At 34.8% G+C, this 72089-nt stretch overlaps 3 protein-coding genes and 3 long non-coding RNA genes across 7 annotated transcripts; 2 read left to right on the top strand and 4 right to left on the bottom strand.

Moving 5' to 3' along the window:
- The first annotated feature begins 18589 nt into the window (after nucleotides 1-18589).
- On the top strand, nucleotides 18590-19363 carry LOC120173522. Its single transcript, XR_005521070.1, has 2 exons — nucleotides 18590-18908; nucleotides 19152-19363. It is a non-coding gene; the product is annotated as an uncharacterized LOC120173522 (long non-coding RNA).
- A 1927-nt stretch (nucleotides 19364-21290) lies between these two features.
- On the bottom strand, nucleotides 21291-27452 carry LOC120173532 (protein tesmin/TSO1-like CXC 5). Its single transcript, XM_039180667.1, has 8 exons — nucleotides 26785-27452; nucleotides 25074-25178; nucleotides 24495-24672; nucleotides 23498-23854; nucleotides 23193-23293; nucleotides 23022-23116; nucleotides 22133-22552; nucleotides 21291-21892 (listed from the first exon to the last, which is right to left on the bottom strand). The coding sequence occupies exons 1-8, from the start codon at nucleotides 27072-27074 to the stop codon at nucleotides 21594-21596; spliced, it is 1845 nt and encodes a 614-aa protein (XP_039036598.1). The 5' UTR covers nucleotides 27075-27452; the 3' UTR covers nucleotides 21291-21593.
- A 1006-nt stretch (nucleotides 27453-28458) lies between these two features.
- LOC120173492 (cyclin-dependent kinase F-1-like) lies at nucleotides 28459-29351 on the bottom strand. The gene is made up of 2 exons (XM_039180645.1): nucleotides 29174-29351; nucleotides 28459-29081 (listed from the first exon to the last, which is right to left on the bottom strand). The coding sequence occupies exons 1-2, from the start codon at nucleotides 29349-29351 to the stop codon at nucleotides 28459-28461; spliced, it is 801 nt and encodes a 266-aa protein (XP_039036576.1).
- A 10086-nt stretch (nucleotides 29352-39437) lies between these two features.
- LOC120173535 lies at nucleotides 39438-55462 on the top strand. The gene is made up of 3 exons (XR_005521074.1): nucleotides 39438-39808; nucleotides 48509-48515; nucleotides 55452-55462. It is a non-coding gene; the product is annotated as an uncharacterized LOC120173535 (long non-coding RNA).
- LOC120173534 lies at nucleotides 44433-44968 on the bottom strand. Its single transcript, XR_005521073.1, has 2 exons — nucleotides 44901-44968; nucleotides 44433-44802 (listed from the first exon to the last, which is right to left on the bottom strand). It is a non-coding gene; the product is annotated as an uncharacterized LOC120173534 (long non-coding RNA).
- LOC120173533 (transcription factor bHLH68-like) lies at nucleotides 45669-47453 on the bottom strand. Of its 2 annotated transcripts, XM_039180669.1 has the most exons (7): nucleotides 47397-47453; nucleotides 47054-47332; nucleotides 46715-46944; nucleotides 46538-46609; nucleotides 46271-46336; nucleotides 46089-46154; nucleotides 45669-45978 (listed from the first exon to the last, which is right to left on the bottom strand). In XM_039180669.1, the coding sequence occupies exons 2-7, from the start codon at nucleotides 47310-47312 to the stop codon at nucleotides 45790-45792; spliced, it is 882 nt and encodes a 293-aa protein (XP_039036600.1). In that variant the 5' UTR covers nucleotides 47313-47332; nucleotides 47397-47453; the 3' UTR covers nucleotides 45669-45789. The 2 variants fall into 2 exon arrangements, with proteins under 2 accessions (XP_039036600.1, XP_039036599.1); XM_039180668.1 differs by lacking the exon at nucleotides 47397-47453 and having other exon boundaries at nucleotides 45670-45978; nucleotides 47054-47374.
- Nucleotides 55463-72089: the final 16627 nt, after the last annotated feature.

Below are 72089 nucleotides of genomic sequence, written 5' to 3'. Positions count from 1 at the left end.
CAATCTCCTTACTCCCTAAACTCAAAAACCGTTCTCGACACATTAAGAAGGTTTAACCACCTTGAGATGATCCTCGAAGAAGCTCTACCAATTCCCGACACAACCGAGAAGATGGCTTCCACCTCCGACTCGTTCCACATGGAAGACTCCCTACCAAACGACAAGCCTCCATACTTCAATGGAGCCAACTATCATCATTGGAAGAAATTAATGAAGGTATTCATCCAATCCAATGATCTTGATGCATGGGAGATAATCGATAACGGCTACTCTTCTCCAAAGAAGAATGAGAAGTGGAGTGACAAAGAACGAAAGAAAGCTCAACTTAATGCCAAGGCAATGCACATGATATTGTGTGCATTTGGTCCTGAAATCTATGAAGGAGTTTCTTCATGTTCAAGTGCTAAAAAGCTTTGGAATAAGCTTAAGGAAATCCATGGAAACAAGAAAGAAGAACCAACAAAGGTGGTGTCTCTAATGGCTCGTGAAGAGCCCGAGGTATCTTCTAACTCAAATGAATTTAATTCATATACGTTTGATGAGTTACAAGATGCTTTTAATAGGTTATATTCAGAGTTTGAGACCATGAACTCCAAATATAAGAAAATGATTTCAAAATTTAAAATCGAAAAAGATTTTCTTTTTAAAACAAAATTAGATTTTGAAAGCCAAAATGAAATTTTGAAAAGGATTTAGAGCTTTCAAAAATAAAAATTGAAAGTTTTGAAAAAGAAAATTTTGATTTAAAAGTTAAGCTTAAATGCTTAACAAAAGAAAAAGAAATCATTTTAAATAATTCATTTAGTTCAATAATGACAATATGCTCACATTTCATTATCATGGTCATAAGGAACATACTTGTCCTCTAAAGAAAGGAAAACATTTTAAAATTAGACAAGTATGGGTTCCTAAAAGAACAAGGGCCATTGAAACTAATGTTCAAGGATCCAAAGCAATTTGGATACCAAAAGCTACTTAAATGTCTCTTGTAGGTGTGTGGGAGCAATGGTGATAAAAGTGATGATATTCAAGATGCTCTATCCACACATGAAAAAGGAATGGGTAACCTCTAAACTTAATGCTTTTGATTTTGGTTATTTGGTTGCTCATTTGGATTTATGCATGCATGAGTTTTGATTTTGAATGATTATGCATTGTTTTAATCTCATGTATGTTGAAAAGATGTTTTATGATGAACATTTTAACGTTTTAAATGATTTTTCAGAATTTTTAGTTCATGATAATAAAATTTGGTCAAAATTTGTTTTAAATGCAAACGATATCTCTCTAACAATTGTTATCAACTTTCCAAATACTTTGATTTTATAAATTTTAAATTTTGACCTAATTTTAAATGTTTATGCTTGTGATTTAAAATGTAAAAGATATCTCTCTAACAATTGATATCAAAATTTTCAAATGCATAACATTTTTGGAAAACTTTATGCATATGAACTTAATTTCAATAATTGATATTGCATAAAATATTTTAGACTTAGATGTATTGAATTTCATATGCTACTAACATGTTTATTATTCTTTGTTGAAATTCAATTTTGTTTAAGTGTCATGATCTTAAAAGCTAAATTTTGTTTGGAATTCTATTATTCAGGGGGAGCTTTGATTTTTCAAATGATTTTTAAATGTCAAATTTACCACTTACTCTCCAAAGTTATTTTGAACTTCAAAGATTGAATTATTTTTGATATAACAAAAAGGGGGAGAAGTTTGGTTTGAAAAATTCAATTTCTTAATGAAAAAGGGGGAGCTTAACATTTTCATATATTTTCCAACAATTTTAACAATTGATATCTTTTTCATTAAACAATTTATTAAGGGGGAGTTTTGCCAAAAACTATTTTTCAAATGTTTTGTTATATCAAAAAGGGAGAGATTGTTGAATTATATTTTGATATAACAAATTTAAGGCAAAATGTTTTTGGAGTTGAATTGAATTTATTCAAAGTTTTAAAAAGGTTTAAAAAATAATTCAAAGTCTATTAAATTCGGATTTGAGCCAAAATGCTAAAGGGTGTCAAAGTGCATCCATGCACCCCTGCAGTGCATCCATGCACCTGCACTAGTGCATCCATGCACTCAAACACCGAATGCAATTAGTGCATCGATGCATCCTTCTGTGCATCGATGCATAAGAATGTGCATCGATGCATCCTGTTGTGCATCCATGCACGAAGGCTGCAACGGCTAGTAACAACTAGTTTATTTGAATTTAATGAAGGGGTATCGATGCACCATGTTATGGGCAAACTTTTTGAGTAGAAAAATCATCCCCAAATGGCTCCAAAACATCCCCAACGGCTATATACAACATCAAACACATTCCAAGCTATAAATACAAGCTAAGGACACTTGAAGAAAAAAGAGAACAACTATCCAAGCAATCAAACACAAGAGAAGAGTTTTCAATCTTATTTCATCTTTTTCTTGTAAATATTTTGTTCTTGTGAGCTCAATCTTGTAAACACCTACCTTAGAGAGGTTTTCTTGTTTACTTATTTTATCCTTTTGTAAAGGGTAAAGGTTCTAGCTTATCCCGTGTAAAAGCTAGGGAAAGGTTCTAGTTTAGCCCGGAAAAACTAGGAAGTTGTAAGGTTATCTCTTTGTCCTCAAAAGAAAGAACAAATTAGTGAATTTGTTGGAAAATCCTTGGTGAGGAGCCAAGGTAGTGGACGTAGACTTTTGTTTAGAAAGTCGAACCACTCTAAATCGTTGTGTAATTTTCTATCTTTTAATCTCCTTACTCCCTAAACTCAAAAACTGTTCCGACCCTCTTTGCAAACCGTTCCGGTTGTCGAATCGAGCTTCCAAAAATCCCAACAATAAGAATAAGATATAAGCAATGTGACAATAAATGTGAAATGACATGAAAAGTTGATATAAGTTATGCGAAAGTGATCTACATGACTATATGTGTATGACATACAAGTTATGTGACAAGTATAAATGATAATGCCCATGTTATGTGATATGAGAGTTAGGGGTATAATTGGCATGCTAAGAGTTGAGGGTTATATGTGGTACTTTGGGATATATATGTTATATGTGGTCCTTCGGGACATTTACGAGGTCATTCGGGACAATTTTATATGCCCCTAGTGGGACCTTATACGAGTTGTGATGACAACATATGTGCACAACCTCTATGTACTCACATATCTTTAGTTCTCAGAAGTATACATGGGCTAATAAAGAGATAACAACAAATACACTATATGTGATGTATATGCTTTGGGATATGAAATATATTACGTGAATTATATGATGTTGTGTGTATTGTTTGGTTAAATGAGTCATATGATAGTTAAGAATTTTAAGTACAAGAATATATGACTAAAAGATATGAATAAATATAATATTGATAAGAAAAATGAGGTTAATGATGATAATGACAAGTATGTAGATGTATACAATTGACTATATGAAATGTTATATTGTTTTGTGTGATATCATTGTATGAAATTTTCATGCATTGTTAAGTAGTTAGAGTTTCATTATATGTTTTATTATGCCTCACTAAGTTAATGACTTAGCGTGTGAGTGTTTCACACGTAGGTTCCGAGAAGATGAAAAGGGATTGCAGACAGGCAAGACAGGTCAGCTTCTCATTTCCAAGAATCAGATTAGAAAAGAATTGAATCATATGTATTTTATAATATTGATTTTGGTTGGCATGTAAATCAAGATTTAGTAGAATACGCTCTGATCAGTTTTGTAAAACTATATGATTGTATTCAATAAAAGGTATTCAGTTTTCAATGTAAACTTGAATTGTCAACTATTTTGTAAAAGAAAACGGTTTGAAAATTCAATGTGACACTTCGGACTCGTATACGGGTCGGGTACGAGTTGGGAGTGTTACAAATAAAACTTCCCATTCTTTCCATTTCGTTCTTTGATCGAGTCTAGAACTTTCTAAGTTTGATTCTTCAACGAAGAGCAATGTTCATCATCCGCTGCTGCATCTCTATCACTTTGGGTTTAGAGTTTAATTTGGATAGGAAAATAATGTTAATATTTTAATATTTAATAATTAATATATATAGTTTGAAATAAAAAAATAAAAAAATGAATGATTAAAATCCGGACGAAAACAAGTGTCTACAGTTGCCCCTCTTTGTCCATTCTTTTGTTAACAAGAATAGGGTAAAGATAAAAATACGACAAATTTTCATTCGTTTTATTTTCCATTTTGAAATTTGATGCTGCCTCATAGGAGACTAAAAACTCCTTATCTTGAGGGACACGAAACTTGCATTTCAAGGGAAATATTTTTCAAAATTATGTTTCTATAAAAACATTCTCAAAAGAGTTGAATTTTATTCTTTTAAAGAGAATAAAGGCAGAAGTTGCACTTTCAAGAGAAATAAATTTTAAGTCAGATAAAATTTGTTTCAAGAGAAACGATGTTGATGATTTGGGTTCCAAAGGAAACTGTCACTAACAAGACAAAACTAGTTTCAAAAGAAAAATATCTCATGTGAGATAAAATGTTTACTTTTGAGAAAAAATTATCTTGAGGGAGTCAAAATTTCACTTGAGTTTGAGTATGTGTTGAGCAAGATGAAATTTTGTTTCAATAGAAACAATTTCAATGGAGATAAAAACAATATGTTCCTTCGCGTTGAGGAAGTCTAATAATTTTTTATGATTCGACCCTTCGTTTGAAGATGTTGGGTTTGTTGATGATGTTATTATTTCATTTTCAGGATGACTAGTCGTATTTGGGAGACTACATCTGATGTCACATTATTCCTTCACATTGAGGAAGTCTGATTGCTTGGAGATAATTTGATTTTGGAAATGACGATGCTCATTCTTGATAAGAGATCTAGTCGATTTGGGTGATTTACTCGATGTCAAACCTGATGATGACATTAATCCTTCACGTTGAGGAAGTCTAGTGAGTGGACGATATTGTTCCTACATGATGATGACGTCTAGTCGTATTTGGGTAGATAAATTTCTTGTTGAAGACGACATTGCTCTTTCAAGTTAAGGAGCTCTAGTTGTCGCAAATCCTTTCTTTCCTGAACGTTTTGTAAAAAATATGCATGATGAATGCAACTATCTTTAATGTTTTCATGAATATCGAGATGAAATTCATTTTTTAGGAAATTACAAGCTTTTCCTCATGAGAGGAGAAAATTGGCGTACATAAGACAAAATTTCAAGAGAAATTTTAAAGGCATTCTCGTAAGAGGGAAGTCAAAGTTTCTTCTATTGCATGTGATGATGAATATTTGATGCAAAGATGCCAATTCATGTAACATGTATGCCAATGTTTACTTATGTTTTCTCGATTCAATGGCTAGGAATGGTTGCACAAGTTGTCTTCATTCTCTTCTTGATTTTTTTGTCTTCGTTCTTTTGCACACCAGAGCATACCCTTGCGATTTTTTACTTATGTCAACTTGTTCTTTTTGCCCCAACCAATTTTGCCCCAAAATTGTCATTTTTTCTTGCTCCAGTTTTGATTACTACGTTTATATTTCAAAGACATTTTTCAAATTCCAAGATCTATCCCTTAGAGTGATTGTCTTGTTTGAAAATATTTTTCTTCCTCTTTCTATTTTGAAAAAGTTGATGGAAAAGTTTTGAAAAATGATGTCATTTAATTTGGGTTCACAATTGAAACAAATTATAAAACATGAGTTCCTTGAATATCAAAAGAATCAACTACTATTTTAATCCTTAAAAATTATAGCCTTTTGACAAGTGTCGAAGTTAATGCTAACTTTGAGTTTTAGATTGATTTGGGAAGGTAATGATATTTGAGGTTGGCATTTTTTAATCAAGATTTAGCAATTTCGATTCTTTGGTGTTTATTGATTTGATGAAGTACTCAGTACATCCTTCATTTGGAAATGTTCTTTGGTTCTCAACTCTCATGAGCGCTTTCATGCTGTGCGGTGCCTTATCAAGAGATTTATACGATTGCCTATTATGCAACAGTTGTACAATTTGTATATTCAAGCCACCTTTTTAGGTTTTCAACTTGAATCCTCATTTGGTTTCAAGACATCATTTGAAGTGTTAGGTCATGAACCCCTTTTGTTATTTTTGTATCATGCATTAAAGATTTTAGAAAACTTTTTTGCAAATAAAAGATTAATCTTGAGAGGTGGAATAAAATCTAGTGATAGTCTATTCCGTTTAGAAACTCATGTACGAATAGAAGTACTTTTTAGGCACGTAATATAGGCCACGATTCACGAATTATGAAAGAAAGAGATAAATAGACCCGAATAAGTGTTTAAGGGTGATTGAACCAAAAATTAATTCGTTCTGATATCTTCATTCTCACTTTGTTTAATTTGAATATACTTTCGCATGTCTTTCATTTTTTTTCTCTTTTCTAGACCCCTCTAGACTGCCCATTTATGAGTTTTCACCAATGAGTTCATTTCCTTTTCTTCTACACCTTTAATGTTTCATGATCTTTTTATGAATTTGGATATTTAAAACATATGTACTTGATCAACCTTGTGGTTGAGTCATAATAAGTCATTTTATTTTGAGATACTCTTTTTGTGTGTTTCTTGTCCTCTATGTTTTGATGAGTTTAAGAATTCAATTTCTTTAAGCACATTCTTGTCATGTTTATTTCTTGAATTTCGCGCTTCTATTTGAGTACAAATTATTTATTGTATTTAGAACTTCTTTTGTTGGTCTCGACTATATTTGATCTTTGAACATTTTGTGTTTGGTACACCTTGTGATATCTTATTGTTTCTCACTTTATTTCACAAGGACTTGTCCGTACAATAAAATCTGGATTGATGGTCTTCACTCGTGCCAGTAGATTTCCTTCACCTTGTCCCCTAGTGTAGAGGGTGATCTTTGGTTAGGGTTGAATCCAAAGAAAAATAAATTAGGCCAAATAGGATTAACAATGGATATATATTTTCTTCTTTTGTGAAGGGATAGTGAAAGAATGTCATTCATGATTTCATACACGAAAATCCTTGCAAAAGAGGTATCCTCGGGGGATATATTTTTAGGATTAACTTTTATTCACATGAAAATAATGTAATTAATGCATGATAGAATTATTTCAAACATTTTTTTTTCTTCTTACTTCTAGCATGCCCAATTTATTATGGTTTATTTTCAAAAACTTGATTTGAGATGCCCATCTCATTTTCTTGTAGGAAGGTTCATGTACAAATAGATATCTTGTATCCAATACCTTTAGGTTTTATTGTGGTAAAAAATGTTGGTTTTGTGTCTGAGAAGACAAGGGTGTGACTTTATTGTCTCAAAGAAAGGTAAATGTATGACTTTGGGTATCACAAAAATGATAAAATGTAGTATTCTTTGAAGTCTCAAAGAGAGGTAATGTTAAAATTTGACCCTTTGGTAGAGACCATTAATTATCTTAGGTAAAGAATCGAGTGATCATATTTTTTTACTTTAGACGGGATAAGAAAAGTCTAATCTTACACATGTCAAAAATCTAAAATTCTTAAAGAATTAAAAGAATTTGTAATTCTTAAAGAATTAAAAGAATTTGTAATTCATTCGATAATTAAAGAACAACAAAATTAAAACTTGTTCTGTTGTTGATAACCTTAGAAGGTGGCATAAGTTTAATCATTAAACGACTTACAAAATATTTAAGAAAATAATAAAGACGGAACAAAAACAAGTTCAATCAAGATGTAATGTTTTTCATGCAAGAGCAACAAAGCTTCATGGTAGACACAATGACTCCTTCTTGATTTGCATCAGAACACCCCATTATTCATCAAATGTCCATTCCCCATAATCAATAAAATTCTGGACCTTACACTTTAAAGCCCCACAGTTTTCAATGGTGTGCCCCGAGCTTCTTATGCGGTAGTTATAATAATATTGACATTATAACCTTCAGGATATTATGACTCTTTTGGCTTAGACTAGACTTGAGTCACAAGGTTATTCTCAACAAGTGTCGGAAGTAATTCCTCATAGGTCATTTGAATTGAATCAATGGTAGTATTTTTCGGATCACCTTATGGAGCCTGGTTCGATGACTAGCTGATTATGATCTCACCATTTTGATTTCATCTTCATTCTCAGTATCAATACCGCTTGTGTTCTTTAGGTTTCCGTTCTTGATATCTCTTTTAATCATCTCTCCACACATGACGATGTTGGAGAACTTCTTTGTGGCAACCCCTAAGATGTGGTTAATATAGGGAGACTTTAGTTTTTTGAACATGGTGATTAACTCCCTTCCAGTAATTGGTGGATGCACTTGGATTACGTCCCTCCATCATTGGACATACTATCAAAAACTCTCGTTTTACTTCATCTACATGTTTGCCAACATTGTTCGATCAGGGGCCATATCTATTATATGCTTGTATTGACCTAAAAAAGCATGAGCTAAATCCTTCAAATAAACATCGTAAAATGGGCAGAACAACAACTGGTTCTATTGTATTTTTCAAAATCGGTCATTTTGAATTTGGTGGAAGCACTAGGTTAGGAATTAAGGCTAACTTACTTGCATCCATTTCATCTTGGGAGTTATCTGTTCATTACTTTGAAGCAGTCTTTGCACCAATATTTTAAGTTCTTGAGGATCTCATTCTCACTCTTCTGATAGCTGGGAAGCTTCTCAGGTGGAATAATTAGTTGTGGGGTATCTTTTGCCATCACATGCTCGAGGGTCTTCATAGATGAGGAAACATGCTCTTTACCTTTTGCCTGATTGAGCCCAACCAACTTTGCTATAATCTGGTTAACCATGTTATTATGGTTTTGTAAGATGTAATCCATAGTGTTATTTTGTGATTGCTCTGGCTTCCCAGTCTATTTGTACTTTTTGCAAATTTTCTTATAGTTCTCTCTTCAGTTGCTCAAATCACGCTTCCATTTTTAATGTTGTCTCACTTGGTTATGACCACTACCTGAAATCTTCCATGAATTAATACCATGTCTTCATGATTAATGCATGCAAAAGATACATAAATAAATGTAATGTAAAATACAAAGATGAAAATGCAAATGAAAAAGATATTAATCCCAATGATGAACATTATAGAATAATTTTCATCAAAGACAAAAATCTTCACAACTACAAGATAATCCATTTTACAGACATGGTTTTTCTTGGATATTGGGTCTAAAGTGGTTTTATACTTTGTCTCAAAGCTTCATCCTCGAAAACTATGCCCCTCAAATGCTCTATGACCTATCTCAGTTGATGCCCCTGCAGTGCTGGAGGCGTGCATTATTCTTTTATGATTAAAGGTGGAACGGTTGTAGGTAAGATTCTACCACTACATCACTTCTCAGATCAAGAGATCACCTTTCAAGTATTCGATGTCGTTTTCTCAGTATATTTTGGTGTTTTATCTTCAAGCGAGCTTCATCCTCGTTCTCTAAGCTTTCATTAGCCATCAACTTATGTATGTGTATGTGTCTACTTGATTGAAAATTTTTCCCCCTTATGAAAATTTTCACTTAATAGTTAATTGTGGATCAACATATTTGTATTATGTCATGATAATGCAATGCAAAAAGATAAAAAGTAACACAAAAAATAAGAAGAAATGAGTTAGTACTAGTGAGATAACCAATGAAGATAAAAGTGTTATGTAAAAATAAATATAACACCTACCTAACATGGTATCAAAATGCTTAAATAGCAACCTTACTCGGACATGCTTTCTATTCGACATGCTTTATTTCGAGAAGTAAGTGCCTCATGATATCTAATTCACATACTTCTATTAGAAAAAATGAATTTATTTTAAACTAAGGTAAAACTAGACTACATGCTATGAAATGCAATGCAATGCAAGGTACCTTGGCTTTACGCTTGTGGTGGTGCGACACTCGTGCGACGTGTGCGCTTTCGCAGTTGTGTGGGGTTGGAATGTTCAGAATCTGATGATAGTACGGTTGAAGGTTGGATGGATTCAAACCTTGCAAAGAAAAACAGAATAACTAATTAAAAGGAAATTGAATAAAAATAGTAACAAAATAAATATTTATTTATGCACAAGAGTAAATCCAAAATGCAACGGTATCCTTAAAATGCTTAGCTGATTTCGACATCGTGCAAGAAGAATGCAGATTTGTCACGCATGGGTGGAGCTCCTTGGTAAACCTTCAGGCATTGGCCATTAACTTTAAAGATGGACCAATCGTCCATGTTCTTGATATCAACAACACCATAAGGGTAAACATGGTGGACTTCGAATGGTCCCGACCATCGTGACTTTAATTTTCCAGGGAAGAGTTTGAGCCTAGAGTTAAACAACAACAATTTCTGGCCCACATGAAAATGCCGTGGCAAAAGCATTTTGTCATGCCACTTCTTGGTTTTTTTGTAGAGCTTGGCATTTTCATATGCTTGCACTCAAAATTCTTCCATTTCGTTCAGATCGATCAATCGTTTCTCCCAAGCGAGTTGCACGTCAAAGTTAAACTTCTTGATTGCCCAGTATGCCTTATATTCTAGCTCAACTGGTAGGTGGCATGCTTTTCCATATACCATCTTGAAGGGCGACATTCCCAGAGGTGTTTTGAATGTCGTTTGATAAGCCCAGAGTGCTTTATCCAGTTTTGGGGACCAGTCTTTCCTTCGAGGGTCACCACCTTCTTGAGGATTTGCTTGATTTCTCGGTTGGACACTTTAGCTTGCCCATTTGTTTATGGGTGATATGTCGTGGCAATTTTATGTCGCACTCCATACTTTTGTAATGCTTTGGTAATTAGCTTGTTATCAAAATGGGTGCCTTCATCATTGATAATAGCCCTTGGTACTCCAAATCGAGAAAAGATATTTTTGTGAAGAAACTTGAGCACCGTCTTCGAGTCATTCCTCGGTGTGGCAATCGCTTCAACCCACTTAGATTCATAGTCCACCGCAAGCAAGATGTATAAATCTCCAAAAGAAGATGGGAATGGTCCCATGAAATCAATGCCCCAAACATCAAAGAGCTCTATCTCCAAAATATTTTACAGCGGCATTTTGTGTCGTCTGGAAATATTCCCAGTGCGCTGGCATCTGTCGCATGCTTTGCAAAACTCGTGGGCATCCTTAAACTATGATGGACAATAGAAACCTGATTGAAGGACCTTTGCAGTAGTCCTCACACCTCCAAAATGCCCTCCATAGGGTGTTGTGTGGCAATGGTGTAAGATATCTCGTTGCTCCTCTTCGGGGACACACTGTCGAATCATTTGATCGACACATCCCAAAAATAGAACTTGGCATTATGCATAAACTTCTTTTTTCCCTGGCTATTTAATTCATAAGGAAAAACACCACTAACAAGAAAATTAACAAGGTTAGCGTACCATAGAATTGTCGTGGCATATAAAATTTTCTCGTCAGGGGATTCTTCTTTAATATAAAAAATGTCATGACATTCTAAAATGTTTTCTAGCCTAGATAAATGATCTGCAACCTGATTCTCAGTACATTTCCTATCGATTACCTCTCTGCCAAATTCCTGCAGTAGTAATATCCACCTAATAAGTCCAGGCTTGGCATCTTTCTTGTTCACTAAGTATTTTATAGCTGAGTGATCGGTGTGAACTATGACTTTGGTGCCTATCAAGTATGGCCTAAACTTGTCAAATGCAAATACCACGACAAGTAATTCTTTCTTAGTGGTAGTATAATGCAATTGTGTCTCGTTCAAGGTACGACTATCATAATATATAACATGAAAATTTACCTCTACGTTACCCAAACACAGCCCCCATGGCAAAATCACTTGCATCACACATTAACTCGAACGGTGACGTCCAATCTGGGGGAACCACGATCGGTACAGAGATAAGTCTTTGCTTCAGCTATTTGAATACGCCATGGAATTTTTAATCGAACACGAATGATGGTTATGTTGAAGTAGGGTACACAAGGGCTTGGATATCGTGGAGAAGTCCTTGATGAATCGTCTATAAAACCCAGCATGTCCAAGGAAACTCCGAATGCCCTTGACAGAAGTTGGCGGGGGTAGCTTCTCGATCACCTCGATCTTGGCTTTGTACCTCAATGCCCTTTGCAGTAATTTTATGGCCTAGAACAATGCCTTCAGTTACCATGAAATGACATTTTTCCCAGTTCAGCACGAGATCTGCCTTCTCGCATCGCTTCAGTACCTTTGCCAAATTATCGAGGTATTTTTTAAACTCATCTCCAGACACATAAAAATCATCCATGAAAATTTCCAGAAAATCCTCAACCATGTCTGAAAATATGGCTTGCATGCAGTGTTGAAAAGTTGTCGAGACATTATAGAGTCCAAAAGGCATTCTTCGAAAAGCATAAGTGCCATAGGGGCACGTGAATGTTGTCTTCTCTTGGTCATCCGATGCGATGGAAATTTGATTATACATTGAGTATCTGACCAAGAAACAATAAAATGCCTTGCCAACAAGTCGATCCAACATCTGATCGATGAACAGAAAAGGGAAATGATCATTCGTGGTGGCATTGTTGAGCTTGCGGTAGTCCATGCAGATTCGCCACACGATACCAGTGTGTGTAGGTAGTAACTCGTTGTCTTCACTTGTCACTACAGTCGTGCCTCTCTTCTTTGGCACACATTAGACGAGACTTACCTAAGTACTATCCGAAATGGGGTAAATTACTCCAGCGTCAAGCCATTTAAGAATCTCTTTCATCACAACTTACTTCATGATTGGGTTCAATCTTCCCTATGGCTTTATGGATTTTCCATGACATTCTTCCATAAGGATTTTGTGCATGCAGATACTTGGACTTATTCCCTTCAGATCTGCCATCGTCCATCCTAACGCTCTCTTATGCTGTGACAAAACACTTAACAAACTAGATTCTTGGTTAGGAGTAAGAGCAGAGGAAATAATCACAGGCAAAGTTTCATTATTGCCCATATAAGCATATTTAAGATGTTGTGGTGAATTCTTAAGTTCTAGGGTAGGAGCATTCTTTAATGAAGGCTTAGGAGGAACAAATTCTTCAAAATTCAAAGGTTCAAAATGCGTACCTGGGCTAGCTTTGAGGAAGATAGCCTGTTGTTCTCGATAGAAAAATTATTAGGCTCTCCAGCCTTTAAGTCTTCGAATAACCCCTCATAAGGTCCCAGCTGAATGAAATTGTCTGGAAAAATTGATATGCTTCTTTCGTGATTACCGTATCCACTTCTAAAATACTTTGGCATTCTTCAAAATCATCCATGTACTTAAGAAATCGGAAGACATTCACAGTGACATGTTGATCGGCCACTCTCATGGTCAGCTCGCCCCTCTCGCAGTCGATGAGAATACGACCGATAGCTAAGAAGGGTCTCCCCAAGATGATGGGTGCTGTGGTATTGACCTCACAGTCTAGAATCAGAAAATCAACAGAAAAATGAACTTGTCAACCCGTATGATGACATCTTCAATTCGCCCTTCAGGATGCACATGTGAACGATCAGCTAATTGCAAGATGACAGAAGTGGGTCTCGCATTTCTATCCCAAGCTTCACGAAAATTGACTTAGACATCAAGTTCACACTTGAGCCGAGGTAACATAGTGCCTTCCCAACAAATTTGTCTCCTATCAAACATGGGATGATAAAACTGCATGGATTATGTCTCTTCGGTGACAACTTCACTAGTAGAAAAAAACCCCTTTAATGGCGCGCATTGCGCGTCATCTATGGGTGCGGATGACACACATTTGCCTGTCGTTGATGCCACCGACATGAATTTCAGATGACACGCAACTGTGTGTCATAAATCTATGACGCGCATTTATGACACACATTTATGACGCTCATTTATGACGTTCATTGAGCGTCATTGAAGCCCCCGTCATAAATTAAGATGACAGACATTTGTGTGTCATATATATATGACACGAATGTATGACTTACATTGCGTGTCATTGAAGCACATTTCAGCCGTGATTGTATTTCGTAAATTATATATATATATATATATATTGTAGATTGACAAATAATCAAACTAAATCACATTTAATGCCTCATAATACTAAATATATATATCATATTATATATAAGCAATCCATTTGCATACAATATATTCACATTAAGTTATCAAAAATATTGTAATCATATGTCGATACAAAATATCACGGCATAATAAAGTTATACTAATATACCCTCGCCATCCGGGCATGTACACAAAAAATAATTGAAAATAATTGTAACAGTTAAAACTAGTTGCAATATATAGAACAAACACATTCCTAATATGCATATTAAACTTATGAAAACACCTTCCTTGGTCCAGTCATGTTTCAACAAACCAAGTGACAGCTTACTTTTTGAAACTTTATCAAATTTTTCATCAACTTTGTATTCTCAATTCCAATGGAGTTAAGGCTTCCTGATTCTAGTTATGTTTCATCAACCATCAAGTTTGAGTTCGCAGGTAGCTGAATAACTCCAGGAATCAATCAGTACTAATGTGGTTTTACAAATAAATCCAAATAAACTGTTCATTTGGAAATCCTTCACAAAAGTTCAACAATATAGAATCTAACATCATTTAGCTAAGGGCCCAAAATGTAATAAACTGTTCTAAACGTAACTAAAAATTGAGCTTATAAAATTTTAATTCAATCAATGTAACATATTTAGCTTTAAACTAAGCAAGTCCATTCAAGTATTCATGTAAATAAAAATAGTTGCATAAATTACCTATGTCTGAGGAGAAAAAGCATAGGTGATTGCTCATAAGCTCCATATTTCATCTTTGAGTTCCTGAGACTTAAGTGAAAAAGGTTATCAAGCTTGATCCCTTGGAAATTGTCAAATAGAAGCTTAAACAAAGCATAAGTGATTGCTCATAGCTGCCTGTTCTAGTTTCAAAAACAGTGTCAGTCTATAAGATGCGACAATGTGTTTTTGGATTAAATAATAATTGCCTTGTTAACAGGACTGATCTTCCGTGATAAGCTCGAGTTTCACTCATTCATGGATCCAATAATGACCCTTTGATAAATGCTGGAACACGATGTTAGACAACATGGATCCAATAAATCTGTTATTTGCTCATTGTATATCTGTAAAAGAAAATTGAAAATGAAGTGATAAGGAACAAGAATAGTATTGATACTTGAGATGTTTATCAGCATGCTTAATTCACAACTTTTAAATGGGAAATATAGTACAACTCAAATATTGACCTTGGCACATAGAACTCCAATTACAATCCCTCTAAGGTGGGAAAGACGATAATAATGCATAAAGTATGGAAACAGGAATTACTCAATCGCACTGATTTAGCAAATTAGATTACTACATTACATACCGATTAGCTGGTAACCACAGAAGTCATATATAAGTTAAATATCCTCGGGAATAGACCATTAATAGTAATTTAACTTTGAAAAAGGCTTGCGATGCTATATGCATGAAAAATAGAATACACAAAGGATATCATAAAGGTAAAAACAAGAAATTCATAGATCAGTTAAAAGCATAGTAGCAGAGCCCCAAACAAAGAGAACCAATTAACAACACAAAAAATATTAGGAACAAAAGGCATATTGACAGTGGAACTTACATTTCCATATCCTTAACACAAGTATATCCTTTTAAAACATATACTGGCTTTGTTTCCCCTATAAATATCTACCCAATTCACATTTCTGAATATATGCACATTAGGATATTCACAGCTTCAGATCCAAAACATATTACAACCTTAGCCATATTAACTTGGATACTGACCATTCATGCCTCTTAAAGAGAATATTTATTAATTCAATATTGACATGTTATAATACCATGTCTTCATGATTAATGCATGCAAAATATACATAAATAAATGTAATGTAAAATACAAAGATGAAAATGCAAATAAAAAATATGTTAATCCCAACGATGAATATTATAGAATAATTTTCATCAAAGATAAAAATCTTCATAACTACAAGATAATCCATTTTACAGACATGGTTTTGCTTGGATGTTGGGTCTAAAGTGGTTATATACTTTGTCTCAAAGTTTCATCCTCGAAAACTATACCCCTCAAATGCTCTATGACCTATCTCAGTTGATGCCCCTGCAGTGCTGGAGGCATGCATTAATCTTTTATGATTAAAGGTGGAACGGTCGCAGGTAAGATTCTACCACTACATCAATTCTCAGATCAAGGGATCACCTTTCAAGTATTTGATGTCGTTATCTCAGACAATTTTGATGTTTTATCTTCAAGTGAGCTTCATCCTCGTTCTCTAAGCTTTCATTATCCATCAACGTATGTATGTGTCTACTTGGTTGAAAACTTTTTCCCCTTATGAAAATTTTCACTTAGGTAGTTAATTGTTGATCAACATATTTGTATTATGTCATGATAATGCAATGCAAAAAGATCAAAAGTAACACATAAAATAAAAAGAAAAGAATTAGTACTAGTGAGATAACCAATGAAGATAAAAGTCTTATTTAAAAATAAATATAACACCTACCTAACATGGTATCAAACATGCTCTTACTAAATAACAACCTACTCGGACATGCTTTATTTCGAGAAGTGTCGCATAATATCTAATTCACATACTTCTATTAGAAAAAAAGAATTTATTCTACAACTTTAAAGTAAAGATATTCTCCTCCTTTGTGTATGCTTATTTCAGTACCTGCTGACAGACAAAGGTTTGACATGGCTCTGGCTTGGGTTACCATTTTATGGTCTACTACATTCATGGTTTCAGCTCTAAGGGAAAGGGTACTCGAATTGTCCTTGATGTTGGTGTCCCATTGGGATACCAAACCCTTAATCCTTAACTATTACAAGCTCAAACGAAATGAGTTCAATTTAAGGGACCCATTTCCCTATATCATACGAGGAATAAATTCACACGAAGGCATAAGACGTGTATCGCAGAGGTTAATAGCTAAAATATATACGGGAATAAATTCACCATGAAAGCAAATCGTTCACCCCTACTTACTTGGGATGGAGCTTAGGTATAGAGCTTATGTCATGTAATGTGCGTGGTGTATGAGCATAAGCATACAAACCTTTGACCTAACAAAACGATAAACACATAAGCATTTTTGAACAATATTTGATGAAACTGAAAACAAAGAAATAAAATATTAGTGCAATTATTGATAAATAATCCAAAATAAATTAATCAAATATTGAATAAAAGTATCAAAAGCTAATTAAGGAATCGAACTTATAATTTCCACTACCACAACAACTTATAAGAGATTAACGACCTGACTCTTTAATCAGTCCCCAACCGAGTCGCCAAGCTATCATAACCATTATTTTAATTTTAAAAGATTAATTTTAAAATAATTATGATTTTATTTTAGAAAATTGAGATTTTTTATGAAATTTAATTTAGAGTCGACATCAACTTTTGGGTTAAATATGTTGAATACCTAAAACTTCTTTTAAACAATTTTTAGAAAAATCATTTTAAAGAAAAAAGTTAGTCTGCATTTGCCAAAGATTCAATTTGAAGGGTTCGAGAGTCAATTACGCATGAGGAAGGGTAAACAAGCCCACAACGCCCAAAATTAATACCTAATCGCTTATACGTTATTGTGACAGTGGAAATTATAGATTCAAATAAAAATTAAAATACAATCCTTTTCATTGAATAATTTATTAATTTTTCGAATAAAAAATAACACAAAAATAAACCTGATTTATTTCAAGTTCGCTTTTCATTCTAATATCATCGAATTACACTACTTCTATAAAGTAATAATTTTCACACCCATTCTATAGCGAATGTTCTTGAAAATGCTCGTGCAAGAGACATGAAAGTTTTTTTGCTCTTTTACAGTTTGTTCTGTTGTTAGTATTAGCTTTTGGATCTGCTCATCCAGATCTTCACAAATTTCCTAGTTCCGTCTCCAATTGATTCTCTCGCATAACAAAGCGCGATCACTTTTATTCTTCATTCTTTGTTTTTCTCTTATATATTTTTGGGAGATCTTAAGCTTTGGTCAAAGTGGATCTCAGATCTGGGTTCTTTCTTGGATGCCCCCGTTTTTCCCCTTTCATGCACCGCCGAAGAAAGAGATTTTTTTTCCGCAAGGATTGCTTTTTATTTCAGACACGTATATGAAGATTGCATAAGAAAACTGTTCAACCATGTATTTATTTATTTATACATGCATTGTATTTTATCTTTATTTTTAATTTTTCTTACTATCGGAGGTCTTTCACGGAAGCTGCTCTCAACCTGGCGATGGGGGTAGCCTACTACCCTACCTCGCTCTTACCCATCACATATGAGAATAGGGTTTTATTGTTGTTGTTGTATATGTAAGGAGACGCAACATAATACATGTATACATTAATATACGCCTTATATATAAATGAGAGGTTAAAATACAAGTTATAGTGAAGAATAAGGATTAAAGTGTAAAAACATAAAATGACTAAATAAACCCCAAATATTACGTAGGACTATAATAAAAAATATCAAAACAAAATGCAAGATAAACAATAACCAATAAGTAAAATGGACTGAAACAAAATGTGTGAAAAATAAACGGCTCAAACTAAAAAGAAATAGACTTCATTACATGATCAAAAAGGAAGATCTATAAGTTACAAAAGATCCAAGGTATGAATAACCCATAATGAGTAATACTTTTAGTTTAGAAACCCTAGTTGCTTATTTCTTTCTCCCCAACCGTCTCCCTCAAAACACTCTCCTCTCTTTTCTTTTTCTTTGGAAAGACGGCCGAAAAAAGGGCCATGGTTGTCGGATCAACGCCAGTTAAGGGTTACACGACCCCTAAACAGCCCTCTTTCGAATCATAAAACTCCAAATCAATCCCTCCAACTCCGAAAACCCCACAAATACTGATCTTATGTTTAGATTTAAAAGAAAATGTGTACCTTTGGTTAATGAAGAGGTGCTCTTCGTTCCGATGAAGAAACGACGGGTCCTTCACCTGAAAGATAAGGTTTTTCGTATGTTTTCTTCTCTCGTTTTTTTAACTCGGATTTCTAGTCATTTAAGTCTCTTTCCAACGCTCCTATTTCTTTTCAAAAACCCTCCCCACTTTTTATCAATGGTGATCTCTCCTTATCCTCAGATTTGGTGGTGTGTTTAATTAGAGTTGGTGGAAGAAATGAAAGCCACCACTAAAAGCCCGGATTTTCTGGGGTTTAAATATTTTTTTTAGATTTGATTTGATTTTGGTTAGGTAAACTATAGCTGAACAGTGGTGGCTCGATGACCTGAGCTGACGGTGACGACTCTTCTCCTCCTTGACGGCGGCAATAGTAGTGAGATTAGGGTTAGGGTAGATTTGGTTTTTGTTAGATTTAGGTTGATTGAGTTTAGAGTTTAATTTTGGCGATTTAATGTAATTGGGCTTGAAAAAAATATATGGAAAATAATTTTAATATTTTAATATTTAATAATTAATATATATAGTTTAAAATAAAAAAATGAATGTTTAAAACTCCGACGAAAACGGATGTGTACAACTATTATTATGTGCATAATAAAAAATAAATATTATAATTAATTAAGTTATTTAACTTAATTAATAGTTTTAAGATATATGCATAATATGATTGACGTATAATTATATTATACATAATATATACAATAAACCTGAAACAATATACGGGAAAACATATGAAAATATAATCATTGAATCTAAAATGGATAGCTGATATTAAAATTTTGTGCATTAATATTATCTTTGTTCGTTTTTAGTTTCCACGGAAAATGGAATAATAAAATTTGAGGTATTTTACGTGACCATAAAGGGGAATGTTTCATCCGGTTCTCAAAGTCATAGGCTGGGTTGAATCCTTAAGAGCAGAGTTTGCAGCAGTCTTAGAGGCTTGCACTGTTTTCTATTCATCCAGGTGGTTATCTTCTTATAAATTGATAATTGAATCCGATTGCTCACCGTCAGCTGGATCTACAACCCCAGATCTTCCCCTTTGCTACTTCGTGAGGAAGCTGGTAATTGTAAAGACTTTTGTCAGAGTGCGGATTGGAAGGTATGCTTCAACCACAGAGAAAGCAACACTGAGACACTTTTTAACACAAGAAGGTATCTCTTGATCTTCACCTATGTACTGGGAAAAGGTAAACGCATAACGCAGTGCCTAAGATTTTTGTTTCGGTGAGCTTGGGTATATGTGTCGGAGCTGTGTTTTGATGTGGTGGTGGTTCTTATTTGCTTTGTTTTGATTGCCTTGCTGATTTTTTTATGTTTCTTGTGGATTTGAGTAGAATTGTTATTGGTGTTGTGATGTTGTTGGTTCTTTTGTTTGATTTGGTGGTAATGCTGGGGTTGTTAATGAAGACGCAAGATTTTTGGCGGTTACAAACTTTTGTGCTGAGATATAGTTGAGGCAAGATTGAAGATTGACAAGATCACTTGTGGTCTTCAGGTTTTATTTTTCGTTTTGTGTGATGAGTTGGACTGCTTGTTTCGTTCTTTGTTGCTTTGTAGTTTAGTTGGTTTGTGTTGTGTTGTTGGATGGTAGCAATCGGGGATTAGCTTGCTCACCTCTAATCTGTTTAATTTGTTGTTTGTTGTTGGTACGTATATATGGCTCAGTAAGGTAAGGCTTTTAGAGGCGAGATTTGTGTGATGTGTTAGAAGTTTTGGTGTGTGAGTTTAGTTTTGGTGCTTTTGGTTTGTGGTGTCTGTTTGGCAAAGCGGAAGCGTGGATTACGCAGAATTGAAGCAATTTGCTGCTTGATCTTTTGGATGGCATGGTTGGTTCATTTGAACTAGTTTGAATGGGTATTGATATTTTGTGGGGCTGATTATGCTCAGTTGTGTTTATGTATTTGATGTCTCGTTCAAATATAGTTAGAACCTTTTTGTCGACACTAACTTGAATACTCTTTTTGCTCTTTTTAGGTGTAAGGAGGTTTTTTAATGAGATTGAGGTGAATGTGTCATCTCGTTGTATGATTGCAGCTATTTAATCATACTTCTACCGTTCAAAAAAAATTTGAACTTCATCTATCCATTTAGATTCATTCAACCAATGACTATATTTTCATATAAAACTAATGAGTTTTGCTGTGTAAATGGACCTTACCCTTTATATATATATCAAATAGTCTCAAAATGTATTAAATGATGGTAGAAGAAGAATTCTAATGAACAAAATAGACATACAAAACAGACTCGATGCTTTGGAAGAATAAAGTATATACATCAATAAGGGGACCATGCACATGCAAATATGCATGCAGCCAATAGTATTATAAGAAAGAACTTGAAAAATATTTAATTTCAATGAAGAAATAATATACATATAAACATTAAGAACATCAATGGTTAAGGCGAATGGCATGAATACGACAAGACCGTGACTTCCCAATTAAAGCACCAATCAGCTTTTCTGTTGGATACAAGTCTAAGCTACCTACTCCATCAAGAGTTATAAAATTCCTCTATGTTTTTGCTAAAAAAAAGAATGGATTAATGAGAGGGCATGGCCATTGAGGCAAAAAACCCGATAAATAATTAAAACATGGGAGAGATTAATTCAATCACTGGTCAGTGTCAAAAATGATGTCCACAATCACTTTGATATTGCATCAAAGAGTAAGGTGGAGTGAATGGTGGGTCGCAAACTCGCAATAGTGCAGAGAAACTGCAATATCATACCTTGGACTGATTGTCAGCATTTAGGATCTTTACATCTGTTTTTTCGGTTTTTGATTCAGCATCCCCATTTTCAGGATGGGATGGACCTCTAGGCAGATCATTATTGCCGGCGTTGACCACCACAGCAGCCATCTGAGATGTCTTGACCGTGGGTGGACTGACATTTTTTGCAGCTCCATTGGCATCGGATCCTTGTTGAATTCCCATCTCGGTTCTGCCCAGTTCGATTCTATTGCTCGGGGGACCTCTTTGACTACCAATGTCTGTTCTTGCTAATGACGAACATTGCGTTTCTGTGATCAAAATAGAGCAGAAATGTCAATTCCCAATAGTTTATGCATTATGAAAAAGATGATACACCATAAAGTAGATGACATAAATTGAAGTTCACTTTCTGCCACTCTGCCTCTCCTTGATGTATTACTCGTGTTAGAAAGCTGGGTATAGTTTCCTCATTTGAGTTTCTCTTTTTCTATATGCACAATATAATTAGTTATGAATCAAATTTTCATAACAGGGAAATGGAAACTTGCCTTTTCTCTCTCCGAAAGTGATAAGCCTATTGAGACAATCTCGGAACTTTGTCAAAACAATTCTTTCCTGCTCGGCATAAATTTCAGTCATGAGCTGTCCAAAAGGCAATTTTGAAGATGTGCTGCAGCCATGGCCCATGCTCCTTTTAGGAGAAGCTGTGGCCATGAACATTGTATCTTGTTCATCACACATCAATGCCAAAGTTCCCGGAGACATGGGCCTTCCCTTTGGCATATCAACACCACCCGATCTGGTTTCTTCAGGGCCAGTTTTATCAGCCTGGTTTGCACTTGAACCATTGTCAGCCATGGTTTTCTCGACATCAACATCCTTCTGGTTCGGAAGCCTGTCTTGAGTGGATGATGCAATGGAAGTTTCTGCATGATCTTCTGTCCGATTTTTGGTCAAAATTCTCTGATCTGAATGTGTGCAGAAATTGAAGGAACAACATTAAATATATTAGTGGCAAACCCATTAACCTATTCACACTCACTCAAAAGTTACTTGCTAAAAACAAATTCAAAACTAACAAAAGAATTTCTTTTAGTGGGATCATGCGTCCAACTATAATTTCTTACAAGTACGGGCAAGAACGGTCTAACATACAAGAATATTTACGGAAACGGCATCAATGCCAATATTTAAAACTGCTTTAATACATTATTCATTGACAAAAGAAGTCTAAACTCTAAACTTAAACGCTGATACTACGTATTCATTTGAAAGAAGGAAATAAAATTTGTTTCTATGAACTGCTAGAGATGAACGCAATGGCATAGCAAGTATAAGTTGATCATCATACATGATAATACTCACTGTTTAAGCACTAAACTAAGACAGGATTAGATGCTACAAGTTTAGACAGTTATCTGAATGTTTCCCATTTACCTGATAGTGTTTTGGCAGCTTCTCCTGATAGAACTACCAAAACAGAGCAAAGCTCCTTGAAGTCCTGCTTTTGAATTATGTCAGCTAACAGGGACCTTCCACCAAAATCCATAAGTTAGTTTCCTGAACAATCAGGCTAAAAATATCTTTTGATCAAGACTCGCCATTTACCTATATGTAAATTTTGAAGGGCCTATGGCAGCAGCTGTACTAGAGCGAGAAACTGATGAAGACATGGAAGAGGAAGGTGCAGAAGCTCTGATATGATGTGGCTGATTAACAAATAAAAGAAGTAGCAAATGTAAGTTCTAAGAGCATAGCTAAAAGTAAATTTGTTAAAGCCATTATGGTAACAAGGGAAGCAAGAATACTGAGACAAGAGAAGAACTAGCTGGCACGTAAAGTGTAAATGAAACAAAATAAAAAGTGTTTTCCAATACATTTGTCAATAAATATTCATGAATAAGATATTTTACCTGAGGAAAGCTTCCAAGACTTGGAACAGCTGGATCCTTGGCGGTTGACCCAAAGAACTCCTGACCTTTTCGCTTTTTGGACACAGGAGTGGATGCATAACCATAGGACCCAATAGCTCCAGTTATGGCAGCATTTACTGCCCGCTGAATATATGCCATATTGTTGGCATGATCACCGTGAAATAGAGCCTGTCTCTCTTCACTTCCCTCAATATTTTTGCACTCCAGGCATTTACAGTTTTCAGAGCAAAGAATGTTGGCTTGGAAACACTCGCAATACTTTTTAAGGCACCCAGATTTCTTACAATGGCATCCCTTGTTGTGCTTTCCCAAAATTAAAACTTCCCCTGCCTCTTCCTAAAAACAATTCAATACAAATTACTATGAGAATGCCAATTTAGCAACCTCTATCATATAACGACATTCATGCTAAACTTTGAATTTTATATTTTGTTAAATAATTTTTTATGAAGGAAATGATCCTCTCCTTACCACTACTTAAAAAAGTAGTGAAAATTTCCACTACTGAGTAATACACGTCCAACTAAATCTACTGCAGAAATTAGAACGATTTTAAATTAACAAAGATAAATGAAAGTTAATTAAAAAGGAAAAATTAATAGAATAAATATTAAGCTTAGATTTAGTTGAAACTTGAAAGTGTATTACTCACCCTTGGATCTTTTCCTTTGCAAGAATCTAACCAGATAGAGTACAGAAAAAAATGTTTCAACTGCGTACAAAAATAAAATGTATAGCCATACATTTAAATAAAAGAATACCATTTTAGAAGGTTCGGTATATTCCGAACACCCATCAATGAGTAAAGGCAACGAAAAATTTACCCTTGCTAGACATTTTAATGAAGGCATATGAACATTGGTATCTCCATGATAAAAATTAGCTAAAAAATTATGGCTTTCTGTTGAATCAATATTGTGCAAAATCAGCAAGGTAAAATGTGAATTAAAATGAAATAAAAGTTCGGACATCATACCCTGCTATCCCGTGTGCCATGTGGGCTGCTTGCAATTTTTGGTCTGAATGCATTTGGATTGCGCTCCAAAGTTGCTTCAATAGCATCTCGTCTTGCGGTTTCATTCTCAACATTGTTATAACAATTAACACAGTTGCATCCATCACAATATATGCCAGATGCAAAGCACTCACAGTACCTAGTCATGGCATTGCATAATTAACTTTCTATATCTTATACCATGAAACAAATTGATTACGGTTCGCATACAAAATGGCTAACAGAAAAAAAAATCATACACAATGAATAAGAGAAAACAAATACTGCTACAGTACTGTCTAAAATGTCTAGGCAATAATAGCCTACATAAAAGTTGCATGTAAGGAAGAAAACCAGTTTCTTCTCTAGAACATGAAACATTTAATACAGAATCTATAATTTCATGCAAAAAGAGCCCAATGCAGATAAGTCTAAGAAATTTGTTACTAGCCAACAAGCAAAACAATAACAACAGCAGTTAATAAGACATCAAGAGCTGAGTAGAACTGTATCGTGGAAGAGTTCATTATGCCAAAAGAGCATAAAAGTCAATGTACTTACAGTTTCAGACACCGAGAATGTTTACAGTTACACTGCTTCTGCTTCTTTGGAGTGCCATCTTTTAGTTCATTTGGTCTCGGTTTTGCTTTTGGGAATTCTGGTTTCCTGAAGTGAGCAAGAAATAAAGAAAAAAATAAAGCTACAGGACAGGTAAATAACTTACATATTATTTTTTTTACAAAAGAACTGATATATTTTAAAAGCACTCCTGCTGTTCATTGAACCCATATCTCCTGCAGTTGTTTAAACCATTTAAGCTTTCATAAATTAACTTCCATAAATGTCACACAAATTATCGGTAAGGGTGTAAGAACAGAAAGATTAACTGAAGGAGTATAAGACAAGTTTCATTCCAATTAAAGGTAAGAAAGGGGGAAAATGACCAACATCGTAATGTCCAAGAAAAATAATGTTCACATCCTACCACCGCACTAGATTCTAGACAGAAATAACGGAAAACAATCAGTACAGAGCCTAAGAAGCTTTTGATACTTAATTTTAGTTGTTAACATGTCATGCAGGACCACTGGGTTAGACAGAAAGTACAGGTAGCAACGCTCACTCATGAAAACACTTTTTGCTACCAATGCTCGTGAATGGCAGCAATCCAACCCTCTAGTGCTCCAACACTTAAAATGATTCCAGTGCCCTAGCAATCCAGAGCTCCAACGCTTCACTCCTCCAGCACTTCAGTACTTCAACACTCTCAGGTCTCAGTGTTTCAACACTCCACTGCTCTAGCACTCCAGGGTCTAGTGCACCAAGAGTTTGCTGCTTCAGTGCTACAATACAGTGCTCTAGCATCTACTCTTCCAATACTGCAACATTTCATTCCCTAGTGACGTAGCAACATAAACAAATTCTGTAGCGTGTACATAACTACAGCAGAAAGAGCAGTGAAGCTAACCCTGAAATCAGTGGCAGGATTTTTGGGTTTACTTCACATTGGGATTTTCTGGAGTGCTTCTGAGAAGTGAAGATTGTTAAGAAGCCTCCTTCTTAACCATTTTTTTCTTAGGAATGCATCTTTCCCTCTAAAATATTCTAACCACCACACTTTTTATCTTCCCAAACTACTTTTTTCTTTCCTTAATTATCTGCATTTGTTCTTCAAAATCTACTTCAATCTTCCTCTTCAAAATCTCTGCCAACATTTTATATTACTAGTTTGCATAATTTTCTCACCCTATCAAAAGAAACCCTCTACAGAAGCTACATAAGGTGAAAGATAAAGCTTGGAGAAAACCAATTTCCAAAAAAATCAATTGATTCATATCTTAATTCAAAAACAATGTTTGATGAAGAAATCAAAGGGAAAAAGAAGTTAATTTAAAGGAGAGACAGATACAAAAACACCAAATAACCTCCAAATAGTCACATCCCAAAAGAAGCTCCATTATTCTGTTAAAGCAAAAATAACTAACTTTCCTACAATCCCATTTCTTACAGAGGGGAAAAACAGAATTTGATGCAAACATAACTGATACAACAAAGTTAGTGTTTAGGCATAAGAAAATAAAATGTCAAACAGGACAGGAAATGTGGGGATACTGTAACCAATAGTTCCTTACAAGCTACACTCTCGATAAGGAAAAGAAACACGAGCTTAAATTTTGTTAAACACGGACTAACGAAATAGCAAACACCGAAAAAGTAATAATAATTACAACAAACTAAAAGAGAAGCAACAATTTTTATCGGAAAAGCTTACACAACTCTGACCGAGGCAATAGTAAAAGGAGGTTGCGCAGAGACAACAGAGGTGGTTGCCACCACTGGCGGCTTTATCTGTTGCTGCTGCTGCACAGTCACTGCAGCCGAAGACGAAGGCACACCTATCCTTCGGGTGGATTGCGGATGTTCCGGAAAATTAACACCTCCAGAAGAAACCCCGCCAAAACCGGCAGTGAAATCGAGCTGCCTTGCTAGCTTCTTCGCAGGAAAATCCGCCGTATCCGATTGCACATTTTTTGGCGGGATTGCACCTCCTCCTTCCCCCATCCAATTCCAACCCAATTTCAAAAAATATATAAAAATATATTTTCACCACACAGCCAAAGCTCAAAAATCCACCAAATAATCTCACAAATTACCTTAAATCAGCTCAAATTCACACACTTTTAAGTCCAAATCTCAATCTATAATCTCAAAAACCCAAAATTATTAAAATAACCTCGATTCCCCCAAGCTCGAGATTTCCACCACGAACTTTCGAAACATCGAGAAGATTCAGAATCCGATCGATGCATAGAGAGAGAGATATAATCTAAAGAACAGTACAGAGAGCAACAGTAAGAGTTAGGGTCTGTAAAGCAGTTATTTTTCAATAATGGAAAAAGAGAAGCAAAGGTGTGAAAGGAACCTTTTTTTTTAATGTGTTTGGTTCGATGTTTCTTCTTCTCTTCGTCCCTCGTTTCTCCTCCCTCTCGCTTGCTAAGTTTTTGAAATTTCAATTTCATTTTAGTCAATTGGATGGTGGAGATTTGTGTGAAGTTGGGATCCGACAGTTCATGTTCAAACGATTTATCTGACGGGTAGAATTCATAGGTGTGGGTATGAAGTGTTTCTGAACGTTGAACTGATTCCATTAAACTCTCTGGTGTTCCCCACGAGCGATGTGGTGTTATTCAAATCTAAAATCTCAAAAAAAAAATTCTTTTATTATTAAAATCACGTAATAAGATTAACATTTAAAAAACCAATTTGCTCAATCTGACGTTGGCGGCAGCTACTACCCACTTCTCTCTTATCCCATTGTATATGGGAATAGGGTTTTGTTGTTGTTGTTATTTAAAAAACCAACTTGTTTATCAAATTTTTATAATATTTTATATTTTATGTAATTTATATTACGTATAAACTAAATATATAAATACATGTAATATATTATAGAGTAAACATTAAACAGCGAGTTTAAATTTTAATAAGAAGAAAACATATAAATATTAAATTAAAAACTTTTTTAAGATAATAAGTTTGGATTATTTGCAGATATTAACAGGTTTTATACAAATATTTTCAAGTTATAAACTCAACGTGAATTTGACCCATAAACACCTTCGAGTTATAACCATTTTAAGTTTCGGTTTCAGGTCATTTTGAGTTCTGAATAAGTCCCGATTGTATAATTTACGCATAGTACAAAGATTAATAGCAAAGCGTGGCTCATAATTAAAGTGAAATGATTTGTAAACTGCATAATCCATGTTATGAAATCCTATTTACTAAGTTCTCACAGATTCATGATCTTCATCTCTAATTTCGGGTTTTAACTTTATAACTATACCTCAACCAAAATGGAAACATATAACCTAAGCATCCAATATACCTCAACACAGAGCAAACTCGAGGTTGTATGGAAAAGCCACTGCCTGTGGTCTCGACCTTAAAATGGCTGCCCAAAGTCACCGGAATCAGTCTCGGATCCCATGTCATCATAATCATTCCACCCGCCTGGTGAATCCTCATCATGGCCATTCATTGCAAGAGATACATGCAGCTCAGAAATGGGAAGTGGCAGAGGTTCTTCATTGAAATACTTGTCATTCAGCAGCTCCATTGCAGTAGCTCTATTAGCTGGGTTATAACAAACAAGTCTTTTCACAATGGAGATTTCATCTGGTGGCCTATTGGGTAGGCAGGCTCCTAAACTGATCGGATTTTCGATCTTGGTGAAAGAAATTATTTTGTAATCAGGAAGTTTAGAACAGCTTGGCCAGATTTCTTCAGTCAATTTTCCAAGAAAATTGATGATTCTGCCGAGCTGATCGATGTCAGAAATCCCAGGAAAAAAAGGTTCAAGGGTTAGAAGCTCTGAGAAAATGCAACCCAATGACGACAAATCTACCTCCATTCCATAGTACGTCGATCCATAGAGTAGTTCTGGCGCTCTGAACCAGCGAGTACCAACACAAGATGTTAGAGCACCGTCTCTGTCATCCCCACCCTCTTCAGTCTCGTATGAGTAAGAACTCTTGAGAGGATCATCGTCAATGTCACTTATTGTACCTGTTGCAAGACAAGATGAGCATCCATCCTTAGTACTTGTTTCTTTGTCAGTTTCATCCATGGCATGTCGTTTAGCCTTGAGCTCAACTAACTGTCTAAGATATTTTTCTCTGTTCGTATCTTCCACCACTTGCTTATTAAATCATTGATCTGGCAAACTGGGAGCATCAGGACAACATCTAATGGTGGAGTTACATTTTCCTGATATCTCGTGGTTTGCTCAACCAGCAGGTGTTGGTTATCATTAAGACCATCGAATCCAGGCTCCATGAGTATCTTTGCCTGGAAACCAAGCCAAACAGATGTGTGACACGGGAAGATGACAACTGGCAAGTAAAACAAAATTACATGTTCATCGTACGCTAAACCAGATAGTTCTTTGCATTCTTGAGTGTCGAGTCAATTGAAATGATGAAATAACTAATAGATGGTGAATTTATAATTAAAAAAGTTGGTAAAAGTTTGAGAGAGAAAGTAAACAAATGAATACAAGAATTTAGAGTGATTCGACTTTATCAACCAAAGTCTATATTAACTACCGTAGCTATCTATACTAAGGATTTTCAAAAATTCACTAATTTGTATCTACCATTGAGGATAAGGTGTAACCATACAACTCCTCAATAATTATACCCTCAATTCTTGAGACACCCTCTCAAAGAGAAAATTACAAATTATAAACTTATAAAATCCTCACTAGAAATGTGTTTGCACAATTCAAGAACAAATAAGAACACTTGAAAAATAAATACAAATGAATACAAAGTGTTATTTGAAAACAAAAAGAATTTTGAAAAATGTTGACTTGATTTGGCTCAAATTTGTTGTTTATGGTTTCTTTTTTGTCTCTTATCTTCATAAATGACTTGGGACCTTGGTTTTATACTTCATCATTCAATTCCAACCGTTTGCATTTTGTGAGAGTGAATAGAGCTGTTGGGGGGCAGTTTCCCTTATTAAATGTTGCTCAGAAGCTTATAGTATCGGTATTCGATCTCTTAATATCGATACTCCCTACATTAAATATAAAAATTTAACCGTTGGAAACTATAGTATCGATATTCTCACAAGGGTATCAATACTACTATATTTTGTAGTATCGATATTGTACATAGTATTGATACCATTTTAGTATACTGGAATTTGACGAATTCAAAACAAAAAAGGTAGTATCAGTACCACCGCTAAGAGTATCGATACTACTACACTAAGTAGTATCGATACCGTATATAGTATCAGTACCATTTTAGCATTTTGTTTTGACAGTATCGGTACTGTCTTAGCAGTATCGTACTACTTCATTGTTTTAGGCTTCAACATCGATATCTGTATCGATTGTTCTAGCAGTATCGGTATACTATGCTTAAAAATCATTTTTGACTTGATTAAAGTTCGAAACCCTTAGTAAAAATTATTTTTAAAATATTTCCAGTATATGACTCAAATTTTCAGTAAAATTAGGAATAAAATTGACTTTTAACTTTAAAGAATAATTTATATATTCGAATGATTGAATCGAATATAGTCTTAAAATTTGTAAAAACTATTTAATAATTTTTGGTATATCAAAATATTAAAGTGTTTTCAACAATCCCCTTTTTTATATAACAAAACATTTAAAAAATTTAAGATTTTTTTATAAAAAATAATCCCCCTTACTCTAACATTTCTCCCCCTTTTTGTTAAATAAAAAAGATACAATTAAGACTAAACAAGATATATAATATAGATGTGAAGAACAATATGCCAAAAAAGTTAGTCAACATAATTAATATCCAAAAGACAATGGGTATTGTCATAACAAACGGAAACATGGTTGGAAACATGTGAAATATGATATATATATATATATATATATATATATATATATGATAATCCAAAACATAAAAGAATTACCAATTCCAAAATATCAAAGGCTAAGAAATTCAAATGAAAATGTAAGTTCAAAGTATGACATTGCAACACCAACGAAAATACAATTGGCAAAGCAAAAACATCAAGCATCCGACAGAGGATCAGAATCCGAAGGAGGTGCATGGAAAGAATCAAAGTCTCGAGAGAGAGCATCGAGCCTATCCGTCACCACGTCGAATCGAGCTAGGATGTCGCGTCGGGAATCCATATGCATTACTTGCAATGCCAACTGCCGAGACACTATCTCGGATACCTGAGACCCCAAGGCAGTAAAGTGGGACTCCATAGAGGCAAACCTTAAGTCCAATGTCTCCATCAATGACAGAAAGTAAGGAGGCATCTCACCACCCACTCTAGGAGGCTCACTTAGGAACTCGATTAACAGGATCATCAACATCATGTAAAACATCATCGTCCTGAAGTAAAGTTGGAGTCAGAGCCGCTCGAGATAAACTAGCACCAGGCGTCTCTTTTGGTTTCTTTTCCCAATTGTCTCTAACTTGAGTCCATCCCGACTTGCAGAGAGAGGTAGATCGATTTGGGTACCCAAGAGGATATCAATATTGACTCTAAGACTGACTTTTATAAAGAAATTACTAAGAAGACATCCATAAACCAGAGATTCAATCCTCTTAGAAGGAATATGGTTCACGGTGTCCAGTAGTTCACCGAAGATGATTTGAGCAAGATTAATTCTTTTATTTTCTTGAAAACAATAAATGCACCTTATGTCAATGCTTCGGAAAGAGGAATATTTGCCTTCAATGGTCGAAACCACCAAGAGATAATCAAGTGAAGTATCCTCTCATGAAAGTCAATGATGTTTGCGCTCTTCCCTACTTCTAAGTTGGAAGGGATGGTGTCTCGCTCGTTATCAATCCCGGTGTTTTCTAGGCCAAATGCACAGCAATGGAGTCGAAATCAATAGTAATGTATTCACCCAAGAGATAGGAACGAATACTTTCTGTATGAGTACGAGCTTCATTTTGGACACAAACCGCATTAGAATAGAAAATGAGGATGAGTTGGTGATAGACAACGAGTTTGACTTTGAACGTGTTATCAAATTTCCAAGCTTTAAGAAGGGGAAGTTATTTAAAATTGATGGCGTTCATTGCCGAAATTGAAGGAAGACGCTCACCCCTAAGAGCATACAATTCGAAATGGTTGAGATATCGTGAATACAGATTGAAACAATTTGGTTCATTAAAACACTAATTCACGATGGTAATTTCATTTTGATTGGGATTAGGATTCGACGGAGGACTAGGAGGTGGATTAGCACGAGAGGAAGATGATCGTGGACGTTTGTGAGACATGGTAAAAGTAAGGATAAAGGTAAAACCTACAAAGAAAGACAATACATATATAATGCATTCAGTTAATACCAAAACTCAATATTAGTCCACAATTCAAGGCATTATATAACTAAATTAATTTTAAATATATATATATATAATGGGCCAAAAGGAAAATAGTGTTAAGAGAAACAAAAGTATATATATATAATGTGTATATAAGTATGTAATTTTTTTTAATTTCGAATTTGAAGAATTTTGGTTAAAAATAATGTAGATTATAGTGTAGAAATACAAAATAACTAAAGTTCATTCACTAATTTGCGCAAAAACTAACTAAAAATATGTTTAAATTCGAAAAGAAAAAAGTTAGGATTTAAAAAAAATTACCTTGAAGAGTAGTATTGAGATGGAATTTGATGATGAATGCATGAATTTGATGATGCTAGAAAGTTGGAATGATGAAAATCAACGCAAAAATGACTTCAAAACGATAAAATGAAGTAAATTTTTGAAGTAGGTCAGGGAGGTTTTTCGACTGAGCTTTAGAGAGTGAGGAAGAAAAATGAGATTTTAGGGCATTATAACCTACACCCAACCTGGAGTATCGGTACTCCAATGGGAGTATAGATACTTCAAAGAAAAAATTTGATGGTATCGATATCGAGTATCGTACCCTATTGAGGCTGCAAGAATAGTATCGGTACTTGAAGAACAATATCGATACTGACAAAGAATAGTGTCAGTACTGGATGAATAGTACTGATACTAAGTGCACAGAATAGTTCAAAAATGCAGCAGAAACAAATAGGATGCATATTTTAAAGCATAAATAGTGATGTAGGCAACTTTAATTGGGAAAAGCAAATATGTTCAAGCAAATAAATACATATTTAAGCATAATTTGAACATATTATTAATTATCATGAACATCATAAACTCTCCCTAACTAATAGTATAGAAGGCATTAAAGAAGTCATTTTGCATGTATTTGTTATAAAATCATAAAAGTGCATAAATTATTTAAGCACAAAGTCAAGGTAGGTTGGTTAGACCTAATTCTCTCCTAAGTGCCCAAAATCTTTCTTTGTCTAAATGTTTTGTAAAAATGTCAGCTAGTTGATGCATAATATCTACATATTCTAGAACTATGTTTTTTTAGACATGATCTCTAATAAAATGATATCTAATTTCTATATCTTAGCTCTAGAATGTTTGATGGGATTTTTAGTGAGACAAATAGAACTAGTATTGTCACACTTGATAGGAATGGTACCCACATCAATTCCATAGTCTAAAAATTGTTGTTTCATCCATATAACTTGTGCACAAGAACTATCGACAGAAATATATTCCGCTTCGGTGGTAGATAGTGCAACACTATTTTTTTAAAACCAAGAAATTATCATATTTACTGGAATTGACATGTATCGGAGGTGCTTTTTCTATCTAATTTGAAACCTCCATAATCCGCATCCGAGAAAGCATGCAAGCTAAAGCTAGAGTCTCTAGGATACCAAAGTCATATGCTAGGAGTGTCCTTAAGGTATCTAAAGATTCTCTAAATAACTTCTAAGTGAGACTCCTTAGGACATGATTGAAATCTAGCACATAAGCAAACACTAAATATAATATTCGGTCTACTTACGGTAATATAAAGCAAAGATCCAATCATAGACCTATAAATTTTAACATCAACACACTTACATTCTTCATCTTTGTCAAGCTTTGTAGATGAGCTCATAGAGTGGCTTGGGGTTTCACGTTTTCCAATCCAAACTTCATGAGCATATATTTGATGTATTTTGCTTGATTGATGAAAATGTCATATTTTCTTTGCTTGATTTGGAGACCCAAGAAAAATGAAAGCTCCCCCATCATGCTCATCTCAAATTCACCTTGCATTAGCTTAGTAAATTCTTGGCAAAGAACGTCATTAGTAGAACAAAAAATTATATCATCAACATAAATTTAAACTACTAATAAATCTTTACAATTGTATTTTATAAACAAGGTATTGTCAACCTTCCCCTTTGAAAAAAAATTCAATAAGAAAAATTGACAATCTTTCATACCAAGCTCTAGGAGCTTGTTTTAAAACATACAAAACTTTTTTCCATTTGAAATCATGATTTGAAAATTTGGAATCATCAAAACCAGGAGGTTGTTCCACACATACTTCTTCTTTTATAAAACCATTTAAAAATATACTTTTAACATCCATTTGAAATAAAGTAAATCCATGATAACATGCAAATGCTAGTAACATTCTAATAGCCTCCATCCTAGCCATGAAAGCATAAGTTTTATCAAAACATATTTCATCTTCTTGAGAGTACCCTTGAGTAACAAGTCTAGTCTTGTTTCTCACTATATTATCACTTTCATCTAATTTATTCCTAAATATCCATTTAGTACCTATAATAGACTTATTACTAGGTATTTCAACTAATGTCCACACTTGACTTCTCTCAAATTGATTTAACTCATCTTGCATAGCTATAATCCAATGTTCATCATTTAATGCTTCTTTGATATTCTTAGGCTCTATGCATGAGATAAATGCAACATAATTACAAATATTTTTAAGAGAAGATCTAGTGGTTACCCATTTGGATGGATCATCCAAAATTTCACCATTCTTTACATAATTGTACTCCCTTGGGTATGTGACTTCCCTTTCCTCTAGAGTTAGATTCTTGAAGAAATCTTGAGTTTCCTCATTCTTCACTTCTTTTGATGATGATTTACCAACTTCATTTGGATTTAAGATAACTATATCATCATCAATACAAGAATCATTCCTCGAAATGAGATTATCATTAAAACAACATGTATTATCTCTTCTACCACTAGAGTTCTTTTATTAAAGACTCGATAAGCTTTAGAATTTAAAGAGTAACCAAGAAAATCCCTTCATCACTTTTAGCATCAAATTTGCCAAAATTGTTTTTTTCATTATTTAAAACAAAACACTTGCATCCAAAAGGATGAAAAATAACTAATGTTAGGCTTTTTATTTTTGAAAATTTCATATTGAGTTTTCTTTAAAATAGGCATAATCATTACTATATTAATCACATAACAAGCGGTATTTGTAGCTTCCGCCCAAAAATATTTTGGCAAATTATTTTCACAAAGCATAATCCTAGCCATTTCTTCTAAAGTTCTATTTTTCCTCTTAACAACTCCATTTTGTTGAGGGGTTCTAGGGGCTGAGAAATTATGGCTAATTTTATTTGAATTACAAAAACCACAAACCCAAGATTTTCAAATTCGGTTCCATGGTCACTTCTAACACTTAAATAGAGTAACCCTTTTCATTTTGGATTATTTTAGAGAAACTGATGAAATTTTCTAAATATTCATCTTTTTTACTTAAGAAAAGAACACAAGTAAACCTAGAGTAATCATCAACCAATACAAATGCATATTGTTTTCCACCCAAGCTAGTAGTTCTAATAGGCTTAAAAAGATCTATGTGGATCAATTGTAATACTCTACTAGATGATACAACGTTAATAGGTTTAAAGGAAGTTATTTTGTGCTTGCCTTTAGCACATGCATCACAAATTTTATCAAGATCAAATTTTATATTTGGCAAGCCTCTTACAAGATTGCTTTGAACAAGTTTTTGTAAAACAATCATGCTAGCATGTCAAAGTTTCCTATGCCACAACCAACAGTCATGCTCATCTTTAGCAACTAAATATACATTAGACATGTCAATATTATCTAGATGCACCATGTAAATATTTCATATTCAATGACCAACAAGCATAATCATATTAGATGCAATGTCAACAATTTTGCAACCATTAGACTCAAATACGACATTGTATCCCTTATCACATAATTGACTAATACTTAGAAGATTATGATTTAACCCATTTACATATAAAACATTTTCGATAAGAATGGAAGAGTTGTTACCAATAAAACCAATTCATTCAATGTGACCTTTTGAGTTGTCACCAAAGGTTACTACTCCTCCACTTTTAGCATTAAGCTCCAAGAACTGACTCTTATCACCAGTCATGTGTCTTGAGTATCCACTATCAAGGTACCATGAGTTTGAACTTTTGTTTTGTGCCTTGTAGCAATGCTCCTCCACCTACAAACATAGATTAAGTTTTAATTTTTGGTAGGCATTAGTTCCCAATAATCTAGTCCCCTTAGGTATCCATTTTTCTAGGATATTCTTGTCTTTAGTTGTAATGAGTCTTTTAGGGACCCATATGTTTCTAACAACTTTCTTATTTGAGGTTCTTTGGGGACCTCTATGATTGTATGGTTTAAAGTTATTTCTAACATAGTTGGATTTATAATTTTGCCCTTTTTAAAAACGATTTGTTCCAACTTTGTTAAACGAAGCTTTAAGATCATCAAGTTTCTTTTCATAATCATCATGAACCTTTGAAAGTAGGTTGTGCAAGTCATGATTTTTCATTTCAAACTCCTCTAGTTTGACTTGCATATCCTTGACCTTACTTTCAAGTTCATTATTGGTCTTGGATAAGAGATCATTTTCATTTTTCAATTTTGAAATATTTTTCTTATGTTTTGAAAGCACGATCTCAAATTCCAAGGCTAACTCATCATAAACCTCTTGAGACTCATCAAAAGAATATTCATTTAATGTAGATTAGTTAAAGGTTACCTTAGATTCTCCCTTAGTGACCATGAGACACAAGTTGGCTACCACTTCCTCCTCTTCATTTGATGACTCATCATCACTCCATGTAGCTACATGTGCCTTGTGTTTCTTCTTGGAAGATCCCTTATTCTTTAATTGTGGGTAGTCAAATTTAACATGCCCTGACTTTTCACACTCATAGCAAATTATGGTGTCCTCCTTGGATTCATTCTTAAAGTCTTCTTTTCTTTGGAATCTTCTTCCTTTGTTGGACTTCATGAATCTTTTGAATCTTTTGGAAAATATTTCCATTTCTTCATCCTCATCTTCATCATTTGAGTCTCTCTCTTCTTTGGTGGGCTTGAGAGCAATTCCAATCTTTTTCTTCTTTTCCATTTCTTTCTTTTCTTGATATTCTTCTTCTTTCACCATCATCTAAGGTAAGAGTCTTTATATTCTTTGCTTTAACTATGGCGGTCTTCTTGGATTACCATGACTTGGGAAGGCTATAGATCATCTTTCTAACGAGCTTCTTGTTAGGAATATCTTCTCCAAAGCCTTTGAGACCATTGACAGTAATCGAAAATCGATCGGTCATGGATTTAATGTCTTCACCCGGTCTCATCTTGAAGTTTTTGTAGTTATGATTGAGAATACTAATTTTAGTTTATCTTACCTCATTTGTTCCTTTATGAGTAACTTCAAGTATCCCATATCTCATTGGAATTGGAACAAGATAATACACTCCCATATTCATCGGGGCCAAGTGCACAAAATAGAATGTGCATTGCCTTTGCGTTGAGTTGGAACAATCTCTTTTCTTCTTCACTCCACATTTCTATTTCTCTAGTTGGAGTAGAGTGGCCTTTCATCATGATTCTCCAAGCTCCCAAATCAATTGCTTGAATAAGGAGTTTCATCATATTCTTCCAATAAGCATAGTTGATTCCACTGAAGTATAGAGACTTGTTGATGGGTTGAGAGTCACAAACAATTTTGAAATTTGATGTAGAGGCCACGAATGACTTGGATGACGATTGAACTCTTTTAGGATCTTCTCAAGAGGTGGTTAAACCTTCCAATGAGTCTAGTTGTGATATCAATTATTGATTCAATCGAAAGGATGAAATAACCAAGAGGGATGTGAATTGGAATTAAAAAAATTAGTGGAAGCTTGAGAGAAAAAGTAAACAAATGAACACAAGAATTTAGAGTAGTTCGACTTTATCAACCAAAATTTATATCCACTACCTTAGCTATCCACACTAAGGATTTCCTCAAATTCACTAATTTGTATCTACCTTTAAGGAAAAGGTGTAACCTTACAACTCCTACAAGAATTATACCCCAAATTCTTAAGACACTCTCTTAAAGAGAAAATTACAAATTGCAAACTTATAAAATCCTCACTAGGAATGTGTTTGCACAATTCAAGAACAAATAAGAACACTTGATAAATGAATACAAATGAGTACAAGAAGTGTTCTTTGAAAGCAAAAAGAATTTTGAAGAATGTTGACTTGATTTGACTCAAATTTGTTGTTTATGACTTTCTATTTTGTCTTTTATCTACACAAATGACTTGGGATCTTGTTTTTATACTCCCTCATTCAATTCCAATCGTTTGAGTTGTTGTGAGAGTGAATAGAGTCGTTGGGGCAGTTTCACGCATTAAATGCTGCTCAAAAGCTTGTAGTATCGGTACTCGGTCTCTCAGTATCGATACTCCTTGCATTAAATACAAAAATTAGATCGTTAGGAGACTATAGTATCGATACTATCACAAGGGTATCGATACTACTATATTCAGTAGTATCGATACTGTACATAGTAGCAGTACCATTTTAGTATACTGGAATTTGACAGATTCAAAACCAAAAAGGTAGTATCGGTACCACAACTAAGAGTATCGATACTACTATACTAAGTAGTATTGATGCCGTATATAGTATCAGTACAATTTTAGCGTTATGTTTTGACAGTATAGATACTGCCTTAGCAGTATCGGTACCACTTCATTGTTTTGGACTTCAGCATCGAATCTGTATCGATACTTCTTGAACAATATCGATACTTCTTGAACAATATCGATATTGTTCTAGTAGTATCTGTACTACTATGCTTAAAAATCGCTTTTGACTTGATTAAAGTTCGAAACCCTTAGTAAAATTATTTCAAAAATATTTCCAATATAGGACTCAATTTTCAGTAAAGTGATGAGTAAAATTGAGTTTTTAACTTTAAAGAATAATTTATATATTTGAATGACTGAATCTAATATAATCTTAAAATTTGTAAAAACTATTTAACAATTTTTGGTATAATTGACTTTTTAACTTTAAAGAATAATTTATATATTTAAATGACTGAATCGAATATAATCTTAAAATTTGTAAAATCTATTTAACAATTTTTGGTATATCAAAATATCAAAGTGTTCTCAACATTGAGAAACCATAACATTCTAGGAAGCATTTTCTAGTACTACTCAAACTAAGAGCCGGAAAGCTCTAGCAGCTAAGGAGCCATCGGTACATTAATGGAGACATTTTCTTCCCTTTTGATTGTACCTGATTTGAAACAGGAAAGCGTGAATGAAAAACAAAATGTGGCCTCACACCAAATCCACAAAATTTAAATAACCGGAAACAGATTATATCATTCAAAATAGATACAAGAAATGTCGGTGCCAAATCTTTACAGCCTGTGCATGCATTAACCGTTTATTGACACAGAAATGAACCATCATTTTCTGATAATGCATGGGACAATGTGCTGATATTTGTCGTAATTATCAGGGAATCAAAAGGACCTCCTAATGAAATCGTTGCAATTCAAACAAAGAAGCAAAAGTCTAATAGAATTCAGCATCAAAACCGGTAACAAATGCAAATGTCATCACCTCATCTATGACAAAATGTGCATATGGATGAAGACCCACCGCCCCCCCCCCCACCAAAAAAAAAATAATGCAGTAATTAGAAGAATCCAATCAACCTGATTCCCCTTTTATTCCGGCTACAAAAATAGGAGTTACTGGAATTATTACTCAAGACCGAGAGAGAGCCAAGTTACTAATGGCTTGACAGGACACTATCCGAGAGCAACCAATGCAAAAATTTTGGAGGTACAAGCGTGATTGAAGCTCTTAAAGTGTCCTACCGACGTGCCTTTCCTTTCACTATGTACCATGTTCCGTGAAAAGCTAGCCGATGCACTTGCACACTATGGCATTGAATGTGCCGACCACCTAGGATTTGGCATGGATTATCCTAGTTAAGTATGGCTAAAGTTTGAAATTAAGTATTCTGTCTTTTTCTTTCAAAAAAAAAAAAAAGAAGAAGAATTTCACCAACTAAAGCATATGTTTTTTCACAGTAATTCATTAGCTTATGAATTAGATAAATGATGAGAAGCATCTGCTACATAGTTCAAGAACCCAAAAAAAAAGTTCAGCATAATACTAGTAAGATTGGTATTTTATTCACCAATAGAGAAGTTTAAAAACTCAACCAGCCGGTTTAGACACTGGCTACGTGTTCATTGATATGTACAAGTTTCCTTGTTGGAAATTCAAAATGAAATAATTGGCAAGCTCCAAATTGATCTATATTAGCTTACTTGATCATCAAAATATTATCTTGGCAGATGTCAACTTTCCAACTGAAATAAACTTAATCCAAGATCACCGCATTTCACTTATCAAAGCTACAAATTACCAGGCTTTAAATCCCGATGAACGATCATATTCCGATGACAAGCGTCAAGCCCGCACAAAACCTGGAGCATAGCATCCACCTTAACTTCACCGAATCGGACCCCACCTCCCTTCTTTTCCGCGTCGCGGATAACTGCCGCCAAATCGGTCCTCAAGAACTCCAAGACGAGCACGGCGTCCTCGTCTTCCCGCAAAAAGTAATCGTGCAAACCGACGATGTTGGGGCAGTTTCGAAGCACTTGTAAGGCCACTATTTCCCTGAACGCCGATTGGTAGTCGTGGACTTCCTTGAGGGAGACTATGAGGTCGTCGGAGAGACGACGCGCCCTGTACACGTCGGAGGAGGCGCCTGAACCAACGAGCTCCAGGATCTCGTACTTGGCGGTGAACTCGGGTCAGGTGTGGATGCTCCAGCTCTTTCGTAGTGGTTGCTCCAATTTTACCCTTCCTTTGCCTAATGATTCTGTGAGGTTGGTTCTTTTCCGACTTTCAGAGCATTCAAGCGAGTAGGAAGAACGAAGACAGACGTCGTCGTTTACGAAATGGATAAGGTACTCAAAACTGGGGTTCTTTTTCAATGCCTCATGCATGTGAATTGTTTGTCCCGATCAACTAAAAATTTAATTTACAATTTACGGCAAATACTATAGTAAAAGTAAATTTCTCAACTTGAGGTGACAAATTTATTTAAAAACATTTTTAATGATCTCATGTATGTAGATTCTATGTAGATTATTATTTTTAATATATTTATTTGAACTCATTAGATCAACGTGATAAATTTATTAAAAAAATATTTTTTTAAAATTTCATTAAATAATTTTAAAATAGATTTTTTTTAAAATAACTATCAAACTCATCATATTGAGGTGACGAATTTGTTTTGAATTAAAAAAACTAGTCATTGTGTAACGGTTGAATGGACAATTTTTGAAATTAAAAAAAACTATTAAAACTCGTCACGTCGATATGATGAATTCTATCGAATATAATTTTTAAAAAATATATTAATTAAAAAATAAATAAATACAAAATAATTTTATTACAAAATAACAATAAAAGAGTTCTTACAAACTAATACAATGCATAACAAAATTTATTTATATTTTCGTAGTTCTTGACGATGTCGATAAGTGGTCGAATGATAATGACGTGGGGCTCGTTGAGTACATCGGGGTCGTCGTCCTTGATCGTCTTCTTCTTCATATTTGTTTGCTTCGTGAAGAGTAGGTGTACTAAACATCATTCTACTTTGAGATCCACCTTTGAAATACGGTGATGGGTTATTTATGGTATTGACGCCATCATTGCTGTCATTGACTTGACTTGGTTACCTTGTTAATCGTATATAATATGATCCCATTCACCCTCACCCGCATGTTCTGTCGTAAATGCTTGAGTGTTTTGCATTGCATCCAATGAACCTTGAACCTAATTCGGTTGAGTCTCTGTTGAAGCATTATATGGAGGATAAAACCCATAAATGGTTTGAAATACAAAATAATCGACAAAATATAAGCTTAAGATGAACATGTCGATGATTTCTTGGCATTTATGAATTTGACATTTCCTTGTTCCCATTCTTCCCTCTCTTTTAGTGTCGTTAAATATTGTTTCTCATTTTTTCATAATTTCGGAGGTAGAAAGAAATGTCAAAATCAAAGTCAACGGGTGTAATCTCCTAACACATAGAGATCGATAAATAACGTTGATTCCATTTCTTAATATAGATAACATGTTTCCTCGACTAATTATCTTTATGATTTTCACGTGTATCAATTCTATGGAGCGTGTCCATATCAAATTTTTGCGTAGGAATTGGTTGATGAGAAACAAATTGTCACAACACTCTATATGCGACGTACATCTCAACAATTGTAAAGTGTAGCAAAGGCATAGCGATACACCACAACTTCGAACCTTCACACCACAACTCTGAACCTTCAAAAATCTCGATGGCAGTAACTGGTAGATCTCATAGTCCTAATACGGTATCCAAGAAAACAATAAACATTAATAATAAAAGTTAGTATAAATAAATTGAAAAAATTTAAACAAATTTTAGTAATTTAAAAAATTAATATTTATCGCATGTCGACCGATGATATCGAATGTGCGTCAAATTACAGATTTATCCAATAACAATATCTCTCCAATCAATTGGAGAATACTCTCGAATTGCAAAAATAACCTCATCCTCGGTAGAGTCGTTTGTCACATTAAATTCTAACTCCAATCAAGTGATCTGTATCTGGTACCCCTCTAAGACCTTAGTGGTGGCATCTTTCCCAAAAATTGGTGCACAATTCTGAACCGGTTGAATCGTTGTGTCTCACTAGTGTTACACCATTAATCGAACACCAAGTTGATACGCGACATCTTCCAATGTGATTGTCGCTCACTATTTGAAAAATGGAAAGTATGCGTCTCAAGCCTCCAACGTTCAATCAAAACCGAAATCAATCGGGTTCACCTTAAAACAACGCAGAAATGTCACTAATACAACTCGGATTGTTGTAGATATATAATAATCCACTGATGCGAATCTCTCATAGTCATTCCTCGTTGACAAATGTATCGTTCTTCTTACGGATCGAGTTCGAGCGAAGAAATATGGACATCATCAAGGCGTAACATTTCATCTCGGGTAGACATCTTTCGAGAATTTTCAAAATACTCGAATTTTTCTCAATTATTTTCTTAACAAAACACAATAAAAAATATAAACTCAAACCCCTATTAATAACCCTAAACCCAACATCCTTAAACGACTAGTTTTTTTCAAAAATCCCAACAAACTCGTTACTTTGAGGTGATGAGTTCCATGTTGACCGTTGAAATATGATTGTTGCAGCTTCTCGTTGCACAACGAATATAAACACTTAATTTTTTAAAATTCAAGGTAAACCCATCTCCTCTACGTGATAAGTTTTGTAGTTTTTCTTAAAAAAATTTAAAAATTATTTAATGAATTTAAAATAAATTAATTTCTTAATAGACTTGTCACGTCAACGTGACAAGTTTGCCTTTTACTGTAGCATTGATCGAAAATTACAAATTAAATTTTTAGTTGCCCTATTGAGTCATAATTCATGTGTTTGGGGTTGGGCCCAAAAAACTCAATAACCGGTACGGAACCTATAACCATTGGCCCAAAATTGAAGCCCAACGGTTATAAATCCAGGAAGGAGATGAAAACATTCAGAAAATATATAATAAGTTACTCCAACTAAACGTCAAATTCGACAGCTACATTGACGAAACAATGTGTTAATTTGAGAATTTAGTTGAAATATTTTAAAGTTTAAAGCTAATGTAGAATTGGGCTCATAGTTGGAAACTATCCAAAGCAATTAACCATTTCTTTTTTATGCATTAACTTTACACCATCCACTGCGAATGTTTCTTTAGGTTTATACCAAACATTGTTAAGGAGAATATTTGATGAAATGTTGCCTCATGTGCTGTTGCTGTAATCAGAAAACCTAAGGTAACCGATAGAGCTTTTTTAGGTTAGATCGTTTCAAGTTTTGTCATTTAGATCTCTCATTCTAATTTGGGTTGCTCTTTTGGGTCATTTTGGGTTCATATTCTTCTAAGTTTATATAATTTTGTTTCTATTTCAAGTTATTTTCCGAGCCAAACTGATCGAATTTATCTTTAATTTAATTATTCATTAGAGTTTATGAATGAACTACTAAAAATGTTATTTCATACTACATACATGCATACTAATACATGATTAATTTAAAGCAAGCAAATGGTTTAATTAAAGATCAAAGATGTAGGAATAAGCTTAAATCATAGAAGAAAGCGGTTAGCAATTAGCACACGTCATCATCTAAAAATAGTCCAAAATGAAAATTAACAACATGTTGTGTATAGCATCATGAGCAATCAGCCTTTGAAACTTTCTTTAGCAGATTGACTGCTCATGATGTTATATCGTTTCCCACATGAAGCTCCCATGTGTGTGTACAATGCTACCATTTTCCGAGAACCCTAATAAGCTGATGTCTATCGGAAACCGCCACCAAAAGGAGGAGGAGCCCAGTAATCTGCTCCGTTGTCCCTCCCGACTTGAAGTGTACACGATACAGGAACCAAGCAAAGCCCCCTACTCTTCAGGTCCTTCTGTGGGTCTTCATTAGAATCCTAGAGAATGCAAAGGGAAATTTTGTTGTTTTCATATCTGTAAAACTTGTATATATGTGTACACTGTACACGATACAATGTTAGTGTTCAAGAATTACCTGCTGATCATCTGGACCACCTTTCCTCTTCTTCATGCAGTTTTCATTCAACAGCTAGACCAAAACAGAATAGCATACATCAAATCCGATATTTATTAATTCATTGATAAGGTGTATGTCCATTACCATTAGTATCATATATCAATTTACACTCATCAAAACTTTAGTGGAGTTGAATTTTATTTATAACTTTCATGACAAAGGCATATTGTTGAGGGATTTCTCAATTTTTATTTTTGTGGTCGGTCGTAATCTTCAAACAACCATATAGTATATTCATACGACGATACTTGGTGAAATGTCTGAAGTTTTGTTTATCTATCCTCAAAGCGGGTCTTGAGGAGCGCACAGTCCAAATATCCTGTAGGATATAGAGCGTTTATCGTGACTTATATCCCAATACTAAGGCATCTCAACAATAATCCCATTAAGGACTTGACGATGACAGTGACTGAATTGTAGAGTCAATGAAGTTTCGAGGACCAATCGACATTAAATGAAGCAATTGGAGTAAACTCAAGGCAAATTGCGTAAGTGGGGGGATCGATCCCACGCACAATCCCTTATGATTTGGCGTGGGACTGGTGGATCCCTCGACGCTCTTTGCTCTCCAATTGCGCCATCATTTTTCCAATTACTCCATCAAATCCTTCAAGTTCATGTTCTGCAATCAGGTCCCGCCATCACCAAACACTTCAATCGGATAATTGTGACGAGACTAAGCATCGAAAGTTAAGTCACGATAAGTGTTCTATGCCCTACGCCACCTTCAGATCATGCCCTTCCCTCTGAGATGCTCCTCCGTACCCATTACAGGATAGAGAGTCAAACTCTCGGATATTCTACAATAATGTCATCTCGAGAACATAATACCTTATTGTTAGGTATTTCAACTGAACCCATAATCACAAGATCTATCAAATGTATATTCACATGCAGAGAGGTTGAAATAGAGAGAAATGTGTCCTTTTATTTTCTGGGAAATTAAGGAAGGCATAGTGTTTTTCTTTCTTACAGACTGTTGTTGCTGCCTTATGTTTCCAGATGATCCACTGCCCATGTACGGTAAGGTGAGAGCCTACATATAATATTTAGGACTTCAATATATAACTAAAGTAATATTGTGTAAAGGAAACTGGCTTCGCAGTTCTTTGCAAAAAGGAAGAGAGAGGAAGAAAGAAACATCACCTCAATTTGACTCTGAAGGAATCTAATGTACCCAATAGCCTCTAACAAGACAGAGGCTGTGTCAGTCTGCAAAAGTGAAATAACCACAACCCTTCAATGTCATTTTGCTAGCCTCTCATCTTTCTTTTATTAGATTCTTCACAATATTTACAATTAACAAAGTTAAAAATCTTTAGATTTACCTTCCCAAATGGTGAAACAAGATGGTGGAGTGCTGTAATTCTATCTCCCAGCTTCTCCTTCCTCAGCTGCAATATTCTCTTTTTCATACGTTAATAGAAATTAAATGAAAGGGTACACATAACAAAAGCCAGAAGAATAATCATCCTGGTAGAAATCGACAATCGAACAAGGACAACAGCTTCTTTTGCTTGCGAGTGTGCGTGCAATGTGTTTGGACAGTCGTGTAATGGAGTCGAGAAAAAGGAGAGGTTGAAAGGGTTTCCTACCTTGAAGGTAGATTGAGAAGGTTGAACCCTAGTTTTCTTCAATGTCCCACCAGTTGCAGTGCTGCTATTACACTACATATACACAGAACACACACAAAATAAAGATTAAATATGATAATTCTGATTGGACAGCAATCTGAATATGACTATGTTCATGTATTAGAAACCCTAAAGTACCTCAGAAGATCGATCTAAATGTGGTTGCCTTTCTTCGGCTTTGTTACAAGAAAAATCCAACATGTTATTGCTGAAACTTGTTGTTGTTGTTGTTAAACAAGACTTGGGTGATGAAGCTGGAGCAGCCATTATCTGACGAGCATAGACATATTCCTCTTGCTTTGTGTCCACGATAGAGTTACCAGTTGAGGCATGGTGTAATGCTATGCTTCGCCTTTCTTCTTCTCCCACCAACCCTCCCTACAAATCAACACGGACGTAACGTAAAACTAAATCGACCATATCTGAATCGAGGGGAAATCTTTGTTAATGGTCTAGAAAGGGTTAGGGAGAGTTACAAGAGTAGTTGAGTCCATGACTCGGGAAGCTCCTGGTTATCATGCCAAGAAGAAGTGGAGGTAGGGATGAATTGAGGGAAGAAAGCAGGTGGCGGTGGCGGCTGGGGGAAGAAAGCAGACGGTGACTGTTGATGATGAGTTGGTGGTGACTGTTGATGATGAGTTGGTGGTGACCGCATGGTGTTGATGCTCCACCAGTCAGGGTGGTTTCCGGCCATCAGCTGTTGCACAGATGAGCTCTGCAACACTCCTTGGTTCATGGTGGTGGTGGTATGGTGTTAATTACTTGAAAACTTACTCTTTCACTTTCCCTTTTGTTCAAGATAGATCCCCAAACAAGTATCTGTAGAAGAAAGATTGAGAGTTACAGATACCCTGGTTTTTGAGTAGAGAGGTAAGAGAGAAGGAGAGAGTCCTTCTCAAAGTTCTATTATGTGAGAATTTGAATCATTGAGGTCTTGAGATTTTTTTATTTTTTTTTATTTTTTTATTTTTCTTTGTTATTTTCTTTCTTGCTTCTTCCTGCTTTTGCTTTCTCAAAGTGGGACAAAAATGTTGGAAACAATTCTCAACCTTTAATTATTATTTTAAGATTTGTCCATAATTCTCAATCTGATTCGATGCCATAACTATCAAATAGGATCTTAAATTTTATTTTAAAATTTAAATGAAAGTTTGATTTAATTTGATTTAACAAAATTTTTAATTTTTTTATATTATTGTTATTAGCCATTAGTATTGTTAAAAAGTAAAAATATCCGAAATTATCATAAAAGTTTACAACTTTCATAGTAAACTAAATACATAATTTGAATTTTTTCTATAATATTGAAACTAGGCCCTTTAGATCATATAAAGATCATACATAGAAAATGTTAAAAGTCCAACCAAAAGTCTCGAACAAAAATAAAATAAATTTGATTACATCAACAAACAAACCACAAAAGAAAATTAAGCTACTGAAAGACCATCGGAACAACAAATCAAAACTGAACGTCGTGAGAAACTATCTACAAACGCAATGTCACACATCCAAATTCAATCTGAAAGTCTATAGTAGGGAAACTCAACAAGATGTCAAATAAACGTCATTTTGATCAGTCGTGGCGTCATCAAATTCAACCCTGAGAAAATATAAATAAAAGAACGATCAAATGACCTAGAAAAAATGTATCACAAAGAAAAAGATAAACGTGCGTCAAAGGCAGAGATAATCATGCCACAAAAATAGAGATAAACGTGTCATTAAGAAAAATTATTCTTATTAAAAAACTAATAAAATAAAAAACAACGGTTTACAACTAACATCAATACTGTTTTTGGCTAAACAAAATCCAAAAAAATCATCTATAAAAAACAATACAAACTCAAAAGAAAAAAAGGGGAGGGAGAGCGGCTTATTATTCTTTTTAAATGCTCAAGACGAGGTTAAGTTATTATATCAGGACCTTATAAGCTAACTTGTAATATAAATTGATTTGATTTAATAAAATTAAAATTAAAATATATTTTAATTTAATATAATATTTTTAATAACTTATATGTTATTTTTTACATATATTTTTTAGCAAAACCTAACTAATGATATATAAATATATAAAAATGTTATTTTTAAAATTTTTCTCAAGTAGAGATCTCAAAATCTATTCTTAATATGATCGGAGCAAATTTATGAAAAAAATTAATTAAACTCTAAACTTGAAATTTATAAATGTTGGTAATTCTAAAAAGTATTATCCACATTGAGTGGGAAATACCACACAGCTTGGATATTTATAGTGTTCATTCTTCATTCCTTTGTTGAGTGATAGAGAACAAAGGGTAATCTCGCGATTGGGCTCGTGGACTTGGACATGGACGTGGTCCACGTGAATATTATCTTTTTGGAGAAAAATTTGTAAGGATCTTTCTTAAGTATAAGTAGTGGTTTGTACAATTTGTTGAGTTAATCGATACGATGAAATAGCCAAGAGAGGGTAAATTGAGAATTAAAATTTTAGTGGAAACTTTGACGGAAAATAGAAAAGATTTGCACAACGATTTAGAGTGGTTCGACTTTCTCAACCAAAGTCTACGTCCACTACCTTAGCTATCCACACTAAGGATTTTCCACAAATTCACTAATTTGTCTTTATTTTAAGGACAAAGAGTAACCTTACAACTCCCTCAAGAATTATACCCCAAATTCTTGAGAAACTCTCTTCTCAAAGAGAAAATTACAAACTTTGCAAACTTATAGAAAAACCTCACAAGGTAAGATGTTTGTACAATTCTAGAACAAAGAAAGAACACTCAAGAATGAATACAATTGAGCACAAATGGTGTTCTTGAAAGCAAAATGAATATTGAATGGATTTTGGCTTGAATTGCTCAAACAATAAGTTTAAGGCTTTCTCTCTTTGAATCTTTCTCAAAACTTGTTTCTTGTTATTCATCAATGGCTTCAAGACTTGTTTAAATACCCCTTGAATGATTTCTTAACGTTAGGGATGATCATGAAGTCAATAGAGCCGTTGTTGTATGTTTTCCACTTCAAAAAGCTGTTGGGAGCGTATGGGTATCAATACTACCTATATAAAATTCAAATATTTCGACCGTTGCAAACTCATAGGTATCGATACCTCTCAAGAGTATATCGATACTTCTATGTAAAGAGGTATCGATATCGGTCGTGGTATCGGTACCCATTTTGCATTCTGTTATTTCTCGGAGTCAAAATCAAAAGAGATGGTATCGGTACCTTTGGCTAGGTATCGATACTACTTTATATAGGGGTATCGATACCCTATAGGGTATCAGTACCTCTTTTGCATTCAATGTTTGAGGGGTATCAATACTCGTTAAAGAGGCTATCGGTACTTCCCTATTAAAAACTCAATTTTGACTCGATTATGGTTTGAAATACTTTGTAAAAAATATTTCAAAAATACTAAGTATAAATCTCAATTTTCCATCTAGTAAGGAGTAAAAATTGATATTTGAAACTTGGAGTAATATTTGTGATATTTGAATAATTGAATCGAATATAATATTTAAATCAAATATAAAATCTTAAAATTCATTAACACTTTATTTGTTATATCGAAAAATCAAAATATTTTCAACAATATCCCCCTTTTTGATATAACAAAACATGTTTTAAATTTTAAGATTTTCTTTTTGAAAGATCATTTTGAAAAGTTTATTACTCTCCCACTATTATATTCTCCCCCTTTTTGTTAAATCAAAAAGACTATAAATTTTAATCAAGTTTGCCAAATTGATGTATATATATGTATATAGTGCTAAGATCAAAGTCAAGAGAAATATTAGCCATTAGTCAACATAATCAATATTCATAAACAATATGCAATAGGGATTGGTCATATTTGATCTAAAATGTAAGTGATGCATAAACTAATGAAATAATCATTCAATTAAGTTCAAAAGTCTAATTATTCAAAATTAAACATCCAAATCACAAAATATCCAAAACAAACAAATATTCAAAACAAACATCCAAATATTCAAATACATAATTTCATCAAAATGTTTAAGACAATATTAGGTTCAACCAAAGATCAACTAAAAAGAAAACTAGCAAGATTGGTTAATCATCCGTAGGAGGATCGGGATCAAATCGATGTCCTCTAAGGAAAACAAGATCGTAGGTTAGTGCGTCGAGTCTCTCATCTACAACATTGAATCGAATATCCATTGCTACTCGTTGAGCTCGAATTTCCCTTTGATTCTCCAACTATTGAGTTCCCATAGCAGTCAAGTGGGACTCTAAGAACGAACCTCAAGTCTAATGCCTCCATAAAATACTAAAAGTATGGAGGCATTGTACTGTCTTGCCTAGCTGGCTCGTCTTCGGGCTGGTTGTTGCGTTTGTGAGTACTATAAAATTATACGCAAATAATGTGCAAGTATACACAATCGCTAAAGTAATACAGTGATGAGTGAGTATCGTCTCCACAGGGATTGGGTGAAATTACAAAAGTCTAACCAAAGCAATGCTCTATTCTATCTAAGTATAGTTAGTCTTGATATATACAAATGTCACAGCAAATGGAACGTGTATGAAGGTGGATGTAGATGAATGGACTGATGGTGTAGCAAATGGAAATGAAGTGGCAAGAACAAATGTTTAGTGTTGAAAATGGTGTAATGTCGAGGCAATTAAAAATGGTAAAAACAGTAAATAAAAACAAATAAAATATGAATAGATAATCCTCACACGACAAACTTCCACTAGAATGAATGTAGGGATTGATTTAAGGATGCTAAACTTATTTCTCAGGCAAATCTAAGCTATCTAATCTTTACTTACTCGACAGGGTCTTCCTAAAGTATTCCATCTAGTCAATAGAACCTAACAAAAATGGAATGCCAAGGCATCTTCTCTCACTCAACGATGTTGACATACCACACTATTGATAAAAACGCCCTTTTTAGTCGTTGAAATCCTATCTTAGTCTCTTTCTAGTACTAAGATTAGGATATAGTATTCCTAGGCCGGTTTAAAGCCCCTTGAAAATACTATAACCCATTGCTTATGAGGATCTTGTCTTGTGTTACTCTCGAATACTACAAGTATTTTTAGCTTAGGTTTTCTTGAACACCTAACCTTCATCTAAGAAATAGACACTCTCATGCCTCTTACAAGCTTAGATGGTGAAGTCTTCATAAGCAAAGCAAGCAAATAACCAAGATAAAAATAAATATACCATTAAAATAAAGTTTAAACAATCCATTAAACCAACCACTACCAAATAAGTTAGTTCATGGTGGGGTTCGAAATATCCATAGAACAAGCCATAAAATATTCGTTCCAACAACCCAAAAAATAATATAAAAAATAACGGTAAAAGGGAAGTGAGAAGAAGCCTTTGACGCGCGCCACCGGAGGTCTCCTCGGCCACCACGAACCACCTTATCTCACTAGCTCCTCTCAGACGCCTAGCTCTCCACTCCTTGGAGCTTTATCAATGGAGGAAAACCCAAGGAAGAAGAAGGGAAAAAGAAAATAAAAATGAGATTTTTCTGCTCTACCCTATGCGTGTGCGTGTCCCCTATCTCTTCTTCTCTCCAATGAGGTGTCATATATAATAAAAATATCTAAGGGTAATGATAAGGTTGTTGGGTGCAAAATACCCCTCATACCCCTAGAATCACACCATATGCGTGAACCTTATCCTCCAGGTGGCAGTGGTCCTCTGGCAGGCAGTTACAACAATCATTTCACGTGCAGAGCCAGCTGTCCTCGTACAACTATATCTTTTTGTCGTTTTCTGCACCAGAAATGCTAAGGCAATTCAATCTGCTTTAGCAATGTGTGATGCCGTGACATTACTTCCCGAAGAATCCTTTTTTCTGCTATTCCTTGCACACCACAAACAGCTGCACCTTTCTCTCATACAACACCATTAAGAGATAAAATAGCACTACCACCGCAAATGCAACTACATGATCCTAAAATGGCTAAAATGATCTTTTAAACAAACAATAACTTAAGTGAAAATGGCCTTAAAAGTAACCTTTTTAGGAAGTTAACACACCCCCAAACTTAAGCTATTGCTTGTCCTCAAGCAATGGATAGCAGTTACATAAGTAGAATGTCATGGCAATTTTCAACAGTAGGCTAGTAGGTCAAAATTGAATTTCAACCCTCAGAACAATAGGCTTCAACATGCTAGACATATCAATAATTCAAGTATTTTTCCCTAGGTCAAGATTCTTTGTGGTGGTGTGTGTGCGTGATTGTATCCAATCTATACTTAGCAAATTTAGACAAAATCTACTCAAGTCCCTAGTTTTTGCCAAGGCATTTACTTATTCATTAAGCATATTTTTACTCCCTTTGACTGAACTTTTTTTAATTGTTGTTACAAAGGGAGTCAACTCATCACACCTACTCTCCCACACTCTAGGTGAAAGGGAGCATACCTTCCACCCCGAGCTAGTTAAGTAGAGTCATCCTGTGACTACTTTCATTCACTCATATGCGCGAGGCTGCCATTATTAAAGAGAGTTCTAGGCAATGCTACGGCAAAGAGGAGTGTCCCTCTACAGCTATGCCTAAGCATTTATTCATAGTTTCATATATAAGGGAGTTGTTTTTGATTTTTTCATTTAAGCACAAAACTATATTTCAATGCCAAAACTAAATAGAGTTCCTTCATAAAAATTTTCCAAATTTTCTAAGTATAGAGAAAATACAAATCGTGTAAATTTTTTCACAAAGTATTAAGCCCTAGAGTGAGTTCTATCATTCTCAACAGTCATTTACATTCAAATTCTAGCCTAAAAAAATTCATCATCATCGTGTATCCTCAAAACATTCTATCTAACTAACCTACCGTTTACTGATGCCATGGCATAATACTATGCTAATGTTATCATGCATATGCTCTACCGAGAACACTACCTCCCCTAAACTTAAGGGAAGCATTGTCCTCAATGCTTTAAAGAGAACTAAACTAAATAAAAACTATATTCCATGCAATGAAATGCAAACTAAATAAAAACGAATACAAGTGAGGTACCTCAAGATTTGCGTGGTGGTGTTGCCTTGGAGCTATTGGCAGCTCCTCGTCTGGTGCGCTTACGTAGTGGTGCTGGGCTGGACTCTGAAGAACTAGAGTAATAATGCACAATATTCCTGTGTCCAGCCGTGGTTTTGGTGCGTCGGCCACTACGTGGTGTAATAGAAGGATCAGGTGCAGGAACTGGACTGGGTGTTTCTTCAACAGGGACAATAGACGGATATTCAAGGGTCTTAGAATGGTGTGGATCAGGAGTCGATTCATCAACTGGAGGATCGACTGCATCTTTCTCGGGCTATGGAGATGCCTCGGCATTGAATGCCGACAGAATTTCATCCGCAAAGCTAGAGAAATTCCATTGACCGTGGGGAATAATTTCTTGAAACATCATTTCCACCACAACATCTCTATACTTCACATATCCAAAGAAATTACGGATGTCACCATGTAAAGCATGCAGGTGAGTCTGCATCACAGCTTCCTCGAGAGCAAGCAACCTTGCCTCGGCATTTGATTGTTCAGTACCTGTAGATTGCTCATGAGCATGATCTTTAGACTTTGGATTTTCAATTCCCAATAGCAATGGTAATCTAGCCCTAGTTATGCCCGAAATTCCAGGTAAAATTTCATCAAAAGCATTCTCTTCAACCTTTTTCTTACGACACAAAGCAGTAATTAAATTAGGGAACACTAAAGCACTTTCCTTTTTACCCAAACACTCATGAACTTGATGAACAATGATTCGACCAATATTAATAGGACGTGATACCATGATCGAGTGTAAAAGCATTAAATGAGAAAGTGATACCGTCGTATTGTGAGAAGTAGGCATGAGTTTGTGTTTGAGGAAGTGGTTCTATAACTTGGCACGTGGCTAAAGATGCTCACGTTGACCGAATATCGACTAGTTTGGTGGCCATTCCACTCAATGTTTACAAAGCACAAATCCTCCAAAATCTCGTCATATGTGGTGCTATCGACATCATTTTCAAATGTGGCATGTCGATCCTCCACATCCTACAAATGAAAATACCTATTAATCGCAGAGGGTGTAAACCAATCTGTTTACCTCGTACGAAAATGGAGTGTTGGTTTGGCTTGGAAATATTTGCGTAAAAATCCTTAACCAACGAGGCATTCACCAAACCCGGATGCCTTGCAAACTTCTTCCATTTGAGTGGAGTAACAATATCCATCAAGTCTGGTCCAAAACCATCGTCGGTTTCCTCGGTAAAGATAAAACCCAACTCAAAGAAGAGCTTTCGGTTCTTAAAATTTTAAAAGCATGCCTTGGCTTCATTGTTCTCTAACTGTTGCAAAGTGGAAGCCTCGGTTGCGGCCGGTCTTGTACGCACCATTTTTAGTGGTTGTGAAGTAAGAAAAATGAAAAAGGAAGAAGCTTTGAGAGTGTTAAAAGCTTGAAGGATTTTTGGCTATGGAGAAAATAGGAGAAGAAGATGCAGAAATGAGAGAGAAAAAGTAAAAGTTAAAGATGAAAGAGAAAAAATTAATAATGAAATATAAAAGAAAAAGTTAAAAAATGAGTGGGAAAATGGGTGATAGGACGATTAAAAAAATTTGAGTGGATGGGGGTTAATGCGTGTATGGGGAAGGAAAAAAACTACCAAGAGTAATGATAATGATAGGAAAAATCTATAGAAAGAGAAAAGGAAATGTCAGAAATAAAATAAATTAAAAAGAAACAAATCAAAAGAATATCTCCCCATTTAATGCGCTGTCCTTTCCTCCCTTGGTAACCACTCCCTGCACGGTTTGCAGCACTGTGGTCCCTACGAATCAAATAAAAAATTATCTACAAAATAAAATAAAAATAAAGAAAAGATGAAATTTTAAATTTTTATTTATGCACAGACACAAATTCAATGTCGTGGCATCGAAATTTGGTTCTCAGCTGCGCACTCTTCAACATCATGTAGGTGCAAAACTACCTTGTTGTGCGGTGGTTGAACTCTATTATAGACTTTGAGACACTGGCCATTGACTTTAATGATCGTCCCATCTGTATTCTTGATGTCAACTACTCCATGAGGATAGACATGATGCACCTCAAATGGTCCTGACCATCGAGATTTGAGCTTTCCAGGAAAAAAGTTTAAGTCTGGAGTTATAGAGCAACACTTGTTGGCCCACATGAAAATGCCGTGGCATTAGTTTTTGGTCATGCCACTTCTTGGTTTTCTCCTTGTATATCCGAGCATTCTTGTATGCTTGTACTCTAAACTCTTCATTTTCATTGAGTTCCAGTAATCTCTGCTCCCCAGCTAGTTGAGCATCAAAATTCAATTGCTTGATGGCCCAATAAGCTTTATGTTCAAGTTCAACCGGGAGATGACAAGCTTTCCTATATACCAGCTTGAAGGGTGACATCCCCAAAAGAAGTATTAACGCTGTTCTGTATGCCCAAAGTGCTTCATCCAACTTTGGCGACCAATCTTTACGCCTTGGGTTTACCACTTTCTCTAAAATCTGCTTGATCTCTCGATTGGAAATCTCAGCTTGGTCATTTGTCTGCAGATGATATGCCGTGACAATCTTATGTCGAACTTCATATCTCCTCAATGCCTTGGCAATCAACTTGTTATCAAAGTGGGTTCCCTCATCACTTATGATAGCACGGGGTACTCCAAACCGAGTGAAAATATACTTGTGCAAAAACTTGAGTACGGTCTTAGAGTCATTCCTTGATGTTTCTATTGCTTCCACCCATTTTGATACATAATCCACAGCAAGCAAGATGTATAGATTTACTCCAGAAGGTGGGAATGGTCCCATGAAATCGATGCCCCACACATCAAACATCTCTATCTCCAGAATATTTTGCAGTGGCATCTCATGTCGTCGGGAGATGTTTCCAGTTTGTTGGCATCGATCACAAGCTTTGTAAAATGCTTGGGCATCTCTAAACAGATTTGGCCAGTAAAAGCCTGATTGCAGGAACTTAGCAACAGTTCTTGCTCCACCAAAATGGCCTCCACATGCGGCAAAATGACAATGGTACAAAATGTCACATTGTTCCTCTTCGGGTACACATCGTCTAATGAGCTGATCGACACAATGCTTGAACAAATATGGCTCATCCCAAAAATAGTGCCTTACATCGTGCTTGAACTTCTTTTTAGCCTGATTGTCTAAATCAAAAGGCAATATTCCACTAACAAGAAAATTAACAAGGCCAACGTACTACAAGATTGTCGTGACATATAAAAGTTTCTCATCAGGAAACTCCTCTTTAATATATACAATATCATGGCATTCATAATTGTTTTCTAGCCTTGATAAGTGATCAGCAACTTGATTTTTAGTTCATTTTCTATCTACCACCTCTAAGTCAAATTCTTGCAAAAGTAAGATCCACCTAATATGTCTAGGCTTGACATCCTTTTTGTTCACTAAGTATTTTATAGCCGAATGATCAGTGTGAACAATAACTTTAGTGCCTATTAGGTAAGGACTAAATTTATCAAAAGCAAATACCACGGCAAGTAATTCTTTCTCAGTGGTGGTGTAGTTTAATTGTGCTTCATTTAAAGTGCGGCTAGAATAATAAATAACATGAAAAATTTTACCTTGACGTTGCCCCAAAATAGCTCATACGGAATAATCGCTTGCATCACACATAAGCTCAAATGGTGATGTCCAATCAGGAGAAACTATAATGGGTACCGAGATCAATCATCATTTCAACTTAATGAATGTGGCGAGGCATAACTCGTCAAACACAAAGGGTTGGTTTTGTTGAAGCAATGTGCACAAGGGCTTAGAAATCTTAGAGAAGTCTTTGATAAACCTTCTATAAAATCCAGCATGTCCAAGAAAACTTCTTATGCCCTTGACTGAAGTTGGTGGTGGCAACTTTTCAATCACTTCAATCTTCGCTTTGTCAACCTTAATACCCTTGTAAGAAATTTTATGTCCTAATACAATGGCTTCAGTCACCATGAAGTGACATTTTCCCCAATTTTAGACTAACTCAGCCTCCTCGCATCTTTTGAGAACTTTTGCTAAATTGCTGAGGCATCATTCAAAATCATCCCCACAAATAGAAAAGTCATCCATGAAAATCTCGATAAAATCCTCAACCATGTCTGAAAATATGGCTTGCATACAACGTTGAAATGTTGTCGGGGCATTACAAAGTCCAAAAGGCATCATCCTAAAGGCAAAAGTGCCATAGGGACAAGTAAATGTAATATTTTCTTGGTCCTCTGGTACGATGGAAATTTGATTGACCCCTAGTACCCATCCAAAAAGCAATATAATGCTTTTCCGGCCAATCGATCCAACATTTGGTCGATGAAAGGTAGAGGAAAATGGTCATTCTTTGTAGATTTTTTGAGTTTTCGATAGTTCACACATATCCTCCATATGGTAATAGTGCGAGAGGGTAATAGCTTATTATCCTCATTAGTAACCACCGTCGTGCCTCTTTTCTTCAGAACACATTAGACAGGGCTCACCCATGAGCTATTTGAGATAAGGTAAATCACTCCAGCATCAATTCTTTTCAGAGTTACTTTCATCACCACTTTCTTTATAATAGGGTTGAGTCTTCTTTGTGGTTCGATTGAATTGCCATGGCAATCTTTGAACATAATCTTGTGCATGCAGATCGTAGGACTAATGCCTTTCAAATCAGTCATAGTCCAACCAATTAATTTCTTATGCTGCATCAAAACACTTAACAAACTTTTCTCTTGATTAATAGTATGGTTAGCGGAAATAATCACCGGTAAAGTTTCATCGCTACCTAAGTAAACATATTTAAGATGTCCTGGAAAAATCTTAAGCTCTATAGTAGGTGCATGCAATAATGAAGGCTTAGGAGGAATAAATTCATTAAAATTCAGAGGTTCAAAATTTTACCTGATCTAACTTGTAGTATGCTAGATTGCTCCTCCAAAATTGGAAAGCTGTCGCACTCCACTAAGCTTTCATAATCCACCCAATATTCCTTTTCTGCTAGCTGAATAAAATTATTCTGGAAAAGATGTTCAGTATCTTATTCAATTACTGAGTTCAATTCAAAAATGCCTTGGCATTATTCAATGTCATCTACATATTTGAGCGTTCGAAACACATTGGCAGTAACACACTGATCAACCAATCTCATGGTGAGTTCACCTTTTTCAAAGTCTATCAAGATACGTCCAGTGGCTAGGAAAGGTCTTCCCAGAATAATAGGTGCCTTGGCATCAACTTCGCAGTCCAGAATTAAAAAGTCAACTAGAAACACAAACTTATCCACCCTTACTATGTCATCCTCAACTCTCCCTTCAGGTTTCACATGGGATCTGTCGGCAAGTTTTAAAATAACCGAGGTGGGTCTTGCATCCCCTATACCAAGCTTCAAGAAAATTGATTTCGGTATTAAGTTGACAATTGAACCAAGATCACACAGTGCCTTTCCAACGAAATTAGCTCAAAAAGAATAAGGAATAATGAAGCTGCCCGGATCATTTCGCTTTGGAGGCAACTTACTCAATGAAGAACAAAATTCTGTTTCCGTGGCAATAGTCTCTACTTTCCTCTTCTTGGTACAGATTTCCTTCAAAAATTTGGCATATTTCGACATCTGTTCAATAGCTTCCAAGAGAGGTACGTTGATATGGAGCTGATTAAGAATGTCCACGAACTTCTTGAACTGAACTTCATTATTATGCTTCTTCAATCTTTGCGGGAAGGGTGATGGAGCTCTATATTCTTTAACTGCAAGAATAGAATTTGCTTTTACCTTGGCATCAGAATCTGGTGCCTTAGCAGAATCATTAGAAGAACCCTCCTCCTTGTCCATCTCAAAAATGATATCATCATGTAATTCAGCTTCACCATTATCAGTTGTGGGAGTAGAGTCATCATGTTGTGGCCCACTAGCCTTGACTTGTTGATTGATTTGTGTCCCACTCCTAAGAGTTAACACGTTACAATGCTATTTTCCATGCCCTTTAGTGACTTCAGAATCACTTGGCAAACGTCCTTGCTGACGCTCTTGCAATGCCGTAGCAATCTGGCCAACTTGACCTTCTAAAGCTCTCAGAGATGAGCTATGGCTTTGAAGTAAGGCGCCTTGACTTTGAAGTAAAGCTCCTTGATTCTTAATTGAAGTAGAATGGTCTTGCAGTATTATCTTCGTAGTAGATATTAACTCTTGAATGGTAGCTTCCAATGAACTTATGCTCACTGAAGTTGAAGCTCCTTTGTTGGTATTATGCTATGGCATAACATTTTGGTAACTTTGAGGCTCATTGTGATTCTGCTGCCGAGTAGGTTGTCTAGCATTGTGGGCTCATTGATTTCCCCATGAGAAATTTGGATGTTGACGCCATCTAGCATTATAAGTGTTAGAGTAAGGATTGTTGTTGCCTCGATTGAAATTACCTACAAAGTTGATAAACTCATGGTTGGTCGGGCATTCGCTCTCCTGATAATTGCCTTGGCATAACAAACATGCCAAGCTAGATGCTTTCACTTCCTTCACCTCAGTGGAACGTTGTAAATTTTTAGCATGTTAGTGATAGCTGAGAGTTGAGCGGACATCGAATCCTTGGTATCTAACTCAAATGCTCCAGGTGCTCTCCTCCCACTCCCAAGTATTGAAGAAGGAAACTGATAGTCATTGTTAGCAATTCTGTCCAAGATAGCAAACGCCTCCGTAGGTGATTTATCCAGCAATTCCCATTTGCTGAGGCATCCAGTAACATCCTCGTGGGGTGCATTGACTCCATTATAGAACATGACTACTTGATTCTAATAGTGAAAACCATGATTTGAACACTTTCAAAACAAACTCTTGTGACGGTCCCAACACTCATACATGGATTCATCGTCGCCCTGGTGAAAAGATGCTATTTCATTCCTTAGCTGAGTATTCATGTTTGGTGGGTTGTACCTCAATAAGAAACTCTTGCAAAGATCAGCCTACGATTCCATCGAACCAGATGGTACACCACTCAACCAAGCTCTTGCTCAGTCACGCAATGAATACGAAAATAGCTTTAATTTCAGAAAATCCTCATGTACTCCTTCTTGGCGGAAAGAATCAGAAACTTCCAGAAAATTACGAATATGTTGCCTGGCATATTCATTTGGCATACCCCCAAACTGCCCAATGAAATTCAACATGTTGAACATGACTGGTTTTAGCTCAAAATATGCACCTTGAATTTCGGGTGCCATAATCCCAGGATTCAGATCATCCAGCATCGGATTTAAGTGATCACGAATAACACGAGGCCTACCAGCAGGATCAACATTTTGTAATGCCGTGACATTATGATTTTCATTATCTTGACCACTGCTTTAGTTTCCAATCTAAAACATATTTCCTCGAGTGAGTTGAGCACGTCTCCTTTGTCTAAATAGTCTTTCAATCTCTGGTGCTATTTGTTCCAAAGGCTCTTCATAATGTCTTCTAGGCATAAAATAAATAAACATACAAAAATAAAACAAAAATATCAAGTAAACTATACACAAATAAAAATACAAAAATAAAATGCTCTGGCAAAACTAAATAACTTCAGGCTGCCAATCCCGGACAACGACGCCAAAAACTTGTTCGCGTGTTGTGAGTACTATAAAATTATACGCAAATAATGTGCAAGTATACACAATTGCTCAAGTAATACAGTGATGAGTGAGTATCGTCTCCACAGGGATTGGGTGAAATTACAAAAGTCTAACCAAAGCAATGCATTATTCTATCTAAGTATAATTAGTCTTGATATATACAAATGTCACGGAAAATGGGAAGTGTATGAGGTGGACGTAGATGAATGGACTGATGGTGTAGCAAATGGAAATTAAGTGGCAAGAACAAATGTTTTGTGTTGAAAATGATGTAATGTCGAGGCAATTAAAAATTGTAAAAACAGTAAATAAAAACAAATAAAATATGAATAGATAATCCTCACACGACAAGCTTCTACTGGAATGAATGATAGGGATTGATTTAAGGATGCTAAACTTATTCCTCAGGCAGATCTAAGCTATCTAATCTTTACTTACTCGACAGGGTCTTCCTAAAGTGTTCCCTCTAGTCAAAAAAACCTAATAGAATGGAATGCCAAGGCATATGCTCTCACTCAAAAATGTTGATAGACAATATTATTGATAAAAACACCCTTTTTAGTCGTTGAAATCCTATCCTAGTCTATCTCGAGTACTAAGTGATTAGGATATAATATTCTTAGGTCGATTCAAAGCCCCTTGAAAATACTATAACACATTGCTTATGAGGATCTTGTCTTGTGTTTCTCTAGAATACTACAAGTATTTTTAGCTTAGGTTTCTCTCGAACACCTAACCTTCATCTAAGAAATGGACACTCTCATGCCTCTTACAAGCTTAGATGGTAAAACATTCATAAGCAAAGTAAATAAATAACCAAGATAAACATAAATATACCATTAAAATAAAGTTTAAACAATCCATTAAACCAACCACCACCAAATAAGTTAGTTCATGGTGGGGTTCAAAATATCCAGAGAACAAGCCATAAAATATTCGTTCCAACAATCCAAAAATAATATAAAAAATAACGGCAAAAGGGAAGTGAGAAGAAGCCTTTGACGCGCGCCACTGGAGGTCTCCTCGACCACCACGAACCACCTTAGCTCGCTAGCTCCTCTCGGACGCCTAGCTCGCCACTCCTTGGAGTTTTATCAATGGAGGAAAACCCAAGGAAGAAGAAGGGAAAAAGAAAATAAAAATGAGATTTTTCTGCTCTACCCTATGCGTGTGCTTGTCCTCTGTCTCTTTTTCTCTCCAATGAGGAGTCATATATAATAAAAATATCTACGGGTAATGATGAGGTTGTTGGGTGAAAAATAACCCTAATAACCCTAGAGTCACACCATATGCGTGAACTTTATCCTCCAGGTGGCAGTGGTCCTCTGGCAGTTGGTTACAACAATCATTTCACGTGCAGAGCCTGCTGTCCTCGTACTGCTGTATCTTTTTGTCGTTTTCTATGCCAGAAATGCCAAGGAATTTTAATCTGCTTCAGCAATGTGTGATGCCGCGACATTACTTCCCAAAGAATCCTTTTGTCTGCTATTCCCTGCACACCATAAACAACTGCACCTTTCTCTCATACAGTACCATTAAGAGATAAAATAACACTACCACGCAAATGCAACTATATGCAACTACATGATCCTAAAATGGCTAAAATGAGCTTTTAAACAAACAATAACATAAGTGAAAAAGGAAGGCCTTAAAAGTAGCCTTTTGAAGAAGTTAACACTAGTTTATGGAATCATCGATGTACCATAAAAGGTCTTCAAGCTCTTGAGGCAGATCCGGAGTAGCTTGTGAAGAGCTAGCACTGGGGGTTTTCTTTGTTGATCGAACCCATTGGTCTTTGTCTCCAGTCCATCCCAATTTTCATAAAGATGTGAAGTTGATTTATGTGGTTAGAGGGATGGCTACGTCTAATTCTACCTTAAGACCAGCTTTCATAAACATATTACTAAGTATATAGTTGTAAACTAATGTTTCAACATGTTTAGAAGGAATGTTGTTTACGATTTCTACAAGTTCTCCAAATATAATTTGAGGGAGATTTATTTTCTTATTTTGTTGGATACAATGTATCCACCATAAGTCAAGAGCTCTAAACGTGGAGTATTTTCCTCTGGATGGTCTGAACCACCAAGAGATTATAAGATGAAGAAAACGTTCGTGATAATCTAAAACACTCGCACTAGACTTGACTTTATAAGGTGAAGGCACTAAATCTCACTCATTATCTAACCCTCGATTATCTGGTCTGAATGCGTTAGCTATAGTCCGAGTCTATAGAGATTTACTGCCCCAAGAGATAAAAGCGAATACTTTCGGTTGCGTTTTGGGACTCATTTTGTACACACACTGCATTTGAGTAGAAAATACGAACTAGTTGTGATAAAAAACTGGTTCAACCTTAAAAAGATTATCAAATTTCCATGATTTGAGGGTAGGGAGGTATTTGAATTTTATCTCTTCCATATCTTGGAGAGACGGGATACGCTATTCCCTAATGTTATATGACTCGAAATGGTTAACGTACATAGAGTAGAGACCTCTACAATTAGGTTCATTAAAGCAAGAGTTTAGAATGGTCATCTCGGGTTTATTAGGGATATGATTTTGTGGTGGAATAGGAGGTGGATTTTGTGGTTGGGAGGAACGACTAGAAGATGACTTAGCTCATTTAGAAATGGTTTAAATCGGAATGAGATAGGATACCTGCAATTAAGCAACATATGTATGCAACAAAATTAATCCCAAAACTCAATATGAGTCTTCAATATTCAAGGTTCTCTAACTTAGTGTCTAATGGGAAATATTGAAAACTATTTTTGAAAACTAAGTTAGAAAAATCATAATATGTATAGTTTTCATGAAAATAATATAATTAGATCAAAAACAGCAATTAAATTAAAAATAATTTTTTTATTTCGAAATTATTTTTTTTAAAAAAATCTTGTGTTTTTGATAAAATTTCTTGTAGAATCTAGTGTAAAACCATAATATACTAAATGCCCAATCACTAATTTGGTCTAGAACTAAATAAAACTAGTTTTATGTTCAAAAATCAATGAAATGGTATTTTAGAAAAGTTTACCTTGAAAAATCAGATTGAGATGAAATGTTGTGTTGTTTGCACGATTTTAATGATACTAGCAGGATTTGGAGTTGAAAAACTGTTGAATTCCAACTTGAAATCGAAGGAATGAAGCAATGTGGTGATTTGGTAGAGGAGAGGGAAGGAACGACGAGCAAGAGTTATATTTGGGGTTTTATGAAAATGTTATGATTTTAGGGATTTTAAAGCCTAAACCTGACAAGGGGTATCGGTACCCATATAGGGGTATCGATACACATTGAAGGAGTATCAGTATCGTTAAGAACAATATCGATATCTATTGAAGAAGTATCAATACTATGCTAGTAGTATCGATACCTAACAAGAAAAGTATAGGTACTGGGTGACCAGTATCGATACTGAGTGCACAAAATTGTCAAAAATTTGTATTTAAACACTTAGCATGCAAAATTAGTCAGCTCTAGTGGGATTGACAACTCATATCACGGAAATTAATTATGTTCAATCAATAAAAACAGACTTAAAACTAATTTGAACATATTATTAATTTTCACTAAAGATCATAAACTCCCCCTAACTATTAGCATAGAAGGCATTAAAAAATGTCATTTTTCATGCGTTTTTTCTTAATCATTAAAAGTGCTAAAATTATTTCAAATAGTAAATCAAGGCAGGTTTGTTAAACCTAATTCTCTCCTAAGTGTCCCAAATCTTTCTTTGTCTAAAGGTTTAGTAAAAATATCCACTAATTGATGCAAATTATCTACAAATCTATAACTACATCTCCCTTTGTGACATGATCTCTAATGAAATGATGACTAATTTCAATGTGTTTAGTTCTAGTGTATTGGATGAGATTTTTAATGAGACATATAGCACTAGTATTGTCACACTTGATAGGTATGGTACCAACTTTAATTCCATAGTCTAAAAGTTGTTGTTTTATCCATAAAACTTGTGCGCAACAACTACAGACTGAAATGTTTTCCGCTTCAGTGGTAGATAATGCAACACTATTTTGTTTCTTTGAAAACCAAGAAATCAACATATTTCCTAGGATTTGACAAGTACCGGAGGTGCTTTTCCTATCTATTTTGCATCCTCCATAATCCGTATCCGAGAAGTCATGCAAGCTAAAGTTAGAGTCTCTAGGATACCAAAGTCCTATACTGTAAGTGTCCTTAATGTATATAAAGATTCTCTTAATGGCTTGTAGATGTGATTCCTTAGGGCATGATTGAAATCTAGCTCATAAGCAAACACTAAACATAATGTCCGACCTACTTGCGGTTAGATAAAGCAAAGAGTCAATCATAGACCTATAAAGTTTAACATCTATACATTTACCTTCTTCATCTTTGTCAAGCTTTGTAGATGAGCTCATAGGAGTGGCTTGGGATTTGACATTTTCCAATCCAAACTTCTTAAGCATATCCTTGATGTACTTTGCTTGATTGATGAAAATGTCATCTTTTCTTTTCTTGATTTGGAGCTCCAAGAAAAATGAAAGTTCCCCCATCATGCTCATCTCAAATTCACCTTGCATTAGCTTAGAAAATTCTTAGAAAAAAGCATCATTAGTAGAACCAAATATTATATCATCAACATAAATTTGAACTACTAATAAATCTTTACCTTTTCGTTTTAAAAACAATGTAGTGTCAACCTTCCCTTTTGAAAAACCCTTTTCAATTAAAAAATTTGACAATCTTTCATACCAAGCTCTAGGAGATTGTTTTAAACCATATAGTGCTTTTGTCAATTTAAAAACATGATTTGGAAATTTTGAATCTTCAAAACCAGGAGGTTGTTCCACATACACTTCTTCTTTTATAATACCATTTAAAAATGCACTTTTAACATCCATTTGATATAATTTAAATTCATTGAAACATGCAAATTCTAATAACATTCTAATTTCTTCCATCCTAGAAACAGGAACATATGTTTCATCATAATCTATTCCTTCTTCTTGAGCATAGCCTTGAGCAACAAGCCTAGCATTGTTCCTCACTATGTTACCACTTTCATCAAACTTATTCCTAAACAAACATTTAGTACCTACAATATATTTATTACTAGGCCTTTTAACTAATGTCCATATTTTACTTCTCTCAAATTGATTTAACTCTTCTTGCATAGCCATAAACCAATTTTCATCGGTTAATGCTTCTTTAATATTTTTAGGCTCTATGCATGAGATAAATGCAACATAATTACAAATATTCCTAAGAAAAGATCGAGTAGTTACCCCTTTGGATGGATCACCTAAAATCTCACCATCCTTGACATAGTTGTACTCTCTTGAGTATGTGAGTTCCCTTTCTTCAATGGTTAGATTCTTGAAGGCATCTTGAGTTTCTTCATCTTTTACTTCTTTCTTTGATAATGGTTCTCCCATGTCATTTGCATTTATAATACCTACGTCATCATCAACACAAGAATCCTTCCTCGTAAGGGATTATCATCGAAAACAACATGGAAAGACTCTTCTACCACTAAAGTTCTTTTATTAAATACTCGATAAGTTTTATAATTTAAGGAATAAACTAGAAAAATTCCTTCATCTCTTTTAGCATCAAATTTACCAAGATTGTCTCTACCATTGTTTAAAACAAAACATTTATAACCAAAAGGATGAAAATAACTAATGTTAGGCTTTTTATTTTTGAAAATTTCATATGTAGTTTTCTTTAAAATAGGCCTAATCATCACTCGGTTAATTACATAACAAGCGATATTTGTGGCTTCTGCCCAAAAATATTTTGGCAAATTGTTTTCACAAAGCATGGTTCTAGACATTTCCTCTAAAGTTCTATTTTTCCTCTCAACAACTCCAGTTTGTTGAGGGGTTCTAGGTGCTGAAAAATTATGGCTAATCCCATTTGAGTTACAAAATTCAGTAAATCAAAGATTTTCAAATTCAGTACCATGATCACTCCTAACACTTGAAATGGAGTAACCTTTTTCATTTTGGATTACTTTTGAAAACGTGATAAAAGTTTCTAATGCTTCATCTTCAGTACTTAAAAATAGAACCCAAGTAAATCTAGAATAGTCATCTACCAATACAAAGGCATATTGTTTCCCTCCCAAGCTAGTAGTTCTAATTGGCCCAAAAAGATCTATATGGATCAATTGTAATACTCTACTAGTTGATACATCATTAATGAATTTAAAGGAAACTTTCATATGTTTTGCTTTTGCACATGCATCACAGTTTTTATCTTTATCTAATTTTAGCTTTGGCAACCCTCTTACTAAATCGCCTTGAATTAGTTTTTGCAAAACACTAATAATTGTATGTCCTAGTCTCCTATGCCATAACCAACTATCATGTTCATCATTGGCAACTAGGCATAAATTAGTCATATTAATTAAATCTAAATGCACCATATATATGTTTCATATTCTATGACCAATAAGCATAATCCTATTAGATGCAATGTCAACAACTTTACAACCCTTTGATTCAAACAAGACCTTGTATCCTTTATCACATAATTAACTAATACTTAACAGATTATGCTTTAACCCATTTACATATAAACATTTTCTACTTGTATAGAAGAGGTATTACCTATAGTATCTATACCTTCTATGTATCATCTTGAGTTGTCATCAAAGGTTACCACTCCTCCATTTTTATCTTTAAGCTCAGTAAACTGGCTCTTGTGTCCAGTCATATGTCTTGAGCATCCATTATCAAGGTACCATGTATTTGATCTTGTATTTCGTGCCTTGAAGCAATCCTCATTTTTGTACAAACATAGATTAAATTTTGATTTTTGGTACCCAAATTCTTTTGGGTCCATATTCATTAGTTCCTAAAAGCCTTGTCCCCTTAGGTATCCATTTGTTTAGGATATCCTTATCCTTAGTAGTATTGAGTTTTTTAGGAACCCATATACTCCTAATGATTTTACCATTTGAGGTTCTTTGGGACCTCTATGATTGTAAGATTTAAAGTTCTTTATAATATAGTTGATTTTGAATTTTCTCATTTTTCAAAATGTTTTGGTCCAACTCTATTAAAAGAAGCTTTAAGATCATCAATTTCTTTTTGATGATCATCATAAGCTCTAGAAAGTAAGTTTTGCAAATCAGAATTTTTCTTTTCAAAATCATCGATTTTGACTTGCAAATTTTTAATCTTACTTTCGAGTTCAATGTTGGTCTTGTATATGAGATCTTTTTTATTTTTCAATTTTGAAATATCTTTCTTGTATTTTGAAAATAATCTCTCATGATCCGAGGCCAACCCATTATATTCATCTAATAACTCATTAAATGAATAATCTTCTAAATTAGATGAGTTAGAGGTTACCTGAGAATCCTCCCCAAAGGCCATCAAGCACAAGTTTACTACTTCTTATTCCTCTTCATCAGATTATTCGTCATCACTCCAAGTAGCCACATGTGCTTTATGCTTCTTCTTTGAAAGGTCATTCTTCTTCAATTGTGGGCAATCGTATTCAACATGTCCAGGCTTTTTTGCATTCATAACAAATAATTGGGTTCTTCTCATTTGACTCATTTTTGAAGCCTTCATTTCGTTGGAATTTTCTTCCTCTATTTGGCTTCATTAATTTTCTTAGTCTTCTAGAAAGTAAGGCCATTTCTTTGTCCTCGTTATCGTCAGAATCACTTTCATCTTTGGTGGATTTGAGAGCAACATCAACGTTCTTCTTCTTCTCTATCTCCTTCTTTGTGTCGTCCTTCTTCTGATGATATACCTCATCTTGAATCATCATTTCATGAGTGAGGAGAGAACCAATGAGCTCATCGATAGTTAAAGACTTTAGGTCTTTAGCTTTGATAATTGCAGTCTTTTTTTATTGCCAAACTTTTGGAAGAGAATAAATTATCTTGAATCATCATTGCAGTCTTTTTTTATTGCCAAATCTCTTGAGACCGTTGACAATCACGAAAAATCTATCCGTCATAGCTTTGATGTCTTCATCTGGTTTCATCTTGAAATTTTCATAGCTATGAGTAAGAAGACTAATTTTGGTTTCTTTTACCTCGTCGGTTCCTTAATGTGTGACTTGAAGTTTGTCCCATATCTCCTTGGTAGTTGAACAAGATGATATTCTCCCATATTCATATGGTCCAAGTGCATAGAAAGTAATATGGATTGCTTTTGAGTTGAGCTGAAATAATCTCGTCTCTTCTTTACTCCACATGTTTGGTTCCGTGGATTGTTCGGAGTATCATTTTATCATGATTTTTCATGCTCCCATGTCAGTAGCTTGAATGAAGAACTTCATCTTATTCTTCCAATAGGTGTAGTTAGCGCCAATGAAGAATGGAGGCTTGTTGACAGGCTGAGAATCAAGAACGAAGTCAAAATTTGATGTAGAGGCCATTGATGACTTGAATATCGATTGAACTCTTCCTGGATCTTCTCAAGAGGTGGTAGAACCTTCAAATGAGTGTAGCTCTAATACCAGTTGTTGATTTAATCAGTTGGATGAAATAGCCAAGAGGGGGTGAATTGGCAATTAAAATTTTGGTGAAAACTTTGACAGAAAATAGAAAAGATTTGCACAACGATTTAGAGTAATTTGACTTTCTCAACCAAAGTCTACGTCCACTACCTTAGCTATCCACACTAAGGATTTTGCACAAATTCACTAATTTGTCTTTCTTTTGAGTACAAAGAGTAACCTCACAACTCCCTCAAGAATTATACCCCAAATTTTAAGACAGTCTCTTCTCAAAGAGAAAATTACAAACTTTGCAAACTTACAGAAAACCTCACAAGGTAAGATGTTGCACAATTCTAGAACAAAAAGAACACAAAATCAATGCAATTGAGCACAAATGGCGTTCTTGAAAGCAAAATGAATATTGAGTGGATTTTGGCTTGAATTGCTCAAACAATAAGTTTAAGGCTTTCTCTCTTGAATTCTTCTCAAAACTTGTTTCTTGTTATTTATCAATGGCTCAAGATTGTTTAAATACCCCTCAAATGAATTCTAAACGTTGGGGATGATCATGAAGTTAATAGAGCCGTTGTTGTATATTTTCTACTTTAAAAAGATATTGGGAGCGTATGGGTATCGGTACTCCTTCATAGGGGTATCGATACTACCTATAAATAATTCAAAATTTTGATCATGCAAACTCAGAGGTATTGATACCTCTCAAGGTGTATCGATATTCTATGTAAAGAGGTATCGATATCTGTCGTGGTATCGGTATCCATTTTATCGGTACCTTTGGCTAGGTATTGGTACTACTTAATAGGGGTATCAATACCCTGTAGGGTATTAGTACCTCTTTTACATTTGATGTTTGAGGGGCATCGATACTCGTTAAAGAGGTATTAGTACTTCCCTATTAAAAACTCAATTTTGAGTCGATTATGGTTTGAAATACTTTGTAAAAATTATTTCAAAAATACTTTGAGTATAAATCTCAATTTTCCATCTAGTAAGGAGTAAAAATTGATATTTGAAAACTTGGAGTAATATTTGTGATATTCGAATAATTGAATCGAATATAATATTTAAATCGAATATAAAATTTAAATCGAATATAAAATCTTAAAATTCATTAACACTTTATTTTTTATATCGAAAAATCAAAATGTTTTCAACACAATTTAAAATTTCTTTGAACCTGGACAAGTTTTTCAACTTTGTTCACAATGTTGATTGTGCAGTTGCAGAGTAAATACAATAGTTACAAATATAATTGCATGAGTTACAAACATTAGACTTTAAACTAGGAACCTGGACTGATTTGAGGCCAGATTCATTGGTTTATGATAACAGTTTTAGACAGTAATTTAATTCAAAAATTAATCTGATATAAATCTGATGCTACTGGTGATGAGGCCATACCTGATGCTATCTCTACTTTCGCTGCTATTATTACAGTTGTCGTTGTAGTCAAAAAGTACAAGAAAGACAACAACATTATGTGATACCATATCTTAAGTCATATGTCTAACAAGATGTTTGACATGTTCCTCAAAGAAAGAAACACCAAGACGATTTGGGACACGTTGGAGAAGAAGTATGGCGCTGATGATGCAAGCATCAAAATGTACTGTCGTTGTAGTCAAAAAGTACAAGAAAGACAACAACATTATGTGATACCATATCTTAAGTCATATGTCTAACAAGATGTTTGACATGTTCCTCAAAGAAAGAAACACCAAGACGATTTGGACACGTTGGAGAAGAAGTATGGCGCTGATGATGCAAGCATCAAAATGTACATCATTGGCGAGTGGCTGAGATTCCAGATGACCGAAGATAAGCCAATCATGGATCAAGTCCATGATTATGAGAAGCTAGTCTCTGACATCATTGATGATGGAATATAATTGTGTGAAGTGTTGTAAGCCAACGTTTTGATTGAAAAGTTACCCAAGTCATGGTCCGATTATCATAACTCCCTCAAACATAAAAAAAGGGACATTTCGCTTGAGGAGCTGGTGGGCCATATGAAGATAGAGGAAGCTAACTAGTTAAAGAATAAGGTTACTAACTCTATTGGTTAATTATGTTTTAAAGATAACTTGGTTGAGTCTGGTGCTACCTCAGGGTCTAATTTCAAAAAGATCGCAAACTTCAGAAGAGGAAATCAAAACAAGAAGACAAAACCTCAGAAAAACACAAACTTCAAAAAACTAAGGAAGCCGAAAGCTGATGGGAAGTCTATCAAGTGTTATGTGTGCGGTCTAGTCGGCCACAAAGCTTTCAAGTTCTAACATTATTCCGATCGTTAGAATGAGCTAAACATTACGGAAAACATTGTTAATGATTTAAATGCAGTGGTGGTTTCAAATATGAATCTGGTGGAAAACAATACTTAGTAAGTCGTGGACACTGACGCTTCCAAACATTTCTATGCAATGAGAGAATTTTTCACCAAGTTCGAGGATGGGG

Source organism: Hibiscus syriacus, unplaced genomic scaffold (genome assembly GCF_006381635.1).
Source record: "Hibiscus syriacus cultivar Baekdansim isolate YM2019G1 unplaced genomic scaffold, ASM638163v2 tig00111954_pilon, whole genome shotgun sequence".
NCBI classification, from domain to species: domain Eukaryota; kingdom Viridiplantae; phylum Streptophyta; class Magnoliopsida; order Malvales; family Malvaceae; genus Hibiscus; species Hibiscus syriacus.
The sequence above is the reverse complement of the archived record's forward strand: the minus strand, read 5'-3'. Positions and strand labels throughout refer to the sequence as shown.

Coding starts and splice junctions, on each gene's coding strand:
- LOC120173532 (XM_039180667.1), bottom strand. CDS start 27,074: ATGGGGGAAGGAGGAGGTGCAATCCCGCCAAAAAATGTGCAATCGGAT. Junction 25,179..26,784: donor ATTGCCTCGGTCAGAGTTGT/GTAAGCTTTTCC, acceptor TGCTCACTTCAG/GAAACCAGAATTCCCAAAAG. Junction 21,893..22,132: donor CACTTTCGGAGAGAGAAAAG/GCAAGTTTCCAT, acceptor TTTTGATCACAG/AAACGCAATGTTCGTCATTA.
- LOC120173533 (XM_039180669.1), bottom strand. CDS start 47,312: ATGAACCAAGGAGTGTTGCAGAGCTCATCTGTGCAACAGCTGATGGCC. Junction 46,337..46,537: donor CTTCTCAATCTACCTTCAAG/GTAGGAAACCCT, acceptor AGAATATTGCAG/CTGAGGAAGGAGAAGCTGGG. Junction 45,979..46,088: donor TCCTTCAGAGTCAAATTGAG/GTGATGTTTCTT, acceptor TATTATATGTAG/GCTCTCACCTTACCGTACAT.
- LOC120173492 (XM_039180645.1), bottom strand. CDS start 29,351: ATGGAGCCTGGATTCGATGGTCTTAATGATAACCAACACCTGCTGGTT. Junction 29,082..29,173: donor AGAGAAAAATATCTTAGACA/GTTAGTTGAGCT, acceptor GTCTTGCAACAG/GTACAATAAGTGACATTGAC.